The sequence below is a fragment of the Notolepis coatsorum genome (genome assembly GCF_963971535.1).
Source record: "Notolepis coatsorum genome assembly, chromosome: 1".
NCBI classification, from domain to species: domain Eukaryota; kingdom Metazoa; phylum Chordata; class Actinopteri; order Aulopiformes; family Paralepididae; genus Notolepis; species Notolepis coatsorum.
The window spans coordinates 88,928,048-89,000,136 of record NC_140165.1 but is presented as its reverse complement, the minus strand read 5'-3'; the positions used below and the strand labels follow the sequence as shown (position 1 = coordinate 89,000,136).

Sequence of the window (72,089 nt, the reverse complement as noted above, 5' to 3'; positions counted from 1 at the left end):
GTTTGAGCCGAATCTGGGTTTTACATGATTTGTGGAGCTCCCTCTGGTGTTGTGATCGTGGTATTCACTGACCTTTGGGAAGTATTTTGACATGTACATGGGTACCTTGGTCGCGTAGTGTATCTTGTAGACCAGGCCCATTGCAAGTTGCTGTACTCTGTCGTCTACTCTAAGCCATCCTAGGTTGTCAAAGTGGGCAGGGGTGAGGTGGGTTCTAGGAGTCAGGTCAAGTAGTAGTCTGACTAGCTTGTTTTGAGATGTTTGTAATTTGTTTTTTAGTGCCTTTGAGGTGCTTTGGTACCATGAGGTGCAAGCATAGTCGTAGTACCCTTGAATGAGTGCTCCTGCTAGAGTCTTCAGGGTATTCTTGTTTACCAGAGAGGAGATCCGGTACAAGAATCGCGTTCGTTGGTTGACTTTTTTTATTACATTGGATGCCATTTTGTCACAGGAAAGATTAGCCTCTAGGATGGAACCCAGGTAGGTAATTTCATCTTTCCTTGTGACAATATTGTCACCCACTGTAACCGAGAAGTCGTCAGTCTTGCTGAGTTTGTTATTTGAACCGAAGAGAATGGACTCTGTTTTGCCCATGTGTAATGATAGTTTGTTGTCGGCGAGCCATATGCAGATTTTGCCTAGTTCCGAGCTGAGGGCTTTTTCAACCTGTAACTTGTTCTTGTCAGAGACCAGCAGGGCTGAGTCGTCCGCAAACAGGAACAAGTTGCAGTCACAAGCTGACGACATGTCATTTGCATAAATTAGGAATAGTAGCGGTCCTAGTATGCTTCCTTGTGGAACACCACAGCTCACTGTGAGGGGGGGGGATAGGGTACCGTTTACTTCCACCATCTGTTCCCTCCCCTCCAGGTAGGATTGTATCCAGCTCACTGATAAACTATCAAAACCAATTGCTTTTAGCTTGTCAATCAGAATGGTGTGATTGACAGTGTCGAAGGCCTTTTGTAGGTCCAGCATGACCATGCCGCAGTATTTGCCCGCGTCCACCTCTTGTTTGATGTGGTCGTTCAAGTAGAGAAGGCATGTGTCAGTGGAGTGGGATGTTCTGAAGCCAGATTGGAATTCGTAGATTAGATTTTTTTCCGCGAGGTATTTTTCGATCTGTTCGTATACTATTTTTTCCATGACTTTCGAGATGGATGTAAGGATAGAAACAGGGCGGTAGTTACCCGGGTCTAATTTGCTGCCCTTTTTGTGCAGGGGTGTTACTCTCGCAATTTTGAAGTCCTTGGGGACGTGTCCCTGTTTTATGGAGAGGTTTATTATGTGTGTGATGACTGGGGTGATGGCTGCTGCTGAGTCTCTGAGGAATTTGGAGGGGATGTTGTCATGGCCAGTGGCCTTGTTTGGTTGGAGGGCGCTCAGTTTTTTGAGTACCTCATCTGTAGTTACTATTTCCAGTTTGAAGTCGTCTTTGTGGACGCCTAGGTTCATGTAGTATGCTACTATGTGTTCTACCCCATACTGCCCTGAGTGGGAGGGTAGTTTGTTTACCAGTGTTGTGGCTATGTTTGTGAAGAAAGTGTTTAAGTAATTGGCTACATCCAGCTTGTCTGTGATGAGCGTGTTGTCCGTCTTTATGTTTATGTTTGAGAACCTGGTTTTGAGTTTTTTACTGCAGCCTAGTTGATTGTTGAGTAATTTCCAAAGTTCACGTGGTTTATTTTTGTTTTCCTCGGTTTTGTCATTGATGAAATTTTTTTTTGCAGTTTTGATCATGGAGTTTACGTCATTTCTTAGTCTGTTTCTTTCTAGTTTGAGTTCAGTCACGTGGTCTTGGAGTTCACTGCTCGTGCTTTTGGTAAGCTTTGACTGACTTTTACGAAACTCAGAGCATTTTTTGTCTCTGGCTTTCATAGCGGTCAGTATTTCAGTGTGCATCCATGGCTCAGCGCGATTTTTTACCCTGGTGGTTCTTAGGGGGGCCATTTTGTTTAGTATTGATGAAAATTTGGTTTTGAAGCCAAGCCAAGTTTCTTCAACCAGTGTACCATTGAGTTCATCTGACCAGTCCAGACTCTCCAGTTCAAGGTTAAAGGCCTCGCTAGAGTAGGTTTTGAGGTCTCTAGATGTGACTGTTTTGTGACAGCCAGCCTTTAGTTTTAGCTTTTTGCGGGTACAGAATATCATGTAATGATCACTTAACCCGCATGCTATAACCCCTTTACTGGAGATCTTGGACTTGTCAGAGGTCAGTATGAGGTCAATGGTAGTCTGAGTTGATTCACATATCCTTGTGGGTTGGGTGATTAGTTGGCTGAGGCCGTGCAGATCACAAAACCTATTGAAGGATTTGAAGACGGGTGCATTTTTTTGTTGCATATCCGTGTTCCAATCCCCAATAAGAATTTTTTCCGCATCCTCAGCTCCAGCTAAGCACACATCCAGAGTATCATAAAAACCAGTCTGTTCTGGTGGTCTATAGATTGTGCCTATTAGTACTGATTTTGCCCTTTCAAATAAGATTTCAATCCATACAGTTTCAATCTCGTCATGGTTAAGGTCAGTACGGTTGCTGAATTTGGTATCTTTGTGTATATACACACAGACACCACCTCCATACTGGTTCCTATCCCTCCTGATGATTGAATAGTCCTCGATTTCTATCTCTGGATCCTGAACAGATGAGTCAAGTTTTGTTTCTGTGAAACATAATATATTTGCCTTACCGTTTAGAAACAAATGTCTGATTTCAGCCAATTTCGGTTTCAAGCTGTTTATGTTTAAGTGAAATATGTGAAGTCCATTTGAGTTTGTTATTTCATTAATGTCGTCTAGTTCAAATTGTTTTTCCACTGTGGTGTGTGGTTGATCTTGTGGCGGTAGGTGGGGAGGGGGGGATGGGGTCCTGTGTTCATTGATGTTAGGAGGGGGGGTGGGGATGATCCTTTGTCCTCTGCTGGTGTATTTGGTCGGTGTGAAAGCCCGCAACGTGGGGGGGGGGGGGGCTGGTTGCTGTCCTCAGATGTGTCTGGAGGCCCTCCGTTGTGGGGGAGGGGGGGTGGATCGGTTAGTCTAGCTGTCCTGGCGGGGCTAGCCGAGTCAAACGGCGGGTCCCTGGTGCTCACGTCCCGCGCTGATATGAGTCCCCTGATTGCAAGCTCTCTCCCTCTTGCATCTCGGCTCCTCTGCTTGGGCTTCGGTGAGGGGATGTCGCCGCCTGCTGGTCGGTTGGTGCATCCGCTGGCCATTGTGTCCTGGGCCGGCGACGGTGTGGAGATGCATGCTATTGACGGTGTGAGGATGAGCCGTTGATTCTTCGCCTGTTGGCGCGTTAAAACAGGTCCTGGGTTCTGATGAATGTCTCCAGACAGGAGCAAATACAATAAAAACATCGATTTTCTACCAAACTTGCCTGTCGGGGGTAGTCTCTTTCTTTCGGGATTCGCCGTCAACAGTCTGTGAATAGTTGCCGCTCCAATAGCCGGATGTTTACTCTCCGAGCCATTTAACAGGTAAAAGTCACAATGGGACTGTAGATTTGCGCGTTTGTTGCCTTCCACCGCCGTTTCCTGACGATTCTGTGCTGAATTCAGGCACACGTCTGTAATCCAAAGTATGGCGAGCAAGAAATGCATAAATATTCCTGTATATCTTCTTTTTGCTGATTTTTGTTGTTGGTTTCCATGGGGACAGCAAGAGCTGGATATTCTGCGACCGTTCATGTCGAGAGCCGGAAGCCACACCCTCGTCTCTGGTCCTACGTCGAAAAGACCAGCTTCTGAGGGCGGGCTGTAGAGGGGGCAGCCGGTGATTATATGCTCTGCAGTCTGTTCAGGCTCGCCACACTCTCATGCCGCACTGTCTGTGAGGCCCCACTTCTTCATGGAAGACTTGAAGTGCCCGACTCCAGTGCGTTCAGCGAGGTCCATAGATGGCGTGGCAAATCGTCTCCTTTTACACCACCTCCTGGGTCCTGGTCCCTGGATGTATCGCTGGATACGGGAGGGCCCAGCCGACTCCCATGATCGTTTCCAGGATGCTGCCAGCTGGACAAGTCCTCAGATATAGACTGTAGCATTTCTTGTGCTGCCTTGTTGTAGGGATGGCGAGAGTTTAGCCTGCCTGGTGGTGCCGGTGTTGTTGTGGCTTTGTGCAGGATGTGCCAGTCGTACTTCTGGGCTTTTCTTGCCAGGGTGCGGGTAGCCGCATCACGTCGGAGACTGGCTGCGGCGATTCCAGCTAGGACTGGCAGGTAGGACACGGGTGGGTTTCAGGCAACCAGTTACTGTCCGGAGGGCGCTGTTGATGACAGTATCTACCTTGTTGACGTGGGGACTTCTGCTCCAGACAGGGGCGCAGTATTCTCCTACGGGCAGGACCAGGGCTTGCGTGGATATGCGCAGGGTCTGGGGGAAGCTTCCCAAGTAGAACCCGCTAGGCGGCGGATGAGCGAGACCCTTGCTGTTGTTTTCGGATCATATATTTTTTTTATTCAGCACAAAATCAAAACAGTACAGATATGCAGATATACTTTACATCACGTTCTCAATCAACATCATGTCTGTACCGTATCATTAAGAGACAGCTATGCTTGGGGAAGGGGCGTGGGACACACACACAAAAACCAACAACCAAACAAAATAAATAAATAAATAAACAGGTAACCCAGAATATACTACGTGTCAACCTCTCTTCTCTGGGTGTAGTACAGCAGTAGCAAACATTCTCTTATACCAGAGCTTTGGTTGTATCACCATCACTGCATTACAAATCCAACCCTTCATCCTCCATCACTGACCATTCTCAAAAGCATGTAAATGCATGCAGTTAGGATTGCGTCCTTCTTCCCGTTCACATTTCCCTTCTATTCAGCACAAAATCAAGACAGTACAGATATGCAGATATACCTTACAACTAGTTCTCAACCAACATCCTGTCTGTACCGTGTCATCAAGAGACAGCTATGCTTGGGGAAGGGGCGCAAAAATAAATACATTAACAGAAATAAAAATAAAAAAATTATAATAATATTAAAAAATAAAATAAAATAAAAAACAGGTAAACCAGAATATACTACATGTGTGGATCAAACCATTTAAAAAAATAAAATGACAATAAAATGGGGAGTGATATGAAAATAATAAGATGAAAATAAGTAATACATTGCCTTTATAGCCCTATTCGCTCTATACAAGCCCAGGCGGTGGTTGCCCACATGCACATCCAGTTCCCTCCTTGCTTCCTGATTAAAGGGGTGGTAAGCTGCAGACACTGTTTTACCAATGCTGAGCTGAAGATACCACTTCTGGAGGTAGTTTGCCAGAATGTCCATATCTTGGTTGAGGCCATCTTCCATCGCCTTCCATGTTGGGCGTCGAAGCATGATGGCCAAGTCGTCCGCATAGCCATACTTAGTAGATGTTGTTAATGGCAGGTCATGAATGTAGATGTTAAACAACATTGGAGAAAGGACGGAGCCTTGCAGGACACCGTTCTTCAGCCTTCTGAGCCTGCTGGTCTGGCCATCGCTGGTCTGTAGGATGAAGCTCCGGTTGGATATCATCTCCATGATAAACCTCACCATATGCCGGTCCGGGATTGTCCTCAAGAGTTTCAAGTGTAGTCCACGGTGCCACACGGTGTCATAGGCGGCTGTGAGGTCCAGGAATACTGCTCCAGCTTTCTCATTGTCCTGAAAGCTGTCCTCAATGTCCTGAGTGAGTAGCGTAACCTGGTCCACTGTTGAACTGCCTTGGCGGAAGCCAGCTTGTTCCGGGGGGAGTTGTGGGTCCACCACTGGCTCGATCCGGCTGTGTATAAGCCTCTCCAGAATCTTATATGGGACACAGAGGAGAGAGATGGGCCTATAGGACTTCGGGTCTTCGGCGGGTTTGTTTGGCTTTGGCAAGGCTATGACGGAGGCACGGCGCCAGGTCTTTGGGATGTTGGACCTCCGGAAGCATGATGAGAAGAATGCGCAAATCCACTGGGATGTTCTTTCACTTTGGTGCATGACAAACTCTGGGTGGATGTTGTCTCGACCGGGTGACAGTTTTTTCATTGCTGTCCTTAGTTTGGCTGCCGTGAAGTCTCCCGAAAGGTTAGCATCGACGCTGGCTGCCCTGGAGATAGATGATACCTCACATGATTGATGTCAGTCAGTGAGCTGCTAGCGAATACGACACATACCAAAACATCAACTGGATGAACAAACACATTATTAATGTTTTAATGTCAATTGTAAATAGCTACAGATAGTGAATTGTGTATATTGTTATAAATCAAATACAATAATAAATGTATGAGGCTGTATACCCTAATAAAGATCAGCTCTAAGTGTAATTATAAAAGAGCAAGAGGAGAAATACGCTTCTGATGTGAACAACCATTCTACTGCTTGCTTCATTTGTATTATATAGCTTAGTTTATTGTTTGAATTGAAGTACTTCCGACTGAGAGAAAGTCGCGCGAGTTTGGTTGCCGCTCGCAACGGAGTTTGTTTGTTGTTTTGGTGTGTATTCTTGGTGTGTATTCTTATCTAAAACTGACAGGACACTCAAAGCCAAGCAAAAATGGGACCAAAGAAAAATGAGGAAGTTGACGAGATTAAAAGATCTCTTGATTTTCTGGCGGAGGAGGTCTCTGATGTCAAACGGCAACAGAAAGCCATCCTCGAATTGGTGGAGGAGGTAAAGGCTCTGAGGCTGCAGAACGATGAGAAAGACCATGAGAATGAATTTTCTGGAGAGAATAGTGGAGGACCTGGAGCAATACACCAGGATGAATGACATTATTGTCACTGGGCTCCAAATCAAACCCCGGTCATATGCTCGGGCGGTGACAGCTGTCAATGGGGAAGGACCGAGTGCGCTGGATACAAACTCTGTGGAGCAACAAGTGGCTGCCTTCCTTCAGTCCAAGGGGATTGAGCTGGACTGCAATAACATCAAGGCTTGCCACCCACTGCCCCGAAGAAACGGCAATGACAAACAGGCCATCATAATGAGGTTTGTAAACAGAAAGAACAAAATTGCACTACTGAGACAAGGAAAAAAACTGATGGGATCAAACATCTTTATCAATGAGCATCTTACAAAGCGCAACGCCGACATTGCCAGAAAGGCCTGCTACATGAGGAAACAGCAATCAATTCAATCTACATGGACCTCTAGCTGCAAAGTATTCATCAAGATGAATGGACCACTGGATGAGGCCAAAGTGCTACTCATCAGAAACATGGACAAATACCAATAAACATCATGACGGGACTGTAAGGTAATATAGAGACACACTGGACAAAATTACACAACTTACAACCATGACGCATAGGCCTACGGAAATAATCAATTCACCTACATCTGGAGACGATGTGGATTTGACACAGTGGATACTTGAACACGAAAAAATGAAACTTAAAACATTTGAATACACTGAGCACAATCTACAGGATATAGAAAATGATATTGACCCAGACAATAATCTATTCTTCAACGACAACTCAAGTTCAAGTTTCAAGTTTCTTTAATAGTTTTCATACAGAAGTACAGAATACTTTTATACAAAATGCTTCTTACTGTTACGCTCCAGAGACTGTGCAAGACAAGATAAGTATGAAATAAAATAACATAGTATAGCATGTAAATTAGAAGTAAAAAAAATGAGGTCACAGTGTTCAGTATAGACATATGTACAGTGTTTGATGCAGAATAGACGTAACTGAGTTACCATATAATATACAATACTGTGTAGTGTACTAATATACAATACTATATAGTGCAAGGCAGAAATAGGATGAGGTGCAATTTAGGTACAATTTACAGTAGGTGTACGAGTTGTAGTGCAAATCCTTTATCAATAAATATAAAGTGTGTTTGTGTGATCTAAAGTGTGGAGAGTGGGTGCTGCAGTGTGTTGTTTGTTTAAGTGAGTGTGTGCGTGTGGGTGTGTGTGCTGTGTGCATTTGATGGTTGTTGCATAGTGTTTATTGTTCGTTTAGCAGCCTGATGGCCTGGGGATAGAAGCTTCTTCTGAGTCTTTCTGTGCTCGCCTTAAGACTCCGGTATCGCTTGCCTGACCGCAGCAGTTCAAAGAGGCAGTGGCTCGAGTCCTTAATAATTCTCTTAGCCTTCCCCTTGCACCGCTTGTTGTAAATGTTCTGGAGGGTGGGAAGCCCCCCTCCAATTGTGCGTTCGGCTGAACGTGTCACTCTTTGTAGTCTGCTACGGTCTTGTGCAGTGCTATTCCCAAACCAGGAGGTGATGTTGCCAGTCAGGATGCTCTCTATTGTGCATGAGTAGAAGTTCCTAAGGATCTTCTGACTGACTTGGAACTTCCTTAGGCGCCTGAGGAAGTAGAGGCGTTGTCGTGCCTTCTTCACAACACTGTCAATGTGTGTGGTCCATGTCAAATCCTCGGATATGTGGGCTCCGAGGTACTTGAAACTGTTCACTCTCTCAACCGGTGCCCCGTCGATGCTGAGGGGGCTGTACGGACTGCTGCTACTATACAGAAGATCAGTACAACCGGTCAATTAAGACAGTTAACAAACTATCAATAATTCACTTCAATTCAAGAAGTCTGTACGCAAACTTTAACAGCATTAAGGAATATTTAAACCAGTTTACACAACCATTTAACATAATTGCCATTTCAGAAATTTGAATGAACGAGGAAAAGAGAATGGATTTTGAAATGGTCGGATATGAACTCAATTATATGAACAGAAAAAATAAGAGTGGAGGAGGAGTGGATAATAACTTGAATTATAAGATTGTAGAAAGAATGACAAATGTGATTGATAATTTATTAGAATGTATAACAATAGAAATATGTGTAGAAAAAAAGAAAAATATAATTGTGAGCTGTATATATAGAGCACCAGGTTCAAATATTGAAGTTTTCAAGGACTGGATGCAAGAAATGTATATACACAATAATTAAACGGCTATTTTCATCTGTGGGGATTTTAACATTGATCTTTTAAATCCAAACAAACATAAAATGACTGAGGAATTCATCAACACATTGTATAGTTTGAGCCTTTATCCAAAAATCACAAGACCCAGCCGAATCACATCCCATTGTGCCACTCTGATAGACAATATATTTACGAACATTATAGAAAACAATACAGTGAGTGGATTACTAATAAATGACATCAGTGACCATTTACCAGTTTTTACAGTTTATGACAACAACTACACAGAAAACAAGCAGGACAATAAACTACAATTTAAACGAGTAAGGACTGAAGAATCAATGAACGCTTTCAAAAATGATTTGCTACTACAAAATTGGGAGATAGTATATAAAGAGGAAGACACTGATAAAGCATATGAAACATTCTTATCTATATTTAACTTATTATATCACAAACATTGTCCAATAAAATAATATAGCAGTAAACATAAACACCCAGACAGCCCATGGATCACAAGGGGATTACAGAATGCATGTAAAAAGAAAAATACACTATATAGAGAATTTATAAAACATAGAACTAAAGAGGCAGAAAATAAATATAAGAAATATAAAAATAAGTTAACTACAATTATGAGAAGATGTAAGAAGGATCATTATAGTAGAATATTAGATAACAACAAATATAATATTAAAGGTGTTTGGAATATATTAAATGGTATTATCAGGAATGGATCAAGACAAATAAACTATCCTCAGTATTTTATGGAAAATGATCAAACTATTAGCAATATGGATGATGTGGTTAACAACTTTAATAATTTATTTGTAAATATTGGACCAGAATTAGCGGGGAAAATCCCAGATCCAGTGACTCCTGAAGACATAAAAGACAATTATATTGAAAGAAATCCTATAGTTCAATGTTTCTGTAAGCGGTAGATGAAAATGAAATTATAGAAACTACTAATAAATGTAAAAACAAGACATCTACAGACAGTAATGAAATAGATATGGAAATAGTAAAAAATGTCATTAGTGGGATTTCAAAACCACTCACGCACATCTGCAATTTATCATTCAAAACTGGTCGATTTCCGAATAAAATGAAAATAGCAAAAGTCATACCTCTGTTCAAGACTGGAGATAAACACCACTTCACAAATTATAGGCCTGTTTCTCTACTTCCTCAGTTTTCAAAAATATTAGAAAAACTCTTCAACAACAGATTAGATAAATTCATTGATAAACATAATTTACTCACCGATAGCCAGTATGGATTCAGAACACACCGGTCAACATCACTAGCATTAATAGAACTCATTGAAAAAAATCACAAATTCCATAGATAAAAAAAACATGTAGCTGGAGTATTCATTGATCTAAAAAAAAAGCAGTTGATACTATTAATCATGATATATTAATCAGGAAATTGAAAAGATATGGGATCAGGGGGGTAGTATTGGACTGGGTGAGAAGCTATCTAAATAAAAGACAACAATTTGTGACAATGAGAGATTATAAATCTGAATGTTTGGACATTGCTTGTGGTGTTCCCCAGGGGTCAGTGTTGGGTCCAAAACGGTTCATCTTGTACATTAACGAGATATGTAAAGTATCCAATATATTTCAATGTATTTTATTTGCGGATGACACTAATCTTTTTTTTTCTGGTGAGAATATCCAGCAGCTTTTAGAGGTCATCACATCTGAAATGAAGAAATTAAATAAATGGTTTGATAGAAACAAATTATCATTGAACTTGAGCAAAACTAAAATTATGTTATTTGGAAACTGTAGATTAAATACTCAAGTACAAGTTAAAATAAATGTGATTATTGAAAGAGTTTATGAAAATAAATTCCTATAGGTGTAATAATAGACCATAAAATCTGTTGGAAACCTCACATAAAACATGTCCAATCTAAACTGTCAAGAAGCATTTCAGTCATGAGTAAAGTAAAGCACATTCTGGATAGAAAATCACTCTACATTCTCTACTGTTCACTAGTTTTACCATATTTAAATTACTGTGCTGAAGTCTGGGGAAACAATTATAAGTCTACACTACAACCACTTTTTATACTCCAAAAAAGGGCCATAAGGATAGTTCACATTGCAGGTTATCGTGATCACACAAACATATTATTTTTAAAGTCAAAAACATTAAAGTTAAATGATCTTGTGGAATTTAAAACGGCACAATTAATGTATAAAGCAAAAGGTCATGTACTTCCAAGAAACATTCAAGAACTGTTCTTTGATAAGGTGGGGGGTTATAATCTGAGGGGAGAACTCAATTTAAAAGTGCTTAATGTACGCACTACCATGAGAAGACACTGCATCTCAAATCTCAATATGTGGAGTGAAACTGTGGAACAGTCTAAATGTGGTGCTAAAGCAATGTCCAAACATGAGACAATTCAAACTGATGTATAAGGAAATGATGTTCACGAGGTACAGGGATGAGGAAGGGACTTGATATTCACGGGTGTTTACATTTTTATTTGATTTCTTTCATGTTTTACATATAGTTAGTTTTTTTTGTTTTGCATATATATATATATATATATATATATTTTTAATGTTTTAAAATAGTACACTCATTTGAGTAGTGGAAAAGGGGTAGGATTAAATAAGTGTATACTTCTTCCTACTCCTTTTCGAACATGTAGATTGAGTTGTGTTTTGCTTTTGTTATTGTTTGTTTGTATTCATTGCATGTTCGAAATAAAGATTTCAAATCAAGTTTTACAATTATTTTTTGGAGAAAAAAAATACGTGTGCTTTAGACTTATGCAGAGTTGTTCTTTTATTTTGGAAAAAGTCCCACCGGAAATCTTATTGTTGGTGTCTCTACTCGCTAGCGGAACAGTGTGTCTTGAGAGACGACGCCATTAGCATTGTCTTGCAGATCATTTAGAAAACGTTTGGTCAAAAGCCTGCATTAAACGTCTAACTAACATGACGCCCACCACTCGTTCCTGTAATTATGACGACTAGACTATCGTGGGATCAAAGTTGTGATAATCGACCTAGCGGGATATTTCTACCTGTTCTGACTCCTGAGTAAGTTGTATTTCTTATTTATCAACGATGGAGTGCATATACTGATTTGACAAATGCTCAGCTATCTTGTGAATGTTTTACCTTAGTTCATTTAAAACCACAGAACAACACGGATATTTATAGCACGACAATTATTCAAAACCATAACATATGATTTGATAGCGAGTGGGCGGAGCCAAACGACACCACTCTTCTGTTGGGGGATCGGTTAGAAAGGTCCATAGTTTAACACACTAGAGCCAATGGCCCAGCATTACGCAATAACCATTTGTATTGCAGTGAGATACAGTGGACACATCCACCTCCCCCTAATCAATTGGAAAGTCAATAGGAAAGGACTGGAGCAGCCTATAAACTGTATTGCAGACAGTGTGCAGTGCACTGGTTGAAATGGTAGTTAGTAGCATTACTTGTTTGCACTAATAGCTACCCGAATACCTCCAATATGGGAAATAGGCTAGCTTAACGTTAGGCCTCAATTTGCATGATAAATATAAATCAATTGTAGGGATTTTGTTAAATTATTAACAAAATCGAATAGTTTATGCGAAAAATATATTTCCCCTTGTTTTTACTGGTAACTACTAACTACACTGTGTACAATAGAGAGCATCCTGACTGGCAATATCACCTCCTGGTTTGGGAATAGCACCGCACAAGACCGTAGCAGACTACAGAGACAGGGTTCCCACGGTACCTGGAAAACATTGAAAACATGGGATTCATTTGGAAAGGCATGGAAACTGAGCAAAAGTGACCAATTACATGGAAATAGAAACGGTTGTCCTGGACATTTTTATTGGATGATGTGTAATAAAATGTAACTATTGAGCACAGAATTAACATGAGTTTATAAAAACCCTTTACATGTGAACAGCTTTTACTGTAGATAGAAATGGATGATGTTGTAGAGCATGCTCTTGGCATCCTATATGGTATATTGGATGTTGGAATTTGATGCAGGCAACTTGGTGAGCCAAGGGAGCCTTGGCATCTACAGTGAAACTTGATTGAAACTTCTTATGCAAGTTTATCCTCAAATGTAAGTAGCTGTGTTTTAACTGTGTGGTAAACCTGGGTTTATCAACGTTAGTTAGTAAGCAGTGCAATCTTGCTAACTAGCTAGCCAACGTTAGCTCTCATAACGAGCCAGTTAGCCAGCGCCAGGTACAGTAGCTAGCCAACGTTAGCTCTCATAACGAGCCAGTTAGCCAGCGCCAGGTACAGTAGCTAGCCAACGTTAGCTCTCGTAACGAGGCAGTTAGCCAGCGCCAAGTACAGTAGCTACCAACGTTAGCTCTCATAACGAGCCAGTTAGCCAGCGCCAGGTACAGTAGCTAGCCAACGTTAGCTCTCATAACGAGCCAGTTAGCCAGCGCCAGGTACAGTAGCTAGCCAACATTAGCTCTCATAACGAGCCAGTTAGCCAGCGCCAAGTACAGTAGCTAGCCAACGTTAGCTCTCATAACGAGCCAGTTAGCCAGCGCCAGGTACAGTAGCTACCAACGTTAGCTCTCATAACTATAGCCAGTTAGCCAGCGCCGGGTACAGTAGCTAGCCAACGTTAGCTCTCATAACGAGCCAGTTAGCCAGCGCCAGGTACAGTAGCTAGCCAACGTTAGCTCTCATAACGAGCCAGTTAGCCAGCGCCAGGTACATTAGCTACCAACGTTAGCTCTCATAACGATAGCCAGTTAGCCAGCGCCGGGTACAGTAGCTAGCCAACATTAGCTCTCATAACGAGCCAGTTAGCCAGCGCCAGGTACAGTAGCTACCAACGTTAGCTCTCATAACGAGCCAGTTAGCCAGCGCCAGTTACAGTAGTTACCAACGTTAGCTCTCATAACGATAGCCAGTTAGCCAGCGCCGGGTACAGTAGCTACCAACGTTAGCTCATAACGATAGCCAGCGCCAGGTACAGTAGCTACCAACGTTAGCTCTCATAACGATAACCAATTTGATTTACAAAAGCTTTTACAGAGTAAGAGTAGTAGGGGTGAAACGATGCAACCTCACAACGATTAATTTCAATTACGATTATTCAGGCAACGATTCAATGCATCATGAAATCTCTTCATTTGACCATGATTCGATACATTTTCTATCAGTTAATTCCCCAAAACTTTTTGAATACACGAATGTGGCTGGGGGAACTGATTCACTCAGCATGATTTGATTTTTATTACGGATCATGAATGGACTATAGGTCAATAAAAACAATACACACACAAAAAAACATTACAAATGTTTAATATTATTATTATTTCTTTTGTTGATTTAGATCAGTGGTCACCAACCCGTCGATCTTGATCGACTGGTCGATCTTTGAGACTGTCCCTGTAGATCTTTCCATGAAAATTAAAAAAAAAAAAGTTTAATTTTTTTTTTTTTTAGATCTTACCCTGAGAGTCCACATTACAGTCCTACTTTTGTTTTGATGTGAAAAGTGATGCTGCACTTAGCACTGACTGAGAAAGTACACATACAGTTCTACTTTTGTTTTGATGTGAAAATGATGCTGCACTTAGCACTGACTGCACTTAGCACTGACTGCACTTAGCACTGACTGAGAAAGTACACATTACAGTTCTACTTTATAAAATGCTAATTGTAAATATGTTTGTCAATGTTAATAATATGAGAGTCCACATTACAGTTCTACTTTTGTTTTGATGTGAAAAGTGATGCTGCATAAGATGACTGCACTTAGCACTGACTGAGAAAGTACATAATAGTTCTACTTTGACGTTTTAATGTTGGACCAAAGCATTGCATGTAATTAGAATACAGGCAAATAAGTCATTTAGTTTAAAGTACAATCTTGGCTGTCTTTTTCTCTCAACGCTTCAATAGGTAGATCTTGCCTTCACCAAAAAAAAAAAGTGATATTGGGCTTAAAAAGGTTGGTGACCACTGATTTAGATTATAATCGATTCTAACATTTTCAAATACATGCAGTTGAATTGTCACATAATTAGAATCGATGCATTTCGATTAATCGATGCATCGTTACACCCCTAAAGAGTAGGCATACTACCCCTTCTACGTAAGACTCATAATCTCAAATGTGTGATGCATTACAGGAGTGTGTGTGTGGTTGTGTGTGTGAAGGGAGGGGGGCGCGGATGGGGGGCGGAAAACTTCAGGGGCCTATAGATCATCACTTAATATGGTACCTGGAAAATCAGGAGGTAGTATGGAAAAAAATGTCAAGGCAAGCGTGGGAACCCTGAGAGAGTGGCACGTTCAACCGAACGCACAATTGGAGGGGGGCTTCCCACCCTCCAGAACATTTACAACAAGCGGTGCAGGGGTAAGGCTAAGAGAATCATCAAGGACTCCAGCCACCCAAACAACTGCCTCTTTGAACTGCTGCGGTCAGGCAAGCGATACCGGAGTCTCATGGCGAGCACAGAAAGACTCGGAAGAAGCTTCTATCCCCAGGCCATCAGGCTGCTCAACGAACAATAAACACTATGCAACAACCATCAAATGCACACAGCACACACATCCACACGCGCACACTCACTTTAAACAAACAACACACTGCAGCACCCACTCTCCACACTTTAGATCACCTAAACGCACTTTATATTTATTGGTAAAGGATTTTGTGGGATATTTGTAGATATCCTGATGAAGAATGTGCTCAGTCAACCGAGGCTTGGATAATAACAAGGGTTTATTAACCAAACAGATAGAATACATAGAGAGAATGGCTGAGGGCTTCCCCCCAGGTGATCAGCTGAATTTACCCAGGTAAGAAGACCCTGGATAGATCTCGGGAGGAGATCTATATAGTTAACGGGGGGGGTGTGGTCCCATTTGATAGGTCAGATGGGGGGGGGGGGGGTACAGGTAATGGGGACACAGGGGAGGGGAGTGTCTTATTCCACAGAGAGGGGGGGGCACAGGTAACGGGATATAGGGGAGGGGACTATATTTACATGAGAACATTAGATATTATACCACAATTTGCACTACAACTCGTACACCTTACTGTAAATTGTACCTAAATTGTACCTCATCCCATTTCTGCTTTGCACTATATAGTATTGTATATTAGTACATTGCATAGTGTAACTGAGGGGTACAATTCCCTGACTGTATTGAGAGTATGGTATCATTAAACCACTACTTAGTTATGTACTTTAATTACTGGCCATACAGTACATGGTATATCTGGTGAACACCCACACAAGAATACGGCAATGACAAAGAAAGTTCTAGTTAGAGGTATTTATTATTAGAGCAGCAACGGTAGGTTACAGATTGAGAATTATAATTGCGCTTGTAAGGCGAAGAACACTTGAAGTAGGTCAAGAGCGTAAGTCCATGAGAATAGTAAGATGGGTATAACTGACGCCACCTGTAGCATAGTACTCCCTTGGTCCGCAGACAAAGCAACAGCTATACTCCAGTAGGGCTGCACGATTAATCGTTTTTTAATCGAAATCGCGATTTGGAATGATGCAATTATCAAATCGCCAAGCCTGCAATTAATTTTTTTTTTTTTTTTTTTTTTTTAATTTAACCAGGAAGTCCCATTGAGATACAAGATCTCCTTTGCAAGGTAGACCTGGCCAAGATGACAGCAATAACATTTGCAATACATCACACAGCAATAAAATGTGCGATACATCACACAAGAACATAATAAATGTGCATGTATACAATACATCACATGTAAACACAAAGCAGAATAGTCTACATGATAGTAAAAGTGTATAATACAGGGTAATACAGTAATTTTGCAGTTGGGACCCGACTACAGAAAGCAGCAACATTCTTCTTGTAATTTTTTTTTAAATATGTTATAATCGCATCGCAAATAATAAGAATAATAATCGCAATTAGATTATTTCCCAAAATCGTGCAGCCCTATACTCCAGTATGCACGACAGCATGGATGAAAGCTAGCCAGCCTCTGTGGTCCTAGAGGCGGGCTCGAGGGTGCTCCTCACAGGGGTAGATCCCACACAGCAGTGGGGTAGACGGTTCTCTGCTCCAGCAGCCACAGTACCAAAGCAATATAATCCAGCCGGAAAAGGCTCTGCATTTGCCGGTGTAGGTTCTCCGGTGTACATATCCAACGGTTCTCGTCTAGGACTCCTCGGGTGGTGGCGCGAGTTTAGGCCGCCCAGCCTGGATAAGTGCACTAGCTATAGGTACGACGAACCGGTGGTAATGCTGGTCACGGAGAACGGTAGCCGCACGATACACTATAAATAATAGACTATTACTTCACAATAGAATAAGTCGAACTCGACGATACGGCGTTAAACTCTGACACTTTAGCTATCTATTCGCACGCGGTTCTCAAGGCTCTATTCAGGGGCAAAGAGGCCCACTTCACGGCACGTTGTATCGTGGTGAAGGCTTCAACTTTTAGGATACTCAGTACTGCTGTATCCACCTGCGACGTATTTATACGTAAAGTGAATAATCTAGTGCCAACCTCAGTTCTGTCTCGTATTACTGCGCAAACCTGGACATGTTGAGACATGCCTTGGCGGTGGCTTTGAACTTGCCATTGGGGGTATGGCCGTTGGCGCCTAGGGGTCGCTGTCCAATAGGAGAACGAATATTATGGTCTGGCTTGTACCTAGGTAAAGGGATATTCCGTGTATATATACAAAGAATATACAAGGGATATCAAACGATATACAAATATTATACAAGGTATCTCAAGTAATAAATATATATATTCTGTTTAATCTGACCCTTTGTAACACATAGTATATTGTATATTGTATGGTAACTCAGTTACTTCTATTCTGCATCGAACATTGTACATATGTCATTGTCTATACTGAACACTGTGACTTCTATTTTTACTTCTATTACATGCTATACTATTTTATTTCATACTTATCTTGTCTAGCACAGTCTCTGGAGTGTAACAGAAAGAAGCATTTTGTATAAAAGTATTCTGTACTTCTGACGACTATTAAAGAAACTAAAGAAACTTGAACTTGAAACTAGTGTATTGAGTGGACGCGTGTATGCTTTCTACAACGCAGTTGGGCGATTTGCGATTCTGATTGGCCACTGACGTTTCTGGTCATGTGACATGTGCGCCCAATAGCGTGACGACAGGGGAGGAAACTAACTTTTTGGCTTACCAGCCAACTGGCGAGTATCTGATTTTTTTTACCAGCCAAACAGATTTTTTACCAGACAAAAAAAATCGCTAATTGTGATAATTACTTCTTTGTATGTCAAGCCGCATCAATATTGTGTATGCATCTGGGTAGGCACACTGTGCCTTTAAGACAGCACGGTGGTCTTACGACAGTGCTGTGAAGTACCGTCAAGTGTTGTGGTAACGTCAGTTGGGTTGGTGTGCTGTTGTGCACAGTGCACTGGTTGAGCTAGCCCCTTTCGTGACTGCGATGTGCAAGCCAGGGGCTTTTGAGCATGAAATAAAATGTCTAACCTTACGTCGTAGTCCGGTGCTTTTTTGGAAACATTATAGTCATAACAGATACACCTAGCTGGCTGCTTTGAGCACACAGGGCTAACGTTAGCTAGCAAGCAGCTATAGCTAAAACGCTAACTAGAAGCTAACCACTGTATACAGTTCCAGTAGACTAACATTACACCTCTGTGATTTAAATGTGTCCTTAGTAACTTATACTCGAGGGTTGTACTAGGGTTGGATGCAGTTCCCCGTTGGTCAGTCTGTCTGTTTTCCATCTTCTGCTGTGTTTAACGTTATCTGTTTGCGAGTGCTCCTGATGGCTAGCCTAGTACCGCGGGACTTTTATTATTATATGTCCGCGGGTTGGCCAGTACTGCGCAAACGTTTATTAAACATTATATGTCCGCGGGTGGTCTTGTGCAGTGCTCTCGTGGCACTGTCAACTAAAGCGATCACTCAGAAGACGCGCACCGTTTGCCAGTGCAGTGATTGCAGAATGTTTTATTTTTTTGTATACTCGCCAGCAGGGGAGGAAACTAACTTTTTGGCTTACCAGCCAACTGGCGGGTATCTGATTTTTTTTACCAGCCAAACGTAAAAAATACTAGCATTTGGCCAGTAAAGTGGCCTAATTTCCTCCCCTGCGTGACGAGCTGTGTCTTTGCCCATTTCCGCGTCGAAACAGCCTGCAAAGCACCTGGCGTTCTATCGCCATGCTCTAAGACAAACTATAACCTTAACCAACTTCGAAAGAGCGCCTAAGCTTAACCAGTGTAGACAGTTGCGGTCCCAGGATTGGGCGTACATGTCACATGACCAGAAATGACCTGGCCAATCAGAATCGCCCAACTGCGTTGTAGAAAGCATACAAGCAGAGGGGACCCCATTAACTGTTACACCGCTGAACGGCATGCTGGGTACAGCTCGCCAGCTAGCATAACAGCTGGGAGAACAGAAAAGAAAGAGAGACCTGAGATGTTACATGGTAGCAATGTTTTGCACGTTTGTCATGTTGTTTCATTAAGCTCACATTTCAGAATGAATGCTTTTACAATGACAGCAGCCAGCTTGCTTGCTTGTTGGATTATCAAGTAAAAACAAAGCCATACATGAACGTGGAAGCTCAGACATTTCAAGCATCAACAATGTAACTTTCAGAATGAATGCTTTTGTTCCTGGAAATGCGTAGAAGTGTGACTCAGCTGTTGGCCAGCCTTTCCTTCCAATGGCGTCTCAAAATTGGCATCACACACACTTGCTCACCTTTCCGTGCGTGCATCATGAGAAGGCCCAAAATGGGCTCCACCTTTCAGCCATGCTGTGTCATGGTCTTTTCAGAAGGGGAGAGACTGACACCTTTAATACATGGAGCAAGTGACATGGAAGTGGGGCAAATAGTTTTGCCGTCTACATCAGTTGTGTCCCAAGCCGTGGCACATTATTAGTTAAACCTACCCTCACTAGAGGCATAATCTAGTGAGGGTAGGGGAAATTGTGCTATATAGATAGTTATTACTTATTATTATTATATTGTAAAAATAATTATGCATTGAAATGTTTGTAACTATCGATGACATTGGAAAATGAAGATGACCTCAATTGTCCTTTTTCAGAATAAAGGTTTGAATGAATACCACATCTTGTCCTAAAATAGAAAACATTTATTGTGTGACTGTGTGATCGATTTTCAAAGATAATAGGCCGAGTATAGTTAAATAAAATAGGTGTAGAATAGTTCTACTCGTGGCCTCTGACTACTCCATAGCAGTATTTTTCCACATTGATCTTAAATCATAATCAACTTCACCATACCAACTGCAACTTGCTCTGCACCTGGTAATCATATTGACATTTTCAATACGTTAGTTGACTGCTCAGCGTTATTTTTTTCCGTAGCCGCATTTTGCGGAGACGCTCTCTGATTGGCCAAATGGCCACTGACTGACGCTCTCTGATTGGCCACTGACATGTGCGCCCAATTGCGTGACGAGCTGTGTCTTTGCCCATTTCCGCCTCTAACAGCCTGCAAACTACCTAACGCCTAGTTTATCACTGGTTAAGCTTAGGCGACTCTTTCGAATTTGGTTAAGGTTAGAGTTTGGAATCAGGGCTGGCGTTCTATCGCCATGCTCTAACACAAACTCTAACCTTAACCAACTTCGAAAGAGTGCCTAAGCTTAACCGGTGTAGAAACAGGCGTCACACGATTGGGCGCACCAGAAACATCAGTGGCCAATCAGAGAGCGTCTCCGCAAAATGCGGCTACGGAAAAGAATAACGCGACTGTGCTCATCTTGTAATGCCGGGAAGCTTGTATAGACCACTACACTTCCGTGTTACATTGAAATCAGGGAGGAGATTGCGGGGGGGTCAAATGAATGGATGTGGACGAGAGCCGTGATGGAAGTGGTTGCCGATACGGCTGTGGGGGTGCTAGAGACATGATCGAATAGACGTTTATGCGCCTCGCTCTCCTGAACACGGCGTGACCCATAACTAATCGATCAGAACTAAATCGGCAGAGAAAAAGCCCATTTTAAAGCACCTATTCCGCATGGACATGCGCAGAGTGCCCATGGAGTCTGGACGACGCGAGATGACGCTCGAATGAATGTGGACTGTTCTATCAGAGGGGGGAGCTTCGGTGGCCAGCCGAACAGGATAATGAAAAAATTATCCCACTAAATGGCCAGACGCGTCTTATGGCGACATCTACAATTACCTCATTGAGTCTACAGGTAGACTAATGTTTATATTTAAGTGCAGCGGTCTGTAGCCACTTACATGACCATCGAAGCTCCCCCCTCTGATGGAACAGTCCACATTCATTCGAGCGTCATCTCGCGTTGTCCAGACTCCATGGGCACTCTGCGCATGTCCATGCGGAATAGGTGCTTTAAAATGGGCTTTTTCTCTGCCGATTTAGTTCTGATCGATTAGTTATGGGTCACGCCGTGTTCAGGAGAGCGAGGCGCATAAACGTCTATTCGATCATGTCTCCAGCACCCCCACAGCCGTATCGGCAACCACTTACATCACGGCTCTCGTCCACATTCATTCATTTGACCCCCCCGCAATCTCCTCCCTGATTTCAGAATCCCGGAAGTGTTACGGTGGTCTATCCTTTCGGCAAGCAACCTTCCCTTCCGCGTTGCTCTGATTGGCCGAGCGCGCGCATGCGCATGCGCATGAGCCACGATAAGCCCCTCAGGCAAGCAGGAATACTAAGCTCCAGTTAACCTAATTTATACAAATGGAAGTAGGGCTGACCTTCAAAGCTTTTTTTGGCAATCGAAACTTCGGGGCCGAGCTTCGATTTTAATTCGAAGCTTCGAGAAAAAAGAAAAAATTTATTTTTTTATCTTATGTTGTGGGACTTGTACAGCACTTTGGTAAACTTTGTTGTTTTTAAATGTGCTCTATAAATAAAGTGGATTGGATTAATGAATTAAGTAGCCCCTTTCGTGACTGTGACGCAGCCAACAAGGTTTCACTCGGCTGTGTGATTTAATTCAAGGTGGATCGCTGTTGTCGTTTGAACAACTTCAGATTTCATGGGAACTACCAATCCCCCAAATCAAGAATGTTTAAGATGAATGAAGTAAGATTTTGATTATTTGAAATATGGCCTGTGTAGACTAAACTATGCACAGAATTATGTCAGTCTACAAGGTCCGGATTCTACATGGTCCGGCAATGTAGACCTTGTAGACTCCACTACAGACCAATTATCAGTGAATGTTCATGCATTTTTAAGAAGGGCTACTTCCACAAAAAAACAAAACTCACCAAAACATCTCAGTAGCACCTTATCTAAATGTTCTATTTCATATATGGAGATTCATATTTATTTATGTATTGCATGCATTTCTACATTTTATTTCCTATTTTGTTTATTCATCCCAGTATCTTTCTTTCTTATGTGTGGAATTCTGCAAGGCAGGTGTATGTGTTTGAGGATGATATCCTTCAAACAGGCAATAGTGATGATATAATTTGGGCAGTGCTGAGCTGGGTTACTTTCCTCCAGTGTATTTGTCCCCCGGTCCCACCCAATGGCCCCACACACACGCACGCACGCACGCACGCACACACACACACACACAAATCGAAGTAAAAAAAATTGGAATACTGACAAAGCCATACTTGGTCATTTACTGTACAACTGGGTTAGGACATCTGTAGGGGCCAGTTTCGAATTGCAGTCTCCCGTAGGTGTTTTTTGAGAGTGTTTTTGAAGGTGGGTAGTGATTCACATTCCTTTACAGCTTTGGGTAGGGCGTTCCACATTGATGTGGCATAATTGCGGAAACGTGTTTAGTCCCTTGTTTGAGCCGAATCTGGGTTTAACATGATTTGGAGCTCCCTCTGGTGTTGTGATCCTGGTATTCACTGACCTTTGGGATGGAATTTGACATGTACATGGGTACCTTGGTCGTGTAGTGTATCTTGTAGACCAGGCCCATTGCAAGTTGCTGTACTCTGTCGTCTACTCTAAGCCATCCTAGGTTGTCAAAGTGGGCAGGGGTGAGGTGGGTTCTAGGAGTCAGGTCAAGCAGTAGTCTGACTAGTTTGTTTTGAGATGTTTGTAATTTGTTTTTTAGTGCCTTTTGAGGTGCTTTGGTACCATGAGGTGCAATCATAGTCATAGTATCCTTGAATGAGTGCTCCTGCCAGAGTCTTCAGGGTATTCTTGTTTACCAGAGAGGAGATCCGGTACAAGAATCGAGTTCGTTGGTTGACTTTTTGTATTACATTGGATGCCATTTTTGTCACAGGAAAGATTAGCCTCTAGGATGGAACCCAGGTAGGTAATTTCATCTTTCCTTGTGACAATATTGTCACCCACTGTAACTGAGAAGCCGTCGGTCTTGCTGAGTTTGTTATTTGAACCGAAGAGAATGGACTCTGTTTTGCCCATGTGTAATGATAGTTTGTTGTCGGCGAGCCATATGGAGTCCATGGTAAAGTCATACAAGTTGTTTGCAGATTACATTACATTACGTTGCTGTGGCATGAACTGCAGGTGGGTGCAACACACACACACCGGGCAAAACTATATCTAATTTCCTTGGTGGAGGTAATTAAACCCTGTCTGCCTTTTGACTATATACCAAAACGTTATATTGTCATCATACTGTATAGGCGCACACAAGTGAAGTTTCAAACTGCAGTTGGTAAAGTAATGTTATTTTCCCCCCAGATCTACCCAGAGACATGGATGATTCCACTGGACTGAAGGAGGAACCCAGAGACCCACAAGACTTTATACTGAACATCAAAGAAGAGACTCTGGACTTTCCTGACCCACCCAGGGACATTTCCACCAGACTGAAGGAGGAGCCCACAGATGATCAGGACATCTGTAAGTTAAGTTTATTTCTGTGTAACACGTGGCTGCTGGTCCATAAAGAGTCTTAAAATTCACTTTGACTAATTAAAGACTTTAAAAAGCATTAAATAGTCCTCTGTTTGATAAGGTCTTAAATATGTATTTATTGAATGCTATAAGCAGGGTATAAGTAAAACCTTTATATCACGTTACAGTCTTTGGTGTTTGCTATTCGTGTTCTCAGATGTTGACCTTTAATTATTATTATTATCTCTGTCCACTCTCCCGTGATTGGCTGTTGCGTCTGCATTTGTATGGATGGTATAGAGATGGCTAGTTAGCTAACCTGCAAACACCCCGACTGATGGCTCTCCCTATGTGCTCATATAGCCATTTCTCCTGTTAATCGCCTGTATTTCAGACCAAGTCTCATTCATGATAGTTAACAAGTGTCATTGCAGCTGTCACTTGAACTGCTGATTCGCATCGCATCGCACTATCCCTCATTCATTCCCTATTCAGAATATAAATGCGAGGAACAATAGAGGCTAAATGGTAAATGGACTGTGTAACTGAGGGGTACAATTCCCTGACTGTATTGTTAGATATGGTATTTAATACCACTACCTCTTGTACTTTAACTTCTGGCCATCCAGTACATGATATAAATATGATGAACACTTTCCCACCTGATGAAACGAAGTCCACACAAATGTACAAATCGAATATTTAATATAGCAAAAGGTATATACAACGTTCACTTGTTTACACTTATGATTTGAAATGCACTTGTATGGCAAATGAGTATTCGTAGGTAAATCAACATTGAATGTCCAATCTCTGGTTACGCAGGGAGTAAGTATACAACCTGGTTCTCTAGGAAACTATAGCGATGGTACTTAAATGATTATAGCTGGATACACTAAGGGGGGGGGGGGGGTCCCGCTGGTTGTAAGACAGTAGGAGGGGGGGGTTAGAGAAGCCGCTGGCGGTATCCCATCTGGCCGACGGTTTCTTGGGAGAATTCAAAGTCTTCAACACGGTGCCCACAGAACCTCGGTCCGCAGACGAATACAGCCGGACCCTCTGGTGGACGGTAGCTGCCGGTCCACAACGGAGAGACGTGAGGCGACCTCACTGGTGTAGAGCGCCGTCTCACCTGGAGTCCTCTCCGGGGGGTAGTTCCAACACTCCGCAGTGTTGGCCGTTATCCATGGAATAATCAAAGCACCCAAAGCATAATCCAAGCCGTGGAAGGCTCGCCGTCGTCCGGGTAGAGTAATCCAATATACAGGTCCAGTCGCCCTGGCCCGGAGCTCCTCGGATGCAAGCACCACTAGTGGTCTGCCCAGCCTGGTTAAGACTCCAGATAACGTCAGGAACGATGGGGGTACTGATAACTTTATAACTCTAACCGAACGATGCACCATACATAAATAGACTATTATTAGCTTAATAGAATACGTCCAACTCGACGGTATAGTGCCAAACTATGACTATTCAACTATTAATCCACACGATATCTCAATGCCTATTCTGAGGCCAAGTAGGCCTTACTGCACCACACGTGCGTCGTGGGTGAGGCTTCGCGTCTGTTACTCGGTTGGAGGGTAAAGAACTGGACTAAAAGAAAGTTCTACTTTACTTGCGCCATATATATATGCGCTATGAACAAATAGTACCATTCGTATTTCGCCAGACGTATTCCTACGCGGAACCGGGCTTGCCACGACATGTTGGGCGGCACGATTGAACTTGAACCTAGGGGTATGGCTGCTGGCGCCAGGTTCTCGTCCAATGGTAGAATGAAACTATTATGGGCTGTTTAGTAGACTAAAGGGATATTCAGTGCATATTGTACAAGGAATATACAGGGGATATCAAACGATATACAAATACTATTTAAATATATATCCATAAATAAATATATATATTCGGTTTAATCTGATCCTTCACAACAGACTGCATTTATATAGTGCTTTTTATCCAAAGTGCTTTACAATTTATGCCTCACATTCACCCATTCATTCATACATTCACACACCGACAGCAGAGGTGACCATGCAAGGTGCCAACCTGCTCACCGGGAGCAGTTAGGGGTTAAGTGTCTTGCTCAAGGAAAACTTTGACACACTGCCGGGAGCGGAAATCAAACCGGGAACCTTCTGATTACCAGACAAGCCCTCTACCTCCTGAGCCACTGTCGCCCCACTGTGTCTGAAATATTGCCAGGTAGAAAATGGTCTTAACGGTACCAATATTTGCGCAAAGGACAATCCTTAAAAAGTACCGGTAGGTCCATTTCACCAAGAGGAAATTGATTACCGTAGATTTATTATGACAACCGACTGCCTTTAGGCTAAATGTTCTTATTTTGCATCTATTTATTTAAAAGCTCTGTATAAACTATGAAACAGAGAACCACCATAATACAACCATGGTCTAAATGACTTCTATTTTGATATAGTCTCAACATGGCCAACCCAACCACAGAAGCCACACTCGTACAGGTAGCACAATACACTATTGTGAAAAGTAGGCCTAGAGGAGCCCTTGGTTCATTACAGACTCTGGCTGTAAGACTATTGTAGTGATTAATATCATTAAGGACACATATTTGTTCACATTAATAAACATATTTGGATATTTAATTCAACCACTTATTGTCATTTTTCCCTACTGATAATTTTGAACTGACAATATGCATATTTACTCATTATAAATACCCACAGTATAGATGGTTTCACTGGAATTGTGTTGCTTTTCCCGTCAGGGGTCGCCACAGCGTATCATCCCTTTCCATCTGTTCCTGTCCTCTGCGTCGTCCTCCGTCACGCCCGCTGCCCGCATGTCCTCCTTTACTGTGTCCATAAACCTCCTCTTGGGCCTTCCCCTCCTCCTCTTTCCTGGCAGCTCCATCTCCAGCATCCTCCTCCCGATGTACCCCACCTCCCTCCTCCGCACATGTCCAAACCATCTCAGTCTTGCCTCTCTCACTTTCTGCCCGAACTGCTCAACATGGGCCGTTCCTCTGATGTAGAAATTTATTTTGTCCAACCTTGTTACTCCCAGAGAGAACCTTAGCATCTTCATCTCTGCCACCTCCAGCTCCGCCACCTGCTTGTTGGTCAGTGCCACAGTTTCTAGACCATACAGCATAGCTGGTCTCGCTACCCTGCTGTAGACCTTTCCTTTTACCCTTGCTGGTACCCTTCTATCGCAGATTACCCCTGTCATCCATCTCCATCCGCACCACCCGGCCTGCACTCTCTTCTTCACCTCCCTACCACAGTCCCCATTACTTTGGACAGTTGACCCCAAGTATTTAAACTCGTCCACTTTTGGTACCTCTACTCCTTGCATCTTCACCACCCCTCTGTCTTCCTTCCCATTCACACACATGTACTCTGTCTTGCTTCTGCTCACTTTCATCCCTCTTCTCTCCAGTGCATGCCTCCACTTCTCCAGGTTCTCTTCCACCTGCTCCCACTACAGATCGCGATGTCATCTGCGAACATCATGGTCCACGGGGACTCCTGCCTGACCTCGTCTGTCAGCCTGTCCATCACTCTTGCAAATAAGAATGGACTGAGGGCCGACCCTTCGCGCAGTCCTACCTAGGCATGTGCCGGTATGACATTTTGAAGGTATGATAACCTTGGGCAAAAATACCCCGGTTCACGGTATATCACGGTATTAAAAAATAAATAAAAATAAAAATTATCCCATTGAACAAAACTTCTTTTATTACAGTGCACAAATCAGCTTTTCTGTAAGTGTTATTTATGAATGTGTGAAGACTGTCTGTATTACACACAGAGGGAACTGTCTGACCACTTTCAAACTAAGTACAGAATAAAAAATACTTCCAAATAAACTTTCATTTATGAATAGGCCTATGTACTTCAAACTTCAAATTACTTTATTTTCCTTTCGGAACTCATTTGTGCAGTGATTAAAAGACAAACATACAGTCACAATACATAGATACTCAGCACTATAAAAAATAAAAACACAGCTTTGTTATAACTACAGTAAAAAGACCACTATATATATAAAAAAAAAACCAACTACATTAAAACTACAGTACTTAAAGCATGATATATTAAAAATCCATGTGGAGTAGTTCTATATGTATATAAATAATAGTAGTACAGGTAGAGCTGGGCGATATAACGATAACGATAATTATCGCGATATATATTTCTTTCTTTTTTTGTGACCTGCAACAGGGCAGTTTTAAAACCAGAGACAGTGGACAGACTTGTCTTTCTTGCCTGCAACTTAAAGTAATGGCTTTGCTTGTCCAAATGACAATACTGACCAAATTGAGATTTATTTTTCTCTTGTCTATTTATTTTGTTTGCTTTCTAATTTAAAATACAGTTTAGGCGGCGGTCAGGTGGCGTAGCAGAGATTGTTCGTCACCAACACCTGAGACGCTGGACTCGCCTGTTCGAATCCAGCTCACAGCTCCGGCGTTGTCACCAGCTTGGCTGGCCGTTCACACTAATACAATTGGCTGTATTAGAGGGTGGGAAAGCTGGCGGGGTGGGTCCGGGTCGTTGTAAACAGCGACTCCTACAGTTCGGTCGGGGCGCCTGCTCAGCGCGGATAGGATCTAAGGGGGGTAGTGTGATCCTTCCACACGTTACACCCTCTCAGTGAGAGTCCGCGCTGCCAGGTGAAAAGAAGCGGTTGATTGGCTAGACGTGTGTCGGAGGAAGCACGTGATAGCCTCCACTCTCCCAGACCGACTGTGGGCGGTAAGTGCACAGCGACCAGGAAGGGGATTGGGAATTGGCATAACGACTAACATTGGGATGGGAGAAAAATCTGAGGAAAAAGGAGGGGGGAAAAGATCAATAAAATTTTTTTAAAATACAGTTTAGGCTATGTACAGTAGGCTATGTGTGCTAGCAGAGCTAGTCTCCAGTCATGAGTCACGGTGCACATGTGCGGTGGTTTGTCCACCAAAAAAGCGCCAAAAGATAGAAAAGAAACTAGCAGAGCCAGAACTGTTCAACTCCCCTGGAGCCACAGCCAGCAGAGAAGCCGGTTTACATTCGCTTTCAAATCAGCTGCAGCCTGAGAACTGGAGTGTGAGGGGATGTAACACTAAAGATGGCGGCAACGACAAAGAATTGCTGCAAAATAAACATACATCTGTTGTTTAATATAAAAAAAAAAAAATTAATTGGCCATATCGCCCAGCCCTAAGTACAGGTGATATGTCCATCAGGTGGAAGGGGGAGTCTATTTTAAGTAGTCCAAAGTCCTTGGGCTACCACCAGACCTATAGGTGTTCAGCAGTATGATGGAGGTTTTTGTTAATGTAATGTAATCTACGTGCACAGATGTAAGCCTAGTACTATTCTTACTGGATTAAACGTACATTTAAACGATTCATCTTTTGTGGAAGATCAACAACCACCCACGGAACTATGTGTTGGCGATAAGGGTTCCGCACGGACCATATTGCTTGTTACTTTCCTGTTAGCACACTAACTGTTAGCTTAACGTCAACAGAGTTTAACATTAAATAAATGTTTATCGTCGTCTTTCGACATCCCTGCCTCAGACTCCTATCCTTCTCATGATTATGAATATGTAACGGAACGTAGGCCAATCTCACTAACGTTAGTCGACCTAAATCAATTAGCAACATGATTCACCGGTACTACTAGCTAGCTGGCTAACTAGCTAACGTTAACTAGCTCCCGTCAAAACGTTAGCTGTAATGGATCATACATGATGTGGTGTGCTGTTAGTTATCTGAAAATAATGCTCTATACACAGGGGTAATTAACGTGAGCTAACGTCGTTAGCCCTTCGACGAGTGGTTTGCATGGCCACTGGACAGTAACGTTAGCTATAGCCCCTTTCGTGACTGCGGTGCTGGGGCTCTACTGCACCGCAGTCACGAAACGGGCTACGTTAGCTACAGCTTCCGACGTTAGCCTAGCTAACGTTAGCTACATATCTAGCAAGCTATAGACAAAGAACGTTTAATGTGACTGATCTAGTGAGCTAGAATCAGAATAGTCCACCCATCAATAGCTAATGTCAAGTATAAATAACGCAATGGCCATACCAACCCGTTCGTTTTAACGGGAGCTAGTTAACGTTAAGTTAGCTAGTTAGCCAGCTACTGACAGTTTGTAAACAGACAGGCAGATTCGCAACATACCGTCTGAACGTAATTTGAAAGGTTTTGACACAGCGACATTTTCAAACCGCGGTAAACCGTGAAACCGGTTACCGGCACATGCCTAGTCCTACCCCGACCTTGAACCCCTCAGTCACTCCCACTGCACACCTCACCACAGTCGCACTGCCCTCATACATGTCCTGTACTACTCTCACATACTTTTCCACCACTCCTGACTTTCTCATACAGTACCACACCTCTCTTGGTACCCTGTCGTACGCCTTCTCTAGGTCTACAAAGACGCAATGCAGCTCCTTCTGGCCTTCTCTATACTTCTCCATTAGCATTCTAAGGGCGAACAATGCGTCTGTCATGCTTTTTCCTGGCATGAACCCATACTGCTGCTCACTAATCCTCACCTCTACTCTTAACCTAGCCTCCACTATCCTTTCCCATAGCTTCATGCTGTGGCTGATCAGCTTTATTCCCCTGTAGTTGCTGCAACTCTGTGCGTATCCCGGCTTACTCTTAACCCTTTCACTGCCACACTACCAAAACGGTTAACCCTTTCACTGCGACAATACACAGAGGGTTAACCATTTCACTGCCACACGACAGCAGGTTAACCCCGGCGACCGTCAGTTGTGTGATAGTAGGGTTAACCTTCTGTCATGTGGCAGTGAAAGGGTTAAAGATTGGCACTAGCACACTTTGCCTCCACTCCTCTGGCATTTTCCAATTTTCCAAGATGTTGTTAAACAATCTCCAGGCCTCCGCTGGTATGTCATTTGGGCCGACCGCCTTCCCACTCTTCATCCTCTTCAAAGCTTCACATTCTGCTTATTTTTATTGCAAAATTTGCCTTAAATGTAATATAAACTGGCATTAAAAAGTCTTTAACTTAATACTTGTAGACAGACACCTCAAAGTCTTAGTTTTCTAGTGGACTATAGCAGTCAAACAAGATAACTGGACATTGTCAGCAAACTCCAGGGCCCTCATTTATCAACAATTCTTAGAAAGTGTTCTATTTTCGTTCTTAACCACAGAATTTAGAATGTGTGTACGTACAGAGAAATCGGGATTTATAACACGTGCGTACACAGGTTCTACGCACACTCCGGGTTGATAAATGCCACTTGTTCTACGCTCCACGCTCGTGCACGGTTTTACGTATTTGCATATAGCATCGCCCGTAATTAACCATATATGGTCAGGAAACACCCCCATGAAATGTGGAAAAGTGGACTAAGCCAAGCGAACGCCTGGAAGAAATACGCAACAGGCTGACAGACATCTATTAACTTCCTAAAGACCATTGCTCCCTCAGGGCAGCGCAAACACTAATAAAGACCGTTAACCACTGTTTGCCATTGGTGTCATTAATAACCATGCTGGAATATGACTGCTTTTTCTTCATTTCGTTCGATTAATACCCAGGGATTAAAGTTCTCCGTCAATTTCATTCCAAATCGCGACGCGAACTTGAATCCCATCATCATATTTATATGTTGTGTCTGTCCACTATGTTTGTTACTTTGTTATTTTTTTCCCCTATGTAAAGCGACATTGGGTCTCTTGAAAGGCGCTATATAAAATGAAGCTATTATTATTATTATTATTATTATTATTATTATCACGTCTGTGCGGGAGCTCACAAATAGACTGTCTTTTAGTCTCAGTGAAGTTTCAACGGAGGTCATCTATTCTAACTAATAAATTGAAGTAGAAAGCATTTCATAATTTGTGACCAATCTTATTTGGAAACATGACACACAAAATAATAGTATTTAGCTTTTTATTTGAAACAATATTTAATCGTGTTTGGAGGTGGGTGTTCTGCGTCTGCCCCCCCGTGCCAAACAAGCAGGCCAACCTCTTGTTAGCGAGTGATCACGTTATAATTACACTACTGTCGCTATTTTACAATGAACTATAATGAATTACGGTTTATACAGAACACGCGCCAGTGTTGGAAGTAATACACGGAAGCTTATTTCCGCGTTGCAATATTCATATTCGACCACCGGGCGCCAGATACGCACGGTCGGAGCTGTGCGTATATATATACGCACAAAGTCAAGCACACGTTCAATTTGATAAGTCCCACACTTTGCTTAGAAATTATCGTACGCACGGGTTACGCACATATCTGTGCATACGCAACATTGATAAATGAGGGCCCAGGGTCTGTAGCAGCGATTATCATGTTTTATTACATGGTGTTTTAACATTCGCCGAAATGCTTGATTGTGATTGGTCAATAGCGCTCGTCAGAGGTCCGTTATTATTCGATAACGGACCTCTGCCGAGCAATTATGACCGCTGTGCGCAGCTGTTCGCAATCAAGCCCACTGACATCAGTGCAATCAGACACTGCCGGCTGCCGGGGAAGCTGCCGGCGATGACAGGGCGGAGCGACAGAACAGAACTGCGTCTGCATTTGATCTCGTCTTGTCGATGGTGTAAAATGAAGTCTATTGTTAGTATGTTAGCCATGTAATAAGCGGGATAATGTATAGCTATACTCGGTCATTGTCGCAAAATAATTGACCTTCACTACGTTTAAAGAACACCTCGGCGAGGCGCCTCTGTATTCTAAACTCCGTGTCGGTCAATTATTTTGCGACAATGACCTCGTAGCTATACATTATCCCTTACGTAAATGATATACGTTTTTCTTACACAGGCCCTATTTAAACCTTGTCTGACATTAGTTTTAGTTTAGTTTTTTTTTGTTTACTCAGTTTATTTGATCAGGGACAGTGCATATCAATCAACAGTTATACAGTTATAAATTAATACAAATTAAAAACTGTAAATATGCCAACATTAGCAGGGTTGCTAGTTTTCAGCTGTAGTCCCTGGGCTAGATGTTTAAGCCAGAAAGAAACAGAAAAATAGAAGGACATTAAAGCTAATATAAAAACAGTTTAAAACATATTCTGTACATTCACTCACTAGGCATTCATGCATCTATAAAAATAAAATAAAACCGTGTACAGGGACAAATCAAAGCCCATACATGTATAAGCACCGTATAGGCAGGCAGTGGCACACATATGGCAGGCACACATATATACATAATCATAATCGTATTTCGACTTAATCACAATCAAGACAGTCAGGCTAGTGGGCAAGCATACAGGGGCTGGGCAGCTGGACTGCGACGTGACTTGCTAATGGTCACAGACCTGGTGATGGGATGGTGTTCCAGAACTCTGCAGCTCTTATCGAGAAGGCTGATTTGCTAAATGTGCTTTTTCCTCCCTGGGATGATGAAATTTCCCTCTAGCACTGTTCTGGTGAACCTGCTGCTTTCTGTTAAAAAACTGTGAGTGAGGTGGTGGGGCTAGACCATGTTGGATTTTATATATCCGGCTGGCATCTTTGAGTTTCAGCATGTTTTCCCAGCTTAGCAGGGCATGTTTTTGGAGGATGGTACAGTGGTGTTGGTGAAAGGGTTTCTTGTCCAACACCTTCAGGGCCTGTTTATGAACTGAATGAATTGGTGTCAATGTGATTTTGCAGGTCTGAGACCAGCTGGTTATGCAGTATGTCAGATGGGACACATAATTACTGAGTTGAAGTAAAGTTTGGCTGTTTCCATGTTGAGGCATTCTCGGATGTATTTAAAGTTGGCTATGTTAAAATGTACGGCCTGTGTGACTTTTTTTTACCAGTTTTTTGAAGGTGAGGCAGTGGCGGCTCGCCACTAGTGGGCGCAAGGGCGCCGACCCACCTGCTGGCCAGCTGCTGTTAAATCAGAGAAGAAGACAATAAAACTTTTTCGTTTTTGTGTTTTATAGCCCTATAAATAATATAAACATGTTTAAAATGAATACTATTTACTCATTTTAAGTGTTTGTATTTCCAATGCACAATATAACGTTATTATCTAAATTAAAAAAACATCGTTTTCATGAGCAGGAAGTGACGTTTTTTTTTTTTTTTTTTTCGTATTTCTCGCCCGGGCTAGAAGCGATAGCGCTCTGAGTGCGCGTCAGTTTGATCGCTATCTCCGTCACAGCCAATCAGTGCATACAGCGTTGTGCGTTGAAATATGACTATGTTGGAATCCGAGCGCAATTTGAAGCGGTCTAGGCTGCAGCGTGAACTTCCGTGAAGAATTTCCATAGCCGCATTTTCGTGGAGACGCTCTCTGATTGGCCGACGCGATGCCAGTTTTTTTCCATAGCCGCATTTCTCGGGTTGGCTTAGGGAGAGAATGCGCCAGGTTTATTCAAGGACTGAGTATTTTCATTTCGATTTATAGTTAGCTAAAGCTACCACCATGGAATTGGATAATTCTGTTAAATCCATCAAATCAACACCGTTTGAAAGACGGACAAATCATTGGCCGAATCCAATTTCTAGGTTATTATTCCTAGGTTGGTGATCGGTGGAGATAGTGTTGTTGTGAGAATGATGCAGGCAGCTGTTTGTCTTAGACGAGCGTACCGTGACTGCAAGTTCTTTAGACTGTTAAGCTTAGGCACTCTTTCAAAGTTGGTTAAGGTTAGAGTTTGTCTTAGAGCATGGCGATAGAACGCCAGGTAGTTTGCAGGCTGTTCGAGGCGGAAATGGACAAAGACACAGCTCTTCACTCACACAGCTTGTTGGCTAACAACAAGCTATATGGATGCGCACAATGGATGGACATCAACACAGGCTGGATGGACAATGCCATGGAGTGGATATACTTTATCAACAAGCCAACAACAAGGTAGATTAGCGATCTTAACTCTAGTTTAATACATGATACGTAACTCTCTCTCTCTCTCGCTCTCTCTCTCTCTCTCGCTATACACAGCTGTCTCCGCGAAATGCGGCTACGGAAAAAAGTATTGACTGTGCTTGCTGAGACGATAATAGGCTGGCGATTCAAAACGCGCTGCTGTGTTGTGAACTATAACATTAATTTAGCTGCTGCTGATGCATAATGAATTAATGGTGAGTTGTTTAAAATGACAACATACATGTGTTAATTATTTGATTTGATTGATCCGAGAGACAGAGAGAGATTGCTCCAGAGCATCTCAGAGCATTACATTTTCAACTCGACCTATTAACGTGAACTGCGACCCACAAGGCACCAGCGGCAGCGGCCGCCACTGAGGTGAGGTTTGAGTCCAAGGTTATTCCGAGGTATTTAAAATCTTTGACTACTTCAAGCCTCTCCTTTGCTGCAAACACGTCTGGGTCAGGTGTTACAGATGATCCAGACTGACCCAGACGTGTTTGCAGCAAAGGAGAGGCTTGAAGTAGTCAAAGATTTTAAATACCTCATTTTGTGTCTTAACTAGCCAGAGCTGTTAGTATCCAGTATGAGCAGCATTACATAACATTAGTTTTGTGTCTAACTAACCAGAGCTGTTAGTATCCAGTATGAACAGCATTACATAACATTAGTTTTGTGTCTAACTAGCCAGTGTTGTGAGTATGCCGTATGAACAGCATGGACTCTACTGATCATCTTACCAACATCATTGGTATGTAGGAGATGGTGCTAGGGGTGAACAATTTAAAATATGTCCTAAAGATGACGCTGGTCAGAGGTGGTACTACAAAGGAATTTTTATTCTTGGAGTCACAAGAATCAAATGTAAACCTTGCCTGCCATCTCAAATGAGCTGTTCCATATTGTTCTCACAAATCTTCAGCTTGGGGTGGTGGCAGCTAGGGCCGCTCGATCATAACAAAAATCATAAACACAATAATTTTTTTTACTTTCCGAGTAAAAAAGCAGATAGGATGATATACTTTGGCTCAATTATAGTGTGGATCATGTATCGGTGATAGTGTAAGATTCCCCCAAATACTTCACTCTCGTTTAGCAAAGCTTGCATATTGTGAGTCTTCAAGTTCTGTCTTCTCAGAAGTTTGTAATGCTGTTTTTAATTATTTTTACACAAACCAAACATTTTGTTTAAAAATTATTATTAAATAAATAAATTGTATTGTCTATATTTATCGTAACGATAGGTCATACAGACCCTCATCTGTACATTTGTTTGCACTGTTTATTCTTTTCTGTTTTCTTTTTATATTCAGATACAATTTTATTTCCAACTGTATATTTATGTATTTCTTCTATTACCCTGCCTATACCTCTACATCTTATCTTAAATTCTTACTCGGATGAGCATAATAAACAAAGTAGTGGACTATAAATACTTAGTTACCGTCTCCCTCTGCCCCAGGTTCAGCCAGTGACCTACCGATTATTAAAACAGAAGAGGATGAGGGCACACTTGACCCACCCGGGGATATTTCCTTTGAGATGAAGGAGGACGACACAGACCAGGATATCGGTATGTTACTTTCTCTTTCTACCATTCTCGCATTTAAGAGAATCAAGAGGTTTATTTGTCACATACATACCAGGGCATACAGTGAAATGCGGGTGGTCATGCTCACATTGATTGTGCAAATACAATAATAAAAAAGGGCATAGAAAAAATAAAATAGGTAAGACACAAGATATGCATGGTAAAAAAGACATGCTAAATTCCGGAGAAACTGGTTCTTCCTATATACACTACTATACAATATACAATTTACAATCTTAACTCTTAAAGTATCTAAACTATACTATACAGTACCTCCTTTCTTTAAAGTGACTCTTATTTTTTAAAGTGACATTTGTTTAAAGTGATTTTTTTAAGCGGTTGCCGCATGAGTGTTGTGTGTGTGTCTGTGTGTGCTCATGTGTACTTGTGAGTGGAGAGTTCAGTGTTCTGATGGCCTGGGGGAAGAAGCTTACCTGACCGCAGCAGCTTGAACATGCTGTTGTTGGGGTGGTGGGGGTCTTTCATAATTCTGCAGGCTCTGGATTTGCACCTCCTGTTATATAAGTCCTGCAGCCAGGGGTGGTAGTGCAATACCCGTAGTACGCTCTGCTGAGCGCACCACTCTCTGGATTGCCTTCCTGTCCTGTGCCGTGCTGTTTCCAAACCAGGCAGTGATGTTTCCAGTCAGAATGCTCTCTACAGCCCCGGAATAGAAGGAGTGGAGTATCTTCCCCGATACTCTGAACTTCCTTGGCTGTCTCAAGTGATAGAGGCGCTGTTTCGCCTTTTTCACCACAGAATCTATGTGTGTAGACCATGTCAGGTCCTCTGTGATGTGGACTCCCAGGTACTTGAAACTGCCTACCCTGTCCATGATAGCCTTGTTTATCCACAGTGGCGTATGTGTCCCCCCCGCTGTATTCTACTAAAATCCACGATCAGCTCTTTGGTTTTACCAATGTTCAGGAGTAGGCTGTTATCCTGGCACCAGCGTGCCAGTTCATCAACCTCCTCTCGATAGGCCTTCTCGTCATTGTTAGAGATCAGCCCCACCACCACGTGTCGTCCGCAAACTTCACTATGGAGTTGGAGCTGAACCTGGCCACACAGTCATGTGTGTACAGTGAATACAGCAGGGGGCTCAGAACGCAGCCCTGGGGGGACCCGATACTCAGGGTGATTTTGCTGGAGGTATGACCCCCCACCCTGACCGCCTGGGGCCTGTCACTTAGAAAGTCCAGGATCCAGGCGCTCATGGCGGAGCTCGGACCCAGATCGATCACCTTGTCAACCAGTCTGGTGGTGACTATGGTGTTGAAAGCTGAACTATAGTCAATGAACAGGAATCTCACATAGCCCCCCTTCTGACTGTCAAGGTGAAATAGTGTGTTGTGTAGTACTTGGGAGACCGCATCGTCAGTGGACCTGTTTGTCCTATATGCGAACTGCAGTGGGTCCATGTTACTAGGGAGAGAGGCACAGATGTGGTCCTTGACCAGCCTCTCAAAGCATTTCATGACCACAGAGGTGAGTGCCACCGGTCTGTAGTCATTAAGGCCTGTTATAAGACTTTGTTTCTCTATATCTTTATCTCTTGTCATTCTATATTTTACAAGACTTTGTTTCTCTATCTTTATCCCTTGTCATTCTCTCATTTATAAGACTTTGTTTCTCTATCTTTATCTCGTCATTCTATATTTTGCAGGACTTTGTTTCTCTATATCTTTATCTCTTGTCATTCTCTCATTTATAAGACTTTGTTTCTCTATATCTTTATCTCTTGTCATTCTCTCATTTATAAGACTTTGTTTCTCTATATCTTCATCTCTTGTCATTCTCTCATTTATAAGACTTTGTTTCATAGTAGTATATTGAAGGCTTTGGCACACCGACTCGACAGAGATAAGACCATCACCGGTAAGCAGAAAGGGGGAGGTGTCTGCTTATATATAAACCAAAAGTGGTGTAAGACTGTTACTGTACGGGATGCAATATGTACAGTTGACATAGAAATGCTGACTGTGTCTCTTCCTCGCATTACCTACCAAGAGAGTTCCCGCAACTCATGTATGCAGTAGTGTACATCCACCCTGTGCCAACATGAACAATGCATTGGAACTTATAGTGGACGTGGTAAACAAGATGGACAAAATATCAACAGATCCACCTAAATGTCTCCTAGGCGACTTCAATCACTGTCAGCTGGATGGTGTCTTACCCGCATACCACCAGTATATTGACTGCCCTACACGACTCAACAAGGTGCTGGATAAATGCTACGGGTCTGTTCCCAGAGCATATAGATCCTTCCCGCTACTGGGCCTGGGACTCACGGACCACAATGCAGTTCTGCTGGCCCCTGCATACCAACCAGTCATTAACCCTTTTCCCGCCAATCGCGTCGTACGACGGGTTTCAAGTTCATGCGAATTCTGCCAATAACGGCGTACGACGGGTTTCAAGTTAATATTTCATATTTTCGTCATGGTATTCATATTTCACTCACGGAGCCTTGTCATATGCTGCGGGAGCCATCACAACTCTGCAACGCTTCAATACTGCCACCTGGTGGCTGATAGGCGAGTTGCAACCGGAAGTGGATCTCTTGTGATCCCGGTGCGTCTGCCTATTCCGTCCGGCCACTTGTTTATTGTCTCAGGACTCAATACACACACCGTGGATATGGATCCGTTGCCATAACTCAATAATCCACATGATTTGGGCGTATATTAGTATTATACAAACCGGAACTGGATCGCATCGATCCACATCACATAACTGGGATCTGTTTGCTCCACTCTCATCGCCCAACGGTACGAGGAGACTGACGTGAGTTTCAGCGTTTTTCTTTATCATTTTCGATACAAACTGCTCTGATCTATATATCACCCATACTACATAAATCATTTAACGTCGGTCACGGAATTATAAACGACCCCCCCCCCCCCCCCTCCGTTCACCCGCGGATGATCAGTCAGAACGTTTAGGACCATGTACAGTTGACATTTTTTATATAACGTTGATCGGTATCAAACGGCATTTGATAATCTAATATATGCATTTATGTCTATATCTCACGTTCTAGGAAATACTGCAGAAAACGTTTAAAAAAAAAAATTATACTCTAGACGGTATTTTCGTATGAATGTGTGAATGAAAAAGTAAAACGTTCCTACATCCTGAACGATAGATAATCGATGTTGAATGGGCCATAGTAATGTCAATTTAGCAATACAATTTAAAAAGTTATAGCCCTGCAAAGAAGGTGAACATCTCCATAGACTTACAGTACTGGCAGAGAATGGTTTAGGATGATCAAAGTGGTGGCAGAGAATGGGTTAAAAGAGAAAAAACAGCCATAAAGACATTCAAGGTCTGGTCAGAAAACAACATTGAGACCCTTAGAGGCTCCTTTGAATGTACTGATTGGGATGCTCTTGTCGAGCCAGGCTCAGACATAAATGATAAAGTAGATGTAATATCAGCATACATTAATTTCTGCATGGACACAGTGATACCCTCTAAAGAGACAAAAATATTTCCTAAGAACAAACCCTGGGTAACGAAGGACCTGAAAAGCATTCTTAATAAAAAGAAAAGGATATTTTTCTTGTGAGACACCCGAGGAGAAGAATATAATAATAATAATAATTTAGGACCTGCCAGGGGACCAATCCAAGTGCTCCTGTCCGTCTTCGTCAAGGACGCCACAGCGTTAGCGATCTATTGTTGTGCATGTTTTTCCATTGGGTTTATCTTATCGGGGGGGAAACCCTTGCGAGCACGGGGAGAACATGCAAACTCCACACAGAAAGGCCTGGGAGATACCCCACCTGGGTAACTGGCATCATGGAAACCTGGTCCCCAAGCGGGAATCGAACCCTGGACCTTCTTGCTGTGAGGCGACAGTGTTAACCACTACACCACGTGCCGCTCAAAGATGTTAATAAAGAGGTCAAATGAGCAGTGAGACACGCAAGGCTAAACTATAAGAATAAAATAGCAGATAAATATAATCAAGGTGACATGTGTTCAGCCTGGAAAGGAATTAAAATTATTTCCGGGATAAACACCAATACAGCCCCTAAAAATATACAAATAGGAAATAGTAGCCAGAACTCCCTACCAGACGAGGCAAATAAGTTCTCACGTGGACATCCACTGGAAGTCTCTACACAGTCAGTAGGTAAATATTTTAAAGAGATTAAGGTAAATAAAGCTAAAGGGCCAGATGGAATATCAACTGGGTCAAGTGTTTCAAAGACTATTCCAGCTCTGCTTGGACTCAGCAGTGGTTCCTGATCTCTGGAAGAATTCTATCATTCCAATTCCAAAGATCAGCAGACCCCAAATCCTCAACGACCTGCGGCCTATCGCCTTAACATCACTAGCAATGAAAAATCTGGAGAAAATAGTTAAATCTGAAATTGTTGATGCAACCAGATCAGCTCTTGACCCCATGAAATGTGCATATAGGCCTGAGAGGGGTGTTGAAATTATTTATTTTGAACTCTGTACACGAGCACTTAGAAAAAAAGAACACGTATGCAAGATTACTCTTTGTTGACTTTTCGTCAGCCTTCAATACAATGCAGCCTCACATACTTATAAATTACTTTCACTTGGATCACCAACTTATCAGATGGATTATCAGTTTTCTTACATATAGAACTCAAGACAGTAAGTATAAATGGAAAAAGTTCCAAATCAATTCTAATCTCCACTGGCTCACCGCAAGGCTGTGTTCTTTCTTCTCTTCTTTTTGTTTTTATACACAAACGACTGTCTTAGCAAATATATAAATCACCATATTGTAAAATTAGCTGACGACAGTGTTATCCTATCTCTTCTCAGTCAGATAGATCACATGGACCCATAATACAATACTTTGTAGACTGGTGTGGGCTGTTTTCTGGATTTAAATGTATCCAAAACCAAAGAAATTATTATCTCACAAACACATAGACGTCGCCCCAACAACCATCCACGGAGCAGAGGTGGAAATTGTCCAGAACTCCAAATACTTAGGAACTGTGTTTGATGACAAACTAAATTTAGCGACAACACAGATGTTATAATACAAAAGGCTCATCAGCATCTGTACTGTCTTCGTAAACTAAACTCCTTTGGAGTCGACCAGAGAATTCTGACAATGTTTTATTCTTCCTTTATTGAGAGCATTCTAACCTTTTCATTTGTATGTTGGTTCACATCCCTCTGTCAAAGAGACAAGAACAAACTGCAAGGTGTTGTCAACCTTAGCTAAAAAATTTTCGGCAGAACACAAAGATCCCTAATGCAGTTTTACAGTGCTCAAGAAAGCACATAATATAATTTATGACTCCACATGTCCTTCATGTGAGTTTTGACCTGCTGCCCTCAGGAAAGCTCTTTAGACAGCCTGCCTGTAAAACAAACAGAAGAAAGTTTGGGTTTGTTCCAGAGGCCATTCAACTGGTGAATGGCCACAGTACAAGGAATGGTCAGTTTACTAACATGCACCCTTTGACCCCTTGATTTTAAAATGTTTGATGATGGTGCACTTTTTTTGTACTGACCAATTTATTTATATTTAATAAATATCTATTTATTTATTGGACTTGACAGATCAACAATGTAGGGATCCCATTCTGGCAGTGTCATGCTTTAAAGTGTCATGTATGTCTCTTGTCCCTGTTTCGTCTTGTTTAGTCTTGAATGTGTAGAAATGCAGCTGTTTGCAGTATCATGCTCTAAATTGCCCCTTGCGGGACTAATAATTTTTTTTTAATTGAATTGAATTTGCCTGCGTGGGAGTTTGTCGGAATAATGAGATGGTTGCTGCGGTGATGGGAAACTTCACATGACTAATAAACTCATGACAACACCAGTATTACCGGTGACACCAGACATTTTTTATTTGTTTTTTTCCCCCTCCTTTTTCCCATCCCAATGTTAGTCGTTATGCCAATTCCCAATCCCCTTCCTGGTCGCTGCGCACTTATCCCCCACAGTCGGTCTGGGAGAGTGGAGGCTATCACGTGCTTCCTCCGACACACGTCTAGCCAATCAACCGCTTCTTTTCACCTGGTAGTGCGGACTCTCACTGAGAGGGTGTAACGTGTGGAAGGATCACACTACCCCCCTTAGATCCTATCCGCGCTGAGCAGGCGCCCCGACCGAACTGTAGGAGTCGCTGTTTACAACGACCCGGACCCACCCCGCCAGCTTTCCCACCCTCTAATACTGCCAATTGTATTAGTGTGAACGGCCAGCCAAGCTGGTGACACGCCGGGAGCTGGATTCGAACAGGCGAATCCTAGCGTCTCCGGCGTTGGTGACGAATGCAATCTCCGCTACGCCACCTGACCGCCGACACCAGACATTTTACATAATGACTCAATATCTGTAGAGCGCTTACAGCGCTACATCCTGTGTGTCTAGTCTGTTTTAATACATTTTTAATTACTAGTATCCATTTGTTGGACGGACAGAGTTAACGTTCTAATTAAAAAATAAACCAACGGACAGTAATACCTTCCGTCAATTTTTTATCTGACTGATCAATGTAGCTGTTATTTAAAGCATTGCTCAAACATACTTTTGCTGGTCTGGACTGATCCTCTGAGCTCCTCTCCAGTCGAGCTTTCGTTTCTGCAGGCTTTAAATCCATAACATTGCCAAATCCTTGTGTCGCCTCTAGACCCTTCTTTCTCTCCTTCGTGTGAAATTAAATCTACCCTACTACTAGAAATGAAAGTGAAACTTAAGATGCTCTGTACTGCGAAGTCTGTGCACACTTAACTTGTCTGACTTAGTATTGATAACGTATTTTACTAATTACATTTTTTTTATTTGATGAATGTTGGCACTGATATGTGAAAATGAACTAAATGGGTTTTATTTATATATCTAGTCATCTCTGTTTATGCTTGAACCTCTATCTTCTCTTAGTTATTTGAGTTAAATCTCTTTTCTTCCTCCCTCATTTCTCCAACACAGATATCTTCCCTGGCCTTCCCTCCACTAACAAACAGAAGAACATTGACAAACCAAGGCAATGGTTTGACCAGTTTGGGACAAACATTACTACAGAGAGGAATATCGAACCTGCATTATTTTCCTACCGCTGTGACCAGTGTGGAACGTGCTTCAATCGGTTATCTAATTTACAGCAACACCAGCGTGTTCATACAGGAGAAAAACCCTACCAATGTGACCAGTGTGAAAAGTGCTTCAATCGGTTATATCATTTACAGCGACACCAGTGTGTTCATACAGGAGAAAACGGACGACTGACAAGGTTTTAAAAACGAAAGTAAAAACACAAGGTACAACTGAAGGCAATATAGTGGGTCCTACTCCAGTGGTCCACGAAAGCAGATGAATGCATTTGTATTCAATAAAAATACGATACAGGTGCATATAACGCTCTGTGCTCTTGCAAGTCATTTGTATTGCTGCTCATAGTGAGATGGTGCACTTGATTTCCATCACAAGCCAGCTGTTCTGTATTCCTGAAACGTCCTGAACACAAGAAGAAGTTCCAGGCAGAAGGAAGGGTCTCTGCAGATACAGATATTTCCACACACCTCTAGTGGGTCATAAAGGATGATTGAGAGCGATTATTTCTGTATGAGATTATTTTCTATACATAGTTTTTTAGGAGAATCTACTCGTTGTACCTTTTGAACTTTTGTAGTGGTAGCTCACAGTTGGCCTCTTTAACCCTTTTACTACCACACTACAGACGGTTAACCCTTTCACTACCACACTACACATGGTTAACCCTTTCACTACCACACTCTTTTTCTCTGAGAGAATGAGCTGTCAATCTTTCCATGTCTGCCATTTTCCCCATGGGCTGTATAGTAGGCTATTTCCCAGATCTCCGCCCATCCACTTTTGAAAATGTCCCTAAAATCATGAATCACAACTAATAGACTCTAATAACACAGCCGGGTCATCAAACATTGAAATAGACTGAACAGTTTAATCATTTTCTTGTTCTGATTCAGACAAGACCGCTTTTAAATTCTCTCTCTCACTCACTCATATATATTATTATATTTAATATTATATTATATGGCTGTTGGTCTCCCAGACAGTTTCTGTCGGGTGACTGTGACACATCAGTGAGTTACTCGGGTTGCCTCTGATCTGGGGCTTTTTGTTGGCGAGCACAAATTCAGGGCTATAATCACGCGTTTTCATAAAACAATGAGATACTTGAACAAAAAACATTCACGTCTGACATGTTCAAGCCAGAAGGAATCCTGCATTATTTCCAAGATTTTCCTATTCATGGAAAGGTGAAAGACTCACACTCACAGCCATGCTGATTTGGCTAAATGACATCCAGTCATTTTGATTTGATTTGATTTGATATTTTTTATTTTCGTGTCTTACATACAGATGTATGCCCAGCCCATATGGGCTTACAAGACACATAACAATAAGTATATAATAATATACTTTACCAATTACTTAACAAATGACATAGACCAAGATGGCCATAAAAAAATACAAGAAAATACAATAAAACGTAATATAACACAAGCTGTACTCAATGTAAATAAACAGAAAAACAAGGTGAATTCAAATACAATTATATAGGATACAGTGTGTTTTGTCTCAGGTGCCATGCCTTCTCCAAAAATCCTGCAAAACCGACTTTTAGTCAGGGCAGTGTCATGGTTTCTCCCCATCATACTTTTTTTTAGCGCAGAAGCTCGTGCAGGTAGTGGGCAACTTAGTCATGTGACTCAGTTGGTATTGCTGATTGGCTTGAACAAACAGCGAACAGGTCTATGGTAGTCTACCCCTTGCCTTAGTTATAGTTTTGTCTTTTGTTGTAATGTATAACTATATTTTGTATGTGATGTATGTAGCCTAGTTTACCAAAATATGTTTTTATCAAATATGCACAGTTTTGTTATACAATGAAAATTTGCTTTTAGTTCATCCTGTTTTTCCCAAAGTATAAAACGAGGGAATTTTCAAGGCAATGTAAATGTTTCATACTATCAGAAGAAGGGTGTGTGTGTGTATATATATATATATTATATATATATATACACGGTATATCAAAATGCTTCGATTTTAAAATGGTATTGCTTTGGAGTCTTGCTTCAAGGCTCAAAGCCATGTGTTCTACAAACCCCTTTGTGAACCCCTTGGCAATAATGTTTTGAATGCTCATTTTTCTTTCATGTTGTGGAAAACAATGTTTTCTATGTACAAAACAACCATAGCTATGTATTGATGTAGATACACGGTGTAGGCGACACGGTGGTGTAGTGGTTAACTGTCGCCTCACGGCAAGAAGGTCCAGGGGTTCTGCCCAGAACTCCCTCTGGTGTCGTGGAATTCACTGACCTTTGGGTAGTATTTCGACATGTACATGGGTATCTTATTGGTGTAGTGTATCTTGTAGACCAGGCCCATTGCAAGTTGCTGTACTCTGTCTTCTACTCTAAGCCATCCTAAGTTGTCAAAATGTGCATGGGTAAGGTGGGTTTAGACCAAGCAGTAGTCTGGCCAGTTTATTTCGTGATATTTGTAGCCTTGTTTTTAGGGCCTTTGAGGTGCTTTGGTACCATGAGGTGCAAGCTAGTCGTAGTACCCTTGAATGAGTGCTCCTGTTATAGTCTTCAAGGTATTCTTGTTTACCAGAGAGGAGATCCGGTACAAGAATCTTGTTCGTTGGTTGACTTTTTTTTTATTACATTGGTTGCCATTTTGTCACAGGAAATATTTGCCTCTAGGATGGAACCCAGGTAGGTAATTTCATCTTTCCTTGTGACAATATTGTCCCCCACTGTAACAGAGAAGCCGTTGGCCTTGCTGAGTTTGCTATTTGATCCAAAGAGAATGCATTCTGTTTTACCCAGGTGTAATGATAGTTTGTTATCAGCGAGCCAGGTGCAGATTCTGCCGAGTTCAGAGCTGAGGGCTTTTCAACCTGCAACTTGTCCCTGTCACCACAGAAAATCTAAGTGACTATAAAAAGTCCTTTCTGTGAGCAATAACTCGATCTGTATCTACCTCTGTTATGAAGGATTCTGAATGAGAAAAATTGGCAGCTGATTTATAGCAGATCCTCTTACAAATCTTTTTAACCTTCCAGTGGAAAATTCCAAGTATATGGAAACACGCTTTTGTTCTCCCGTTAAAAGTATTACTATACTATAGGCCAATATTTAAATGATCAGTAAAGGGGGCAGCCATAGAAAGGGTCTCCTCCTGGCGGCTACGTGGCGTAGTGGGCAAGGCGCTCGCCATGAATTCGGAGACGCTGGGATCGCCTGTTCGATCCCAGCGCTCCACATTGCTTTCAGTTTAGCTGGTCGTCCACAGTAATACACATTGGCCGTATTACGGGGAGGGAAACTGAAGGGTGGGGATCGGGCGTTGTGGACAGCGACTCCTACAGGTCGGTTGGTGCGCCTGCGCAGTAGAATCAGGAAGTGTCGGGGGCAGCGTGAGCCTCCCACGCGTTACTCCTCGCCACTGAGAGATCGAGCTGCGCAGGTGAAAAGATGCGACTGCTGTTACCTCAAGTACCGGAGGGGACTTGTGCTATGTATGACTTAGTCCACATTGCAGCCGGCTTGTGGGAGGCAAGAAACCGCGTTCGTGACAGGGGAGGATTGAATTGGATGATACGAAATTGGGATGGGAGAAAATATAGAAAAATGGGAGAAAAAGTGGATAAAAAAAAAAGAAAGGGTCTCCTCCTACAAGTATCTTGGGTTGTGGTTGGATGAAAAGCTTTCTTTTAAGGTGCACATTGAAAATCGTGTAAAGAAACTTAAACTAAAACCTTGTTTATTTTTTCGCTACAAAAACTGGTTCATGCCACGTTATCTGATTTATTATGGTGACATGCTGCCTCCTCCCTGCTAAAGAAGCTGTGTGACAGTGTCACACATGTATCAGAAGTGCCTGTACTCTGTTTATAATGACGTCACGTGCACGCATGCGCATACATGTTCCCTCGCGTGCGCACAGAACAGATGATTATTATGCATAAATAGTAGGAAACATGTTCGTATAGGAAATTACAAGTTTTAGTTTAGTTTTTGTAAATATTGCCTTGAAATAGAGAAGCTGAAAAAGGTAGCAGGATGTAGCATTCAATATATAAAGAAATTGGTGCGGCTACGTGGCGTAGTGGGCAAGGCGCTCGCCACGGAATCTGGAGACGCTGGGCTTGCCTGTTCGAGCCCAGCACTCCACATTTGCTTTCAGTTTAGCTGGTCGTCCGTACTAATACACATTGGCCGTATTAGGGGGTGGGATCGGGCGTTGTGGACAGCGACTCCTACAGGTCGGTTGGTGCGCCTGCGCAGTAGAATCGGGAAGTGTCGGGGGCAGCGTGAGCCTCCCACGCGTTACTCCTCGCCACTGAGAGATCGAGCTGCGCAGGTGAAAAGATGCGACTGCTGTTACCTCAAGTACCGGAGGGGACTTGTGCTATGTATGACTTAGTCCACATTGCAGCCGGCTTGTGGGAGGCAAGAAACAGCATTCGTGACAGGGGAGGGTTGAATTGGATGATACGAAATTGGGATGGGAGAAAATATAGAAAATGGGAGAAAAAGTGGATCAAAAAAAATTTATATTGTCAACAGATATGGTTGAAAAACTAACAATGTTTTAAATGTAATTGTAGTCAATATTGTAGTTACAATTTTTTTTTTTTTTGTGACCAACTTTTTATTTTGTCTTTTTTTAAAACAAGTTCAGAGGAAGGACATTCACATCAGCATTTCATATTAAATTCACACAGTGGCATAAAAAGTGTCTTTTCAGTATATATTGTCCGTCAGTATATTCATTCATTTAGTCTTTTCCTCCGTTCTGGCGGTCCTGTGGCTGCGAGACAGCCCAGGTCGCTTCTTAACCCCACTCCCAGCCCCCCGGGTTTGCATAGACATTTTAGGAGAGGGGGACACCTTGATGCATACATGTATAGGATACTCTTGTATTTTATTTTTTTATTATTTTTTAAACAAACATATAAACAAACATGACAACACACGATAAGATATACAAGCATTAATTGTCAGGGCACATCCAATGAGATCACATTTTAGTTAGTTGTCTTATATAAGATATACCCCTAATACCTGTTATCTAAAAAAAACTACACACATATGCTCAGCTCGAACCCCCCCCTCCCGGACCCCACCTTGAGAAGTACCTCCACTATCCCTCGCACCTAACCAGACACTACCATTATAAGCTAGCTTTTATTCTCTCCACCACTTCTAACCACATTGACATTTTGGATTCATTGAGACCCAGAATTCTTGCTGTAGATATTTCATGGTAAATTACATCGAGATATGTAAGAAACCAAACTTTACGGCACATTTTTTCCGGTTGAAACCAGCGTGATGCGATCAGCTTTTTGGCTACTGTGATACCCGATAAAACCAATCTCTTTAGCTGTGGATTCACTGCAAACTCAAAAACATCATTCAATAATAATACAGAGGGGTGTACAGGTATATTCCAAGATACGAGTTTTGATATTTGTTGGGTCACATCTTTCCAGAATGCCTTAACTGGTGAGCAGTCCCAATACATGTGCATAAATGTCCCTTCGTCCCCATTTGCACATTGGGTGCATTTGGAATCTTGTTTAAGCCCCATTCGGCACAGTCTTATAGGAGTCAAGTATGTCCTGTGAATATAGTTAAGATTGATTTGTTGATGATCCGGGTTCCTTGATGTAAGTCGGACATTTGCCCAGGCTCCTTGCCAATCAAAGTCATTTTCCAGGTCTGGTATATCCAGTGGCGTAACTCTCTCTCAATGTGTGCCGGGGACAGATTTGGGGGCGTGGCGAGTGACGTCGATGGGGGGGGGGTTAGGGCCCGTAGCCGCATTTCTGCAGACCCCTCTCTGATTGGTTGAACTCTATTTCTGCAGACCCCTCTCTGATTGGTTGAGCGAAGCCCCTCTCTGATTGGTTGAGCGTGCGCATGCGCATGAGCCGCGACAAGCTCCTCCAGAAACTCCTCCAGAAACTCCGTTAACCTCCAGAGAGAGAGGCTGAAAACCCACAGTTCTTGCCCGACGGATGGGAGCGAATCCCGGATCCGAGGTTTCTGATGACTACCCCCAAAACACGGAGGTTGCGAACGCAATTTATACACATGGAAGTATTGATTACGCCATAACGAATCATTAAAAAAATATACCATTAACTGGAATATGTTGTGTGTGTGCCTTTCTGAATATGATTTGGGAGGGTTATAATAGAAGAAAGACAGTGTAAACAATATAACGTTATGTGAATAAACTGCGAAATAATAACTAATTCCTTGGTCAATAGAAGTCTCTGTGATACTTTCTGAATATGATTTGGGAGGGTTATAATAGAAGAAAGACAGTGTAAACAATATAACGTTATGTGAATAAACCGCGAAATAATAACTAATTCCTTGGTCAATAGAAGTCTCTGTGATACTTTCTGAATATGATTTGGGAGGGTTATAATAGAAGAAAGACAGTGTAAACAATATAACGTTATGTGAATAAACCGCGAAATAATAACTAATTCCTTGGTCAATAGAAGTCTCTGTGATACTTTCTGAATATGATTTGGGAGGGTTATAATAGAAGAAAGACAGTGTAAACAATATGTTTGACGTATTTTAACACACACCTAGGCTGACGACCCGAGCTATTATTATGCAAAGACAAGTACTTTAGCGAGTGGGTACTTGGCCCTTGCAGGGCAAGAATGCGACCCCCATCTACTGCTCTTTGCATAATAATAGAACAGGTAGTCAGACTCAGCTCTTTGGACGGTAAAACGTGGGGGGGACACTTTCCGCTGTCCCCGGCGTCAAATACGCCCCTGGGTATATCCCTCCTCCAGACAGAGTCAAGTTGGAGGGTTTCATATGAGGACGTTAGTAATTGATGATAAAATTCTGAAACAAAACCTCTCGATGTCTCTCTTGCATAGAAGAATTTGTGGTATCTGTGGTGTTCAATTGGTCTGTCTAATGGAACACCGTGAGACTTCAAACATAGCTCTAACTGTTTGTGAAAAAGCCATGTGGACTTGGTGAGATTAAATTTTTTGCGTATTTCTTTATCACTACAAAAACCCTGTTTGTTAAAAACATCCCCTAATGAGTGTATGCCTTGCTCTTCCCATAGGGAATCTTATAGGTCGTTTTCCAATTAAGAGTGCATTGTTATTGAATAAGGGAGTATGATTGTGCCATTTTTGTGGGTTAGGATTTTTTTTTTGTGATTCACGCCATATCCGGATCGCATGAGTAATTATGGGGCCAAATTTTCGTTCAGTGCTTGATTGGTAGTTTAGTGTATGCTATGTCCTTCAGTCTATGTGGGGCTACTATGTTTTCTTCTATTTTTCTCCAGGATGCTAATGCTTGGGAGTCAAACCATGTTGTCAATGGACTTAATGTGTACGCCTTAAAATATAGGAAAAAATCTGGAAATGCCATGCCACCATCTGCTTTATTTCTCTGTGCGGTGGATCTTTTTATACGTGGTGGTTTGTTATTCCAAATAAATTTGTATGTGGAGGAGTGTAATCTTTTCCAGTAACCCTCTGGAGGGGGTAACGGTAGCATAGGATACTCTTAATTAGAAAATAAATCATAATTATGTTTGTTAGATAACCAAGTAATAGGAAAAAATACAATACAATTTAGAAACAACCACAACAAATTATAGCAGTAAACAGAAAAGGAAAAGATAAATGGAAAAGATAAATGGAAACAACAGCAACATGATTTTTGTTCATTCTCTGGTGTCAAGGTACAAGTGTTCAACCTAGTGGAGTACTGATTTTACCTTCTGGGCCGCAGTAAGTAATATTTGGATCGATTCTGTCCTTGCTCCCTGTGCTCTAGCACTGGATGCCTCTAATCTCAATACTTCGAAGGACAGTTTCCAACGGTAAATATTGAGACTATGGGGTGGTTTCCATCTCATTACGAGCATTTTCTTTGCTGCCGTTAAACCGGCCAGAAACACTCTCTTTTTGTGAGGTGTTAATTTTAGAGATGAATCATCATTTAATAATAAAATGTGTGGCAAACAAGGTATGTTTATCTCTGTTATATTAGTGAGAAATAATGCAACCTTGGCCCAAAAAGCGAGTACTCCTGGACATTCCCACATCATATGTATGTATGTTCCTATAACTTTTTGCGGACATAAAGCACATAGAGGACTTTGTAATATTTTTATTTGACAGAGTTTCCTGGGTGACAGATAAAATCTTTGTATCATTTTGTAATGAGTTAATTGGTTATTATAATTACGAGAGGTTAGTGGAATATTATCCCATACATTCTGCCAATTTATGCAGGCATTGTAATTCTTTAAATCTATGTTCCAGACAGTGGTATTACCTGTAGTTCTGTTTAGTTTTCCTTGTATTTTATTATATAACCCAGAAACAAAACCATTTTTTAACATTTATGTCATTCACTATATTCATTAAAGGGTGACCTGGTAAAGGCTTATTCCATGGGACACCATAAGTGCGCATTGCAGTGCGTAACTGTAAATAAAAAAAGAAGGATGTACTAGGGACATTATAGATTTGTTTGAGCTCTTGAAATGATCTGAGTTACAATTTCTTTAATTGAATTAACTTAAACTAGAAAAGTAAATACAAACTAAATTAACAATGTAACTTACAGTTTACAGAAGGACAGTTTCCTTCTGAAGCACAACTTAAGAAATGTCTCATCCTTCCAGTCGGGACCATTATCACATAGTGAGAGCTCCACAGCTCAAGCAAACCCCCACAGGGCTTGTATTTTGGTTTGGCCCTTCTCGTTCCTTTGTTATCCTATTGTTATGCAAAGACAAGTAGCTAGATAAGTACCGGTACTTGGCGCACAACGAGTCGAGTGGAGCGCATTTTTGTGTGCGCGCGCGTGCACATCCGTGCGCGTACTTCTGCTCAGAAAAGTGGCATGACCACTGCACCCCTGGATATTACCACTGCACCCCTGCATGTACATCTTTATATATAAGGCCATCCTAAAGCTTCCTCTATACCTCTGTAGCTTACTTTCCTTTGCCTCTAGTAGATACCAGACCAAGTCCACTAGAATTTTTTTTATCCCAGAATAATCACTGAACTAGGAAAGACAGCCTTCTCCCACTTTATACCTCTGGCATGGAATGACTTGGCCTCACTTGGCAAATTTTTATATTAATTGCAGAGCTCCTTGAAGGAAGAGTGTTGTTGATTTCAGTGATTTTTATCCCCAATGATTATTTCTGTAGCGTTTTCAGCTATACACTTTTGTTGTTATGTATACTTTGTTTTGTGTATGTAATGTATATTTACTGCTGCTGTTATCTTGGCCAGATTTCCCTAGTAAAAGAGATATTGTATCTCAATGGGAATTTCTGGTTAAATCAAATTTAGTACAATTCTTGAATCCCTTGCGAGTGATGAATTAAAGGAGTTGTTATACCAATGACATTTTACATTTGATCAACATGCCAATCAAATGTTTTAGAAGAAACAAAACATAGCACATCACAGCTTCACTGAAGGTGCTACATTTCTGTTGCACTTAACAAGAAACAATATTGTGCTTCACTCTTTACTGATCTGTCCAACGCTTTTAAGACAGTTGACCATGAAGTTTCTAGTCTATTTTCGCCATGAGCTGCTGCTTCTTCTTTCGTGTATCATCAGATGGCCAACTCCGTGACCTGCAGCCACACCCTCGTCTCTGGTCCTACGTCGAAAAGACCAGCTTCTGAGGGCGGGCTGTAGAGGGGGCAGCCGGTGATTATATGCTCGGCAGTCTGTTCAGGCTCGCCACACTCGCATGCCGCACTGTCCGTGAGGCCCCACTTCTTCATGGAAGACTTGAAGCGCCCGACTCCAGTGCGTAGACGGTTCAGCGAGGTCCATAGATGGCGTGGCAAATCATCTCCTTTTATACCACCTCCTGGGTCCTGGATGTATCGCTGGATACGGGAGGGCCCAGCCGACTCCCATGATCGTTTCCAGGATGCTGCCAGCCAGGCGTCTCTGGACAATTCCTCAGATATAGACTGTAGCATTTCTTGTGCTGCCTTGTTGTAGGGATGGCGAGAGTTTAGCCTGCCTGGTGGTGCCGGTGTTGTTGTGGCTTTGTGCAGGATGTGCCAGTCGTACTTCTGGGCTTTTCTTGCCAGGGTGCGGGTAGCCGCATCACGTCGGAGACTGGCTGGGGCGATTCCAGTTAGGACTGGCAGGTAGGACACAGGGGTGGGTTTCAGGCAACCAGTTACTGTCCGGAGGGCGCTGTTGATGACAGTATCTACCTTGCTGACGTGGGGACTTCTGCTCCAGACAGGGGCGCAGTATTCTGCTACGGGCAGGACCAGGGCTTGCATGGATATGCGCAGGGTCTGGGGGGAAGCTCCCCAAGTAGAACCCGCTAGGCGGCAGATGAGCGAGACCCTTGCTGTTGTTTTGGCCTTCACTTCATCTAGGTGTTGCTTGTAGGAGAGTGTCCGATCCAAGCGTATGCCGAGGTACTTGGGGGCTTGCTGGAACTCCAGGCGTGGTTGCCCACATGCACATCCAGTTCCCTCCTTGCTTCCCGATTAAAGAGGTGGTAAGCTGCAGACACTGTTTTGCCAATGCTGAGCTGAAGATACCACTTCTGGAGGTAGTTTGCCAGAATGTCCATATCTTGGTTGAGGCCATCTTCCATCGCCTTCCATGTTGGGCGTTGTAGCATGATGGCCAAGTCGTCCGCATAGCCATACTTAGTAGATGTTGTTAATGGCAGGTCATGAATGTAGATATTAAACAACATTGGAGAAAGGACGGAGCCTTGCGGGACACCGTTCTTCAGCCTTCTGAGCCTGCTGGTCTGGCCATCGCTGGTCTGTAGGATGAAGCTCCAGTTGGATATCATCTCCATGATAAACCTCACCATATGCCGGGCCGGTGATTGTCCTCAAGAGTTTCAGGTGTAGTCCACGGTGCCACACGGTGTCATAGGCGGCTGTGAGGTCCAGGAATACTGCTCCAGCTTTCTCATTGTCCTGAAAGCTGTCCTCAATGTCCTGAGTGAGTAGCGTAACCTGGTCCACTGTTGACCTGCCTTGGCGGAAGCCAGCTTGTTCCGGGGGGAGTTGTGGGTCCACCACTGGCTCGATCCGGCTGTGTATAAGCCTCTCCAGAATCTTATATGGGACACAGAGCAGAGAGATGGGTCTATAGGACTTCGGGTCTTCGGCGGGTTTGTTTGGCTTTGGCAAGGCTATGACGGAGGCACGGCGCCAGGTCTTTGGGATGTTGGACCTCCGGAAGCATGATGAGAAGAACGCGCAAATCCACTGGGATGTTCTTTCACTTTGGTGCATGACAAACTCTGGGTGGATGTTGTCTCGACCGGGTGGCAGTTCTTTCATTGCTGTCCTTAGTTCGGCTGCCGTGAAGTCTCCCGAAAGGTTAGCATCGACGCTGGCTGCCCTGGAGATAGATGATACCTTGATTGATTGATTGATTGAACATTTTATTAACAGATTGCAGAATGGGTACAGTACAGTACAGCTCAATACATACAATTGTTAAGGGGATGCAGACCAGAGAAAGACTTTCGTCTTGTTTACATCAGGGTCCCCCATTTTCAATTCATCATAACATATATGATATACACAACATACAGATAGACAGTACTGCTACATCTATACATTTATGACATACCAGATTTGCAAATACAGTACCGTTTGTGATACAAAAGTGTCCAGAAAAAGAGTGTATATACATTTGACGTAGAAACTGTACATTGGAGGAGGTTGGGTAGGTGGGGTGGGGTTGGGCGGGTGGGTGGGGGGCTGTACATTGGAGGTGGGGGGGGGGGGGGGTTGGGTAGGGGACACTGTACATTGGAATACTGACAAAGCCATACTTGGTCATTTACTGTACAACTGGGTTAGGACATTTGTAGGGGCCAGTTTCAAATTGCAGTCTCCCGTAGGTGTTTTTTGATAGTGTTTTTGAAGGTGGGTAGTGATTCACATTCCTTTACAGCTTTGGGTAGGGCGTTCCACATTGATGTGGCATAATTGCAAAATGTGTTTAGTCCCTTGTTTGAGCCGAATCTGGGTTTAACATGATTTGTGGAGCTCCCTCTGGTGTTGTGATCGTGGTATTCACTGACCTTTGGGAAGTATTTTGACATGTACATGGGTACCTTGGTCGTGTAGTGTATCTTGTAGACCAGGCCCATTGCAAGTTGCTTTACTCTGTCGTCTACTCTAAGCCATCCTAGGTTGTCAAAGTGGGCAGGGGTGAGGTGGGTTCTAGGAGTCAGGTCAAGCAGTAGTCTGACTAGTTTGTTTTGAGATGTTTGTAATTTGTTTTTTAGTGCGTTTGAGGTGCTTTGGTACCATGAGGTGCAAGCATAGTCGTAGTACCCTTGAATGAGTGCTCCTGCCAGAGTCTTCAGGGTATTCTTGTTTACCAGAGAGGAGATCCGGTACAAGAATCGAGTTTGTTGGTTGACTTTTTGTATTACATTGGATGCCATTTTGTCACAAGAAAGATTAGCCTCTAGGATGAAACCCAGGTAGGTAATTTCATCTTTCCTTGTGACAATATTGTCACCCACTGCAACTGAGAAGCCGTCGGTGTTGCTGAGTTTGTTATTTGAACCGAAGAGAATGGACTCTGTTTTGCCCATGTGTAATGATAGTTTGTTTTCGGCCATATGCAGATTTTGCCTAGTTCCGAGCTGAGGGCTTGTCAGAGACCAGCAGGGCCGAGTTGTCCGCAAACAGGAACAAGTTGCAGTCACAAGCTGACGACATGACATTTGCATAAATTAGGAATAGTAGTGGTCCTAGTATGCTTCCTTGTGGAACACCACAGCTCACTGTGAGGGGGGGGGGATAGGGTACCGTTTACCTCACATGATTGATGTCAGTCAGTGAGCTAGCGAATACGACACATACCAAAACATAAAAACTGGATGAACAAACACATTATTAATGTTTTAATATGTCAATTGTAAATAGCTACAGATAGTGAATTGTGTATATTATTCAAAACCATAACATATTATTTGATGGCGAGTGGGCGGAGCCAAACGACACCACTCTTCTGTTGGGGGATCGGTTAGAGAGGTTCATAGTTTAACACACTAGAGCCAATGGCCCAGCATTACGCAATAACCATTTGTATTTAAGTGAGATACAGTGGACACATCCACCTCCCCCTAATCAATTGGAAAGTCAATAGGAAAGGACTGGAGCAGCCTATAAACATGTGTATTGCAGTGTGCAGTGCACAGGTTGAAATGGTAGTAGCATTACTTGTTTGCTCTAATAGCTACCCGGATACCTCCAGTATGGGGGGAAATAGGCTAGCTTACTTAAAGCCTATAGCCCAGGGCTATTCAACTGGCGGCCCGCGGGCCAGATCCGGCCCGCGGGATGATTCTGACCGGCCCGCAAAAGATTACATGATAATAATAAAAAAATTTAAACTAATTTTACTTTTTTATTTTATTTTACTTTTTTTTTTCACGTCAACGTTCACACGCACAATTTAGCCAAAAGTCACTCAATTAATGACAGATTTCATTGATAAATTGAGGGAAAACTTTGCAAGTCGATTTGATGAATTTGACATGCCCAGATAATTGATGCATTTTGTGAGCAACCCATTTGCCAATGTAGCTGCTATTTCCACAAAAGGACAAGAGTTCCTTGCATCACTTCACATTGATGAAGGTCTCCTGCAACTTGAAATAATTGACATGCAAGCATCATCTGCTCTGAAGCAGGCACTTGAGAATGAATCCACCACAACATTTTGGATAAAGTGTATTCATGTCAACACATTCCCCAAAATAAAAACGCTGGCAATATCTGTGCTAACAATGTTTGGCTCAACATACACCTGTGAATCCAGTTTCTCTCACATGAATGCCATTAAAACAAGCAACGTGCCTCCTTGATAAATGAGCATTTGCATCACTGTTTGCGGGTAGCCCTCACTTCCTATGAACCCTCTTTCTCTGCCATTGCCCAGTCAAAGAAGTGCAATCTCTCTCATTAGATGTGTGTATGTAGGCTAGGCCTGTCTACCCCCCACCCCCCCTGATGTTTGAGAGTTAAGAGTGGACAATACGTGCTAATAAGATGCTGTGATTTGCTGTTGTTGCACAGACATGAAGCACTTTTTCATAAGCTCAGCTGCACTATAAATGTGTTTTTTTGTTCAAGTGTTGATGTTAGAATGTTCAGATGCACACCATGCACTTGTTTGTTTTTTATTTTATTTTTATATTGAAATGTTGAAGAGGAGATGTTGCAGTTGTTGCAGTCATAAATGAAGCACTTTTTGCAGGAGATGTTGCAGATGTGGCACATAAATGAAGCACTTTTTTTGAAAAGTATACTACTTTTGCAATGTAGTTAAATAAAAGTTGTGAAAATGTGGTTGCGTGTTGTGTCAAGTGTACATATATTCATAGCACGGGGAGGCGCCGTGGCAGGCCGGCCCCTGGCCCCTTGGGTTTCTGACAATGTGGCCCCCTGAACAATTTAGTTGAATAGCCCTGCTATAGCCTATAAAGGGACTTGAAGCAGTTCTTAACAGTGCTATCTATCTAGATGGTTTAGTATTTATTTATATATTATGTATTAGAAATAGTTGAGTATTTATTGATTTTGGTATTCCTGAATGATATATCAACTTAATGGCATAGGTTGCCAGCAGTGTTTTAACTTTTCTTCCAAACAAGTTATCCAATATCGTGGACATGTCAGGGGAACAGCTAGGTTGTCATTAACATCTATTGTAGCGGGCGGAAACAAACCCCCAGCTAACAGTGACACACACAACGGCAGAACATTATTACAGTACTTTTCATTTTCATGCAAGCAGCCAAGCACTGTTTCTGTAATAGTATGAATTTGATATAATATTTTTTAAGTTTGTATTGGAGCTGGCAAGAAGCACGTTGTGGCCAGACCATATGGGAAGCAAAACTGAGCATTTTCAATGACTGCATTTGGGCTTTCATGCCTGGCACTGTTTAACATTGAAGACTTCACTTTAAATAAATGTTCTGTTTTAAAAGGAGTTGTCCATGTCTTCAATACTATAAAAGCAACAATATATGGATATTAAACATCCTGGCAGAGTACATGCACCTGTGGTGTCAAAAAAAATCCCTTAGGAAAGAATAAAATAAAATAAATTCCCTACCTACCCATGGCCAAACTGACAACCAACAGGAAACCAGCAATATTTTTTATTATGCCTAACTAGCCAGAGTTGTGAGTATGCCGTATGAACAGCATGGACTCTGATCATCTTACCAACATCATTGGTATGTAGGAAATGGTGCTAGGGGTGAACAATTTTAAATATGTCCTAAAGATGACACTGGTCAGAGGTGGTACTACAAAGGAGTTTTGATTCTTGGAGTCACAAGAATCGAATGTAAACCTTGCCTGCCATCTCAAATGAGCTGTTCCATATTGTTCTCACAAGTCTTCAGCGTGGGGGGGTCGCAGCTAGGGCTGCTCGATCATGACAAATCATAAATACAATTATTGATATTGAAATCACTATTATTAAACATGATTACTCATTGATGGCACCGCTTTCTGAGTAAAAAAGCAGATAGGATGATATACTTGGGCTCAATTATAGTGTGGATCATGTATCAGTGATAGTGTAAGATTCCCCCAAATACTTCACTGTCGTTTTGCAAAGCTTGCATATTGTGTGAGTCTTATCAAGTTCCGTCTTCTCAGAAGTTTGTAATGCTGTTTTTAATTATTTTTTACACAAACCAAACGTTTTGTTTAAAAGTTATTATTAAATAAATAAATTGTATTGTCTATATTTATCGTAACGATAGGTCATACAGACCCTCATCTGTACATTTGTTTGCACTGTTTATTCTTTTCTGTTCTTTTTATATTCAGATACAATTTTATTTCCAACTGTGTATTTATGTATTTATTCTATTACCCTGCCCATACATGTACATCCTATCTTAAATTCTTACTCGGATGAGCATAATAAACAAAGTAGTGGACTATAAATACTTAGTTACCGTCTCCCTCTGCCCCAGGTTCAGCCAGCAACCTACCGATTATTAAAACGGAAGAGGATGAGGGCACACTTGACCCACCCGGGGCTCTTTCCTTTGAGATGAAGGAGGACGACACAGACCAGGATATCGGTATGTTACTTTCTCTTTCTACCATTCTCACATTTAAGAGAATCAAGAGGTTTATTTGTCACATACATACCAGGGCATACAGTGAAATGCGGGTGGTCATGCTCACATTGATTGTGCAAATACAATAATAAAATAGGCATAGAAAAAATAAAATAGGTAAGACCCAAGATATGCATGGTAAAAAAGACATGCTAAGTTCCTGAGAAACTGGTTCCTATATACACTACAATATACAATTTACAATTTTAACTCTTATAGTAAAGTATCTAAACCAGGGGTGGGCAATTATTTTTCCCGGGGGGCCGAATGAGCAACTGAAAATATGTTGGAGGGCCGGGCCAAAATTCCAAACTCAATTATGCATAATATACATTTTATTTCTATATAAAAAGCAGTAAATGGCATTGTTTTTACCCCTGGTAAGAGTGTATGTTATTATTTGGCAATTAAAAGGTGAGGTTGGCTTTCAAATATCATTTATTCAAATAGAATTTATTTCCAAAATGATAAACAAAATGTGAAACATTAATAACAAAGGGCATGTATGAAAAAGTGCTATACAAATAAAGTTATTATTTTGAGTTTCATATACTATTGAAACAAGGATTTTCTTAGCTTTCTAAAGACATCACATCATCTTATAGCCAAAATAAACAAGACATGTCGCTGAACTGTGTAAAGAAAAGTGTCCCAGTAGCCTTTTTTACTTTAAATGCCTATATTAAACATTTAATGTTTTCAGAACTGTGCAAAAAAAAAGATCAAGTGTCTCATTTCACTTGTTATATTTCCACATTTTAGTGTTCTTCAGCTCTTTTTTTTCATTCAGTGTGATAAATCCAGTCTCTGTTGAGCTTTAACAAATCCATCAAAGTCAGGTTGCATGTCTGAGGTGGAGATGCGAAGCACAGCTGACAGATGTTCATCAGTGAGAGAGGATCTGTACCTGGACTTGGTAAACGTCATGACTGAGTGTCTGTTTACATATAGGTGGATCCAAAGAGAACCAACATCTTCTGAGCATGTCTCCTCGTGTTTGGAAAGTTCTCCTCCTTGAGAGCAGAGTAGAACTCTAGCAGTGATGCTGATTTAAAGTGCTCTTTCAGTAGTGAATCTGCCCCTGCATACCAACCAGTCAACCAGCCATAAAGACATTCAATGTCTGGTCAGAAAACAACATTGAGGCCCTTAGAGGCTCCTTTGAATGTACTGATTGGGATGCTCTTGTCGAGCCAGGCTCAGACATAAATGATAAAGTAGATGTAATATCATCATACATTAATTTCTGCATGGACACAGTGATACCCTCTAAAGAGACAAAAATATTTCCTAAGAACAAACCCTGGGTAACGAAGGACCTGAAAAGCATTCTTAATAAAAATAAACGTTTTTTTCCCTGTGGGACACCCGAGGAGAAGAAATGTTAATAAAGAGGTCAAACGAGCAGTGAGACACACAAGGCTAAACTATAAGAATAAAATAGCAGATAAATATAATTAAGGTGACATGTGTTCAGCCTGGAAAGGAATTAAAATTATGTCCGGGATAAACACCAATACAGCCCCTAAAAATATACAAATGGGAAATAGTAGCCAGAACTCCCTACCAGACGAGGCAAATAAGTTCTCACCTGGACATCCACTGGAAGTGTCCACACAGTCTGTAGGTAAATGTTTTAAAGAGATTAAGGTAAATAAAGCTAAAGGGCCAGATGGAATATGTGCTGATCAACTGGGTCAAGTGTTTCAAAGACTATTCCAGCTCTGCTTGGACTCAGCAGTGGTTCCTGATCTCTGGAAGAATTCTATCATTCCAATTCCAAAGATCAGCAGACCCTAAAACCTCAACGACCTGCGGCCTATCGCCTTAACATCACTAGTAATGAAAAGTCTGGAGAAAATTGTTAAATCTGAAATTGTTGATGCAACCAGATCAGCTCTTGACCCCATGAAATGTGCATATAGGCCTGAGAGGGGTGTTGAAATTATTTATTTTGAACTCTGTACATGAGCACTTAGAAAAAAAGAACACGTATGCAAGATTACTCTTTGTTGACTTTTCGTCAGCCTTCAATACAATGCAGCTTCACATACTTGTAGAAAAACGTATAAATTACTTTCACTTGGATCACCAACTTATCAGATGGATTATCAGTTTTATTACATGATATAGAACTCAAGACGGTAAGTATAAATGGAAAAAGTTCCAATAATCTACTGGTTCACTGCAAGGCTGTGTTCTTTCTTCTCTTTTTGTTTTTATACACAAACGACTGTCTTAGCAAATATATAAATCACCATATTGTAAAATTAGCTGACGACAGTGTTATCCTATCTCTTCTCAGTCAGTCAGATAGATCACATGGATCAATAATACAATACTTTGTAGACTGGTGTGATGGCTGTTTTCTGGATTTAAATGTATCCAAAACCAAAGAAATGATTATCTCACCAAAACACATATACGTCGCCCCAACAACCATCCACGGAGCCGAGGTGGAAATTGTCCAGAACTACAAATACTTAGGAACTGTTTGATGACAAACTCAAATTTAGCGACAACACAGATGTTATAATAAAAATGGCTCATCAGCGTCTACTGTCTTCGTAAACTAAACTCCTTTGGAGTCGACCAGAGAATTCTGACTGTTCTTTTATTGAGAGTATTCTAACCTTTTAATTTGTATGTTGGTTCACATCCCTCTGTCAAAGAGACGAGAACAAACTGCAAGGTGTTGTCAACCTTAGCTCAAAAATTATCGGCAGAACACAAATATCCCTAATGTAGTTTCACAGTGCTCAAGAAAGCACATAATATAATTGATGACTCCACATGTCCTTCATGTGAGTTTTGACCTGCTGCCCTCAGGAAAGCACTTTAGACAGCCTGCCTGTAAAACAAACAGAAGAAAGTTTGGGTTTGTTCCAGAGGCCATTCAACTGGTGAATGGCCACAGTACAAGGAACATGCACCCTTTGACCCCTTGATTTTAAAATGTTTTGACGAAAGTGCACTTTTTTTGTACTGACCAATTTATTTATATTTAATAAATATCTATTTATTTATTGGACTTGACGAATCAACAATGTAGGGATCCCATTCTGGCAGTGTCATGCTTGTCTCTTGTCCCTGTTTTGTCTTGTTTAGTCTTGAATGTGTAGAAATTAGAGCTGGGCCGTTAACGTGCTGCGTTAACGCAAGACTAGTATCGCGCGATAATATAATCGACGCCATTAATCGATAAAAAAATAATAATAATAATAATATTAAAAAATCTATATATATTTAACCTTTATTTACCCAGGGTAGGTTCGCTGAGCACAGATGCTCTTTTTCAGGATTGATTGATTGATTGAAAACTTTATTAACAGATTGCAGAATGGGTACAATACAGTACAGCTCAATACACACAATTGTTAAGGGGATGCAGACCAGAGAAAGACTTTCGTCTTGTTTACATCAGGGTCCCCCATTTTCAATTCATCAGGACATATATGACATACATGACATACAGATAGTCAGTACTGCTACATCTATACATTTATGACATACCAGATTTGCAAATACAGTACTGTTTGTGATACAGAAGGAGTCAGGAAAAGGGAGTATATACATTTGACGTAGAAACTGTACATTGGAGGAGGTTGGGTGGGGGGGGTTGGGTACACTGGGATATTGACAACCATACTGGGTAATCTACATTGGAGGTGGTTGGGGGGGGGGGGGCACACTGTATATACAAGCAAAACTGTACATTGAGGGGGGGGGGGGGGGGAGACACTGTACAAACAAACAAAATTGTACATTGGACTATTGACAACCATACTAGGTAAATGACTGTACATTGGAGGGGGTTGGGTTAGGATATTTACAGGGAAACGCCCTGCTTCACATTCACACAGTTACATTCACACCTGGGAGCTGCCCAGTACAACCACACAGTTGACACCATTGGCCACTGAGCAACTCCACTGGAGCAGTTGGGGGTCAAGTGCCTTGCTCAAGGGCACTTCAGCGGTTGGTGTTCCTGCCTGTCCCGGGGATCGAACCGGCAACCTTCCGGTCACAAACCTGCTTCTCTAACCTTTAGGCCACTGCTGCCCCACGGACTGAACTGAATTGAGTGACCTGACTGGTTTATGGGAGTTTAACACACATGCTGGACTGAAAATTAATTGTTTGTTTTATGAAATGTTTGCTTATGATTTGAATTGAATCCAATTCAATCAATTTTGAATTGAGCATGACTTTTGAGTGGTTTTTGAATTTATGAAAAGGTAATTGATTGTTACATTTTAGCAAACTAACCTATGATTTAGCTTGCTCAGTAGTCTAGGCCTACTATTAATTAAATTATTTGTCTACCTTTATGTGGTACAGTCTTATGCCGGAGCTATAGGCCTAATTAACCAATTAAAAAGGTAATTTGATTTGCATTGGCAGGGTTTGGCCCTGTCTGGCACTTAAGGGTAGGGATGTCCCGATCGCCTTTTTTGCTTCCGATCCGATCCCAAGTTCAAGTTCAAGTTCTTTAATAGTTGTCATACAGAAGTACAGAATACTTTCATACAAAATGCTTCTTACTGTTACGCTCCAGAGACTGTGCTAGACAAGATAGTATCAAATAACATAATATAGCATGTAATTTAGAAGAAGAAAAATGAGGTCACAGTGTTCGGTATAGACATATGTACAATGTTCTGAGTTACCATATAATATACAATACTATGCAGTGTACTAATGTACAGTACTATCTAGTGCAAAGCAGAAATGGGATGAGGTACAATTTTAGGTACAATTTACAGTAAGGTGTACGAGTTGTAGTGCAATCCTTCATCAATAAATATAAAGTGTGGGGAGTGGGTGCTACAGTGTGTTTGTTTAAAGTGGGTGTGTGCTATAAAGTGTGTGGAGTGGGTGCTACAGTGTGTTTGTTTAAAGTGAGTGTGTGCGTGTGGATGTGTGTGCTATGTGCGTTTGGTGGTTGTTGTTGTGTAGTGTTCATTCATTGTTCGTTTAGCAGCCTGATGGCCTGGGGATAGAAGCTTCTTCTGAGTCTTTCTGTGCTCGCCTTGAGACTCCGGTATCGCTTGCCTGACCGCAGCAGTTCAAAGAGGCAGTTGTTCGGGTGACTGGAGTCTTTAATGATTCTCTTAGCCTTGCCCTTGCAACGCTTGTTGTAAATGTTCTGGAGGGTGGGGAGCCCCCCTCCAATTGTGCGTTCGGCTGAACGTGTCACTCTTTGTAGTCTGCTTCGGTCTTGTGCAGTGCTATTCCCAAACCAAGAGGTGATGTTGCCGGTCAAGATGCTCTCTATTGTACATGAGTAGAAGTTCTTAAGGATCTTCTGACTGACTTGGAACTTCCTTAGGCGCCTGAGGAAGTAGAGGCGTTGTCGTGCCTTCTTCACAACACTGTCAATGTGTGTGGTCCATGTCAAGTCCTCGGATATGTAGGCTCCGAGGTACTTAAAGCTGTTGACTCTCTCAACCGGTGCCCCGTCGATGCTGAGGGGGCTGTAGTCCTTGACCCCCGACCTCCTGAAGTCCACAATCATCTCCTTTGTTTTGCTGACGTTCAGGGAGAGGCTGTTTTCCTGGCACCATCCCGCCAGGACCTTGACCTCTTCCAGGTAGGCCCTCTCGTCGTTGGCAGAGATCAGGCCCACCACCACTGTGTCGTCAGCAAATTTGATGATTGTATTGCTACTCCGCTGAGCCACACAGTCGTGTGTGTACAGGGAGTAGAGGAGGGGACTCAGAACACAGCCCTGGGGGGCCCCTATGTTGAGGGTGATGGATGAGGAGGTGCAGTTGCCTGCTCTCACCACCTGGGGTCTGCCAGTCAGGAAGTCCAAGACCCACTGGCAGAGGTCATAGCCAAAGCCCAGGTCCCTGAGCTTGGCTATGAGTATGGAGGGGACTATGGTATTGAATGCCGAGCTGTAGTCGATGAATAGCATTCTCACATAGTTCCCCTGCCTCTTGTCCAGGTGTGATGCTGTTGTGTGCAGCACATGGGCTATGGCGTCCTCCGTGGACCTGTTGGGGCGGTATGCAAATTGCAGGGGGTCCATGTTGATGGGGAGGGAGGAGCAGATGTAGCCCTTTACTAGCTTCTCAAAGCACTTCATGGCTATGGAGGTGAGAGCTACAGGGCGGTAGTCGTTGAGGCAAGCAGGCTTGGATTTTTTGGGTACAGGGATAATAGTGGACTTCTTCAGGCAGGTGGGGATGACAGCCTGTTCTAAGGACAGATCATGTGATTTTAAATATCTATCGATCCAATCGTTTCCGATCCGATCTTTCACATTAGTAATCAATTTTGACGCATTTTTGTCAGAAACTGGCAGAGCGAGACAAGCCCATCTGTTGCCTATAGTCTGGGGCGCGAGCGCGGAGGCTTTTGTTATACATTCACCCTGAGAAATGTGCTTCTGCTTCATATGAGACATATTAAAAGTTTCAATATATGTTTGCACATTAGTATACATTCAGTGTTCGACTTACGTAATGGTCCATTCTGGTCTGAAACGCAGACGATAATCCTCAGTCACGTTATCCTCCAGGTGAAAAGTTAGTCTGAAAACTTCGCCTCCAGCCTGTCCTCCTTGCAAACATTGCAACTGGCTTGACTTTCTATTTTAAAATGCTTAGTTCCAAACCTCTGACATTAAGTCTAGCTGCTCAAGTCAGTGGATATAACCGTGTTTCGGGAGCGACGTGTTGTACTGTTGTTGTGATGTGGTCGAGCGTGTAGCGTGTAGCGTCTAAATTAAAGGGAAAGTGTTTGTTGCAACGGTGAAAATTAAAGGGGAATGTGTTTGTTGTGGACAATTATTCTGCTCTGTGACAATAAATACATTAATGATGATATATTATATGTAATTTAAAACCAAAACTAAGGCCTCCGTATGAGTTTAAGACGTGGACATGGTCATGTTTGTTGAATAAAATTTTTCTTTTTTTGACTGCCGATTTTTATTATTTTTTCCCGATCCCCGATCCTCTGAAAAGCACGTGATCGACGCCGATCCCGATCACGTGATCGGATCGGGACATCCCTACTTAACGGGAAAAATATTATAGGCACTATAAGTAGACACCGCTACATAAAACAAGCTTGTCTGCCTGAGTGACTGGTGGAAGAAGGAGAAATAGAGATTGGACTGATTGAGTCAAGCCATGTCACATAGTTAAAGTTTGAAATGCTTCTTTCTGTTTTGCTCCTGAGAGTGTGCTAGATACTGTACTGTTCTGTACTGGTAATATTATTTATTTGTGTTTAACTTCTGAATAAAACAATTTATTAAACAAGTACATCTTATTGAACATTATTTTGATATTTCATTACCAATTATCATAGCAAAACGGCAAACGGTCTGTAATGCATTTTGGAAACGGGAGATGGGCTCATGGTGTAATTGGCAACCTGGCCTGAGAAACGTAAGGAGGAAAGAAAAAGTAAGGACTTACTTCTGGTCATTATTTGGGTAGAACACACATATTTTGAATGCCTTCGGCAGATTTAAAAAAAAAAAAGAATTTAGCCATTTTAATCTAGATTAAATCCAGGATTGCAGATAGATTAATCTAGATTAAAAAAAATAATCTATGCCCACCTCTAGTAGAAATGCAGCTGTTTGCCGTATCATGCTCTAAATTGCCCCTTGCGGGACTAATAACGTTTTTTTTAATTGAATTGAATTCGCCTGCATGGGAGTTTGTCGGAATAATGAGATGGTTGCTGCGGTGATGGGAAACTTCACATGACTAATAAACTCATGACAACACCAGTATTACCGGTGACACCAGACATTTTACATAATTACTCAATATCTGTAGAACGCTTACAACGCTACATCCTGTGTGTCTAGTCTGTTTTAATACATTTTTAATTACTAGTATCCATTTGTTGGACGGACAGAGTTAACGTTCTAATTTAAAAATAAACCAACGGACAGTAATACCTTCTGTAAATCTTTGATCTGACTGATCAATGTAGCTGTTATTTAAAGCATTGCTCAAACATACTTTTGCTTGTCTGGACTGATCCTCTGAGCTCCTCTCCAGTCGAGCTTTCATTTCGGCAGGCTTTAAATCCATAACATTGCCAAATCCTTGTGTCGCTTCTAGGGCTTAACGATTAATCGATTTTAAATCGAAATCGCGATTTGGAATGATGCAATTATCAAATTGCAAAAAAAAAGAAATCGAATTTATTTTTTTAAACCAGGAAGTCTCATTGAGATACAAGATCTGTTTGGCAGAGGGAGGTAAGGGGTTTTAGATTGTGTGTTGTGAAGTTTAGACTTCAGAGAGGGGAGAGTAAAGTACAGAAAAAAGGTACCGGTTGATTCCCAGGTAAAAAGAAACATTTTCAGGCTTGGTGTCCTGAAAAGACCCACCGTGTAGGCCAGATGCAAGCCGCATTTTACAATAAACCTCTGTGGGGCTGCTTAAAAAATATATTTATTATAATCGCAAATTTTATCGCAATCGCAATATCTGTCAGAAAAATCGCAATTAGATTATTTCCCAAAATCGTGCATCCCTAGTCGCCTCTAGACCCTTCTTTCTCTCATTCGTGTGAAGTTAAATCTACCCTACTACTAGAAATGAAAGTGAAACTTAAGATGCTCTGTACTGCGAAGTCCGTGCACACTTAACTTGTCTGACTGAGTATTGATAACGTATCTTACTAATTCAATTTTTTTTATTTGATTAATGTTTGCACTGATATGTGAAAATGAACTAAATGGGTTTTATTTATATATCTAGTCATCCCTGTTTATGCTTGAACCTCTATGTTCTCTTAGTTATTTGAGTTAAATCTCTTTTCTTACTCCCTCTTTTTCTCCAACACAGATATCTTCCCTGGCCTTCCCTCCACTAACAAACAGAAGAACATTGACAAACCAAGGCAATGGTTTGACCAGTTTGGGACAAACATTACTACAGAGAGGAATATCGAACCTGCATTATTTTCCTACGGCTGTGACGAGTGTGGAAAGTGCTTCAAAGATTTAAAGCGACACCAGCGTGTTCATACAGGAGAAAAACCCTACCAATGTGACCAGTGTCGAATGTGCTTCAATCAGTTATCTAATTTACAGCAACACCAGCGTCTTCATACAGGAGAGAAAACTCTACCCCTGTGACCAGTGACCAGCTTACTCGTACAGGAAAAAAACATAAATCAGGGTTCCCAAGTGTCCTAGAAAACGATTGACTAATTTTCCAGTCATGGAAAAGGAAAAATATCCTGGACAATCTTGAGTTGTTCAATATTCTCCTATTTTTCCTTTAGTTGAGAATGAACTACTAGGTCTGTCTATCAGAGCTCCCCAAAACAGATAACATTGCCATCTGAAGGGGTTATGCTATGTTCAGGATCATATTTACGTTCAAATGGTAGTTAATGGAGGTGAGTATTTTGAATAGGCTGCTCTCTGCTATGTTGTGGAAAAGCTGAACAGACCCCCAAGTCACCTCGCATGGTAGCACTTGCAGGTTTAATGACAATACAACTTAAATGGCCGGAACTCAGAATAATGTAAGTTACAGTGCTGGGACTAACGTGTTACAGTAACGCCATTACTTTTGGCAGTACTCTAACACATAACTTTTTAAATTCAGTAACTCAATTACCGTTACTAAATGCTTTGTTATTGGGCACAAGGCACGAGTCAGGTTAGCATTTGTTCTAGTAAACACAACATTCATAGGTTAGCATTTGTTGTTCTTAGTAAACGCAACATTCAGAGTTAGCGGAGTGGCGAGCCCGGCTCACGAAATTCAGATCAAACTGTCAAACTAGGTGTTGCAGATCAAATACGAATTAAGATCCAGCGATTGCATATCCGATTTATCACCTAAAATGTTGTCAGAAATAGGGCTGTGCGATATGGACAAAATCTTCTATCACAATATGGGACATTTTATATATATATCAATAACTATATACGGTATATCACAATATAGTATGTTTTCTGTAAATTCAATAAAACATTTGTCTATACAAAATAACTACATAATTCATGACTACTTTTTGTTAATCCTGTGTGTGAACTAAATCCGACACGTGCACAGCACACCGAAAACACCTCTCACCTCGGCATCTCTTTCTACCACAGATTTCACTCATCTTGCGCAAAACCAATATTTTCCATTGATTTGATTTCAGAGTAGGTATGATGAATTAGCAATAATCCACTTGATACAGAAAAATTGGATGCAACAGAATAATACCACGGCTTGAGTCGAGTGAAAACGGACGACTGACAAGCTTTTAAAAACGAAAGTAAAAAGTAAAAACACAAGGTACAACTGAAGGCAATATATTGGGTCCTACTCCAGTGGTCCACGAAAGCAGATGAATGCATTTGTATTCAATAAAAACACGATACAGGTGCATATAACGCTCTGGGCTCTTGCAAGTCATTTGTATTGCTGCTCATAGTGAGATGGTGCACTTGATTTCCATCACAAGCCAGCTGTTCTGTATTCCAGAAACGTCCTGAACACAAGAAGTTCCAGGCAGAAGGAAGGGTCTCTGCAGATACAGATATCTCCACACACCTCTAGTGGTCATAAAGGATGATTTGAGAGCGATTATTTCTGTATGAGATTATTTTCTATAGTTTTTTTAGGAGAATCTACTCGTTGTGCCTTTTGAACTTTTATAGTGGTAGCTCACAGTTGGCCTCTTTAACCCTTTTTATCAAATATGCACTGTTTTGTTATACAATGAAAATTTGCTTTTAGTTATCCTGTTTTTCAAAGTATAAAATGAGGGAATTTGCACTGCAATGTAAATGTTTCATACTATCAGAAGGGTGTGTGTGTGTATATATATATATATATATACACGGTATATTGAAATGCTCAGATTTTAAAATGGTATTGCTTTGGAGTCTTGCTTCAAGGCTCAAAGCCATGTGTTCTACAAACCCCTTTGTGAACCCCTTGGCAATAATGTTTTGAATGCTCATTTTTCTTTCATGTTGTGGAAAACAACATGAAAGAGAAACCCAATGGAAACCCAATGGAAAAACATGCACAACAAATCGCCAACGCTGTCGCGTCCCTGACGAAGACGGATGTACCTCGCCGACGCCCTATCTGCTCCCGGCTGCCCAGAACTCCCTCTGGTGTTGTGGAATTCACTGACCTTTGGGAAGTATTGGGTACATGGGTATCTTATTGGTGTAGTGTATCTTGTAGACCAGGCCCATTGCAAGTTGCTGTACTCTGTCGTCTACTCTAAGCCATCCTAGGTTGTCAAAATGTGCAGGGGTAAGGTGTGTTTAGGCCAAGCAGTAGTCTGGCCAGTTTATTTCGTGATATTTGTAGCCTTGTTTTTAGGGCCTTTGAGGTGCTTTGGTACCATGAGGTGCAAGCTAGTCATAGTACCCTTGAATGAGTGCTCCTGTTATAGTCTTCAAGGTATTCTTGTTTACCAGAGAGGAGATCCGGTACAAGAATCTTGTTCGTTGGTTGACTTTTTTTATTACATTGGTTGCCATTTTGTCACAGGAAATATTTGCCTCTAGGATGGAACCCAGGTATGTAATTTCATCTTTCATTGTGACCATATTGTCACCCACTGTAAGTTAGTCTGTAACAGAGAAGCCGTTGGCCTTGCTGAATTTGCTATTTGATCCAAAGAGAATGGATTCTGTTTCACCCAGGTTTAATGATAGTTTATCAGCGAGCCAGGTGCAGATTCTGCCGAGTTCAGAGCTGATGGCTTTTCAACCTGCAACTTGTCCCTGTCACCACAGAAAATCTAAGTGACTATAAAAAGTCCTTTCTGTGATCAATAACTCGATCTGTATCTACCTCTGTTATGAAGGATTCTGAATGAGAAAAATTGGCAGCTGATTTATAGCAGATCCTTATACAAATCTTTTTAACCTTACAGTGGAAAATTCCAAGGATATGGAAACATGATTTTGTTCTCCCATTATTAAAAGTATTACTATACTATATGTAGCCGGTCTGATCTTGTCTGCGTTGTGTTTTAGTCGATTCGACCCCTGTTAAGGGATCGCCCTGAGTGGGAGTTGAACCCCGGACGCCCGCGGCGGCATCACAGACCACCAGTGGCGGCCGGTGGGTACTTCGCCACTAGGGGCGCTATACCAAATATTTTGCAAACATGTACAGTACAGTACTGTACCACGCAAGACTCATGGCAAGACGTGAGCGATTCGACTCACGCTCACGGCAATGAATCGGCTCTTATGAACGAGTCGCTCAGCTGTTACTACAACAACACACAACCAGTCAAATAAAGTATAGTCTAGACTCTAATTCACAACTTGAAACGCAATATAAATAGAAAAGTTAGAAACAAAACTCGCCCGTCTCCAAACACAGGCAGATCTCTCCCTCTCTCCTTCTCTCTCTCACACACAGCGCGACGTGGAATCGATTCGTTACACAATCAGACCTATTATATACCAAGAATAACTTCAGTATGAGTACAGGGCTGTACACATATTTTGCATATTGTTAAACGAGCCAAGGCTAGCTATTTTTTTTTTTGATCAAATTTTTTTATTGACATTCTCACGAAACAAGACAACACATTAACCACAATCACAATACATAGAACTTCACAAGAAAATAACAAAAACAATAATAATAATGACTAACAATTATACAGACAAGAGAAAAGAAACCAGAGTTCAACCTACTAAATTAATTCCAAGGGG

At 41.9% G+C, this 72,089-nt stretch overlaps 1 protein-coding gene across 4 annotated transcripts; it reads left to right on the top strand.

The window, feature by feature from the left end:
• The first annotated feature begins 11,778 nt into the window (after positions 1 to 11,778).
• On the top strand, positions 11,779 to 69,391 carry LOC311234067 (uncharacterized protein). Of its 4 annotated transcripts, XM_084321164.1 has the most exons (5): positions 11,779 to 11,952; positions 23,580 to 23,741; positions 36,063 to 36,173; positions 59,258 to 59,368; positions 68,236 to 69,391. In XM_084321164.1, exons 2-5 carry the CDS (start codon positions 23,594 to 23,596, stop codon positions 68,526 to 68,528), a joined length of 663 nt encoding a protein of 220 aa, XP_084177290.1. In that variant the 5' UTR covers positions 11,779 to 11,952; positions 23,580 to 23,593; the 3' UTR covers positions 68,529 to 69,391. The 4 variants fall into 4 exon arrangements, 3 of the variants coding, with proteins under 3 accessions (XP_084177290.1, XP_084177291.1, XP_084177292.1); XR_014620063.1 differs by lacking the exons at positions 59,258 to 59,368; positions 68,236 to 69,391 and adding an exon at positions 43,134 to 43,492; XM_084321165.1 differs by lacking the exon at positions 36,063 to 36,173.
• Positions 69,392 to 72,089: the final 2,698 nt, after the last annotated feature.

Excerpts from the sequence above, each read along its gene's own strand:
- LOC311234067 (XM_084321164.1), top strand. The coding sequence starts at position 23,594 with ATGGATGATTCCACTGGACTGAAGGAGGAACCCAGAGACCCACAAGAC. Across the intron at positions 23,742-36,062 it reads CACAGATGATCAGGACATCT|GTTCAGCCAGTGACCTACCG; the intron begins GTAAGTTAAGTT and ends CCTCTGCCCCAG. Across the intron at positions 59,369-68,235 it reads CGACACAGACCAGGATATCG|ATATCTTCCCTGGCCTTCCC; the intron begins GTATGTTACTTT and ends TCTCCAACACAG.